A 72089-nucleotide genomic window follows, 5' to 3' on the forward strand; every position below is an offset into this window, starting at 1 on the left:
GACATTACAAAGGGCTCGCCCAAAAGCTAACTGCGAGGAATATCGAAGGTCTGTGTGGAATCCGTTTTGAATATTCATTCGCTTTCGCTCTCTCTCTTCCCCCGCCCCAACGGCACAACAGCGATTACTGCGAACTGAACTGAACTCAATTGAACTGAACTTTTCGTCACTTGAAACTGATCATTTACACCTAGACTGCGATAGAGCTTCATTGATCGTATTATCCTAGTTCTGTGTACATGTGTGTTTTATCATTGCTAAACTGTTGCATTTATATCCTTTTGATTAGAGTACTGTGTTGCTTATTTCTTTAATAAAACTTCCTTAGTTCCAGTAATCCAGACTCTAACTAAGTGGTCCATTTCTGCTGGTTTGGCAACCCAGTTACGGGGTACATAACATAAGTGGGGTTCTCATCCGCGATTTTGAATGCTAAATTTGGGACTGGGTAAATTGATTGGGTTAAAATTCCCGAAAGAAAGAAAAGGCAAACAGCAGGAATGGACATTGAGGAATTTCTAAAGTTCCGACCTTGGAGGCATTAGGGGATGCCAGGAAAGCAGAATTGGCAGCTGTGGCCAAACGGTTGAATCTTGTTAAGTGGAAGTCGACAATGAGGAGAGTGGAGATACACGGGGCTATGGTAGAGCACTATGTATCTAAAGGTGTGTTTCCCCAAGGGGAGCTGGAGACAATATCTATTGGAAAACCTGGTGGAGACGCAGTACAGGTGCAGCTTGAAAAATTGAGACTCGAGCACGAGTTCTGGGTACGGCAGCTAGAACACGAAGAGAAACAGTTAGAACGACAACAGCAAGAGAGAGAGAGGCAGTTGGAGCGAGAAGAGAAACAGAGGGAAAGGGAATTTGAGCTGGAGGGGTTAAAGATAAGGGCAGAGTGGGGGGCCCATGCCGAACCAAGGTGGAGGGTTCAGGGCGACCCAGGAGGTTAGGCTGGTTCCCCCATTTGACGATACCGATGTGGATCGGTACTTTCTCCATTTCGAAAAGGTTGCTGCAAGTCAGGACTGGCCGAGGGATAAGTGGGCTGTTTTGCTTCAGAGCGTACTTAAAGGGAAAGCCCAACAAGCTTACTTGGCTTTGTCTGCGGAAGATGCCCTGGGGTATGAGGTGGTGAAAGAGGCCATCCTCAGGATTTATGAGTTGGTCCCGGAGGCATACCGGCAGAGCTTCCGGAATGCAAGGAAGCAGTGGGACCACACGTATTTAGAGTTTGCCCGTGAGATGCAGACATATTGTGAGCTTTGGTGCGCCTCGAAGGGGGTAAATGAGGATTATGACAGACTGCTACAGCTGATCCTGATTGAGCAGTTTAAAGGTTGTGTCCCTGACGGTATGAGACCCTACCTAGATGAGAAAGAGGCAGACACTTTAGCCGCAACTGCTAAGTTAGCAGATGAGTACGCGTTGACACATAAAACGAAGTTTGCCCCGAGTAAAGGCTACCAGAAGGGTAGTCAGGATGGCGGGGAAAGTCCGCCAGAAAAGTCAGTAAGTAAGCCGGGGACTAGTGAGAAGGATAGGGTAGACCGGGAGCAGTCTGGTAGGAAGTCTCCTGGGGTCGTATGTTACAATTGTGGGAAAGTCAGACACTTTGCGTCCAGGTGCTTTGCCCCAAAGAAGGAGACGGGAAAGGGAAAGGCGGCATTTCTGACTGGCTGTATTGAGCTGGTAAACAAACCGCTAGGAGAGAAGAGGACTAACAAAGTTCAGGAAGGGCGCGAGAGGTTTATCTCGGCCAGATTGGTGTCAGTGAAGGAGGGGTTAAACCCAGTTCCAGAGCGGATCTGGAGAGACGCGGGAGCGTGTCAGTCATTGATATTAAAGAGTGTATTAGACTTTAGCTCAGAGACCGAGACTGGGAAAGTCAGGGTCATAAAAGGCATTGGGAAAGGGACTGAGGCAGTACCCTTGCACCAGATACACCTAAAAACCAACTTGGTCTCTGAACCGGTCACGATCAGGGTGAGGCCCAAACTACCGATGAAAGGTGTGGAAGTCTTACTCGGTAATGACCTCACCGGCGGAAATGTGTTCTCAGCAGCAAAACTGATAGGCCAGCCTGCCAGCATTGAGGCCCCGCCCATGGACTCACAGGTTCATCCTGTTGGCGCAGTGACTCGGCGTGTGTCCAGAAAGGCTGCAGAGGCTGATATAGAGTTAGCTGAGACGTTTCTACCAGCCTTGTACCAGGGTGAGGTAGAAAGTGAAAAGAAGGAGCGTAGTGGAACAGGAGGAAGTCAGGGAGCTGAGGCAGACTTAGCATTAGCAAGGAAGGACTTTGTACAGACACAGGAGCAAGACAAGGAGCTGTGGGTTTCGGCGGGGACAGCTCTCTCTGAAGCAGAATTAAAAAGGGAGCCAGTAGACTATTGTGTGGAGGAGGGAGTGCTAAGGAAGAAAGGGAGACCAAGTACCGTGCCCGCGGATGAGGAATGGGGGGTGGTGCCAAAAATTTACGGGGATGAGATTCTTAACCTGGCCCACAAGATACCCCTCGGTGGACATTTTGGGGGGAGGAGAACAGTTGGCGGAATCATGAAAGAGTTTTACTGGCTGCACAGGAGGAAGGATGTTATTGACTATTGTAGACATGAGTTAACACAGTTAGAGGCTATTAAAATGTTAAAAGCTCACCATGATCAGAAAACAAATCTAGCTAGCGACATCATGAAAATTAATGAGGCTAGGGTGCCACCTGATAAGGGGAAAACCCATTTTGAAAAGATAAGTGTGGTGCTGACCAGATGGGAGAACTCTATTGTGTTGACCGACTTTGCTGTTGAGTTCTCTCCCTTAATCCCCGAACAAAGCGAACCACTAAGAGAGCTAATTAAACGACACTTCCACGTAGGTCCAGATGTCCCGAGGCGATGCGAAGAGCTGGGACATTGAACTGTTGCCACATCTGGTCAGCCTAGTGAGCAACACCCCTATAGAATGATTAATTCAGTGACAAATGGGCTAAAGAGCACAGAAGTGTATATTGGCGATATAGTGGTCTGGAGTGACACGTGGGAGGAGCATATTACGGCAGTAGAGGAGCTGTTTAGATGGCTGCCTGAAGCCAGCCTGACAGTGAACCTCGCAAAAAGTGAGTTCGGCCGCGCGAATGTCACTTATCTGGAATTTGCAGTAGGACAGGGGCAGCTGGCTCCGATGCAAGCTAAGGTGCGGGCTATCTCTGAAGTCCCCACCCCGACAGACAAGAGAGCCCTGAGAAGGTTCTTGGAGATGGTGGGGTACTATCGGAAGTTTTGCAGAAAAAAAAACCAACTTTGCGGGTAGTACCCACCCTCTTACTAAGCCCTTGCCAAAGAGTGCTAAATTGGTATGGGACGACCCTTGTTATCTGCGTCCGGGGCGAAAACCAGTTACACTGATCACAGTTCATTAGTGTTTTCGGCCACCGTGAAGTTTGCTAAGTTGGAGCCTGGTTTTTGAGGATTATTAAAATAACACATATAAAAGGAACAGAAAATGTGATTGCTGACTGTCTGTCAGGTGTTGACAACTTAAAAGTCTCCGTATTAGCCAAACAGCTGATGAGCATGTATATTTGTGTGTATCTAAGAATGTATCCCTGCCTATTATTTTTACCCCGGTAAAAATCCTTTGAAGGGTAGGGATGTGACAAAAGAACCAGTTATCAGAAGACTGATGCCGATAAGAGGACAATGGGGGAACATGCAAGGCGCTAATAAGAGAGAGACGAGAGAGATTACCGAAAGGAGACACGGTTCCGAGTATTGTCAGAGACCGGTGGCTTTGAACCTGAACTGTTTGAAGTTTGATGGACAGGCGATACCCCAGCAGGGGGATAAAAAGGGACAGGTTCGCTAAGGCAAGAGACACACGACTCCACGAGGTAACGAGACCCTGAAAGCGGTGTGTCCCCCCACAAGTTGGTGGGAGTTTTTTGGAGGTCTGACACGGGACCAGCCATAGACGCACAGGGTGGAAAGATACGGTCGGGTGGGAACCTGGTGTGTGTGTCCGCCCTTGCCTGGGTGCCGGGTTCACCGCAGAAGGACGATCGTATCTAGAACGGAGGGGTCACAGTCGGTGACCTCAGAAGACATTACAAAGGGCTCACCCGAAAGCTAACTGCGAGGAATATCGAAGGTCTGTGTGGAATCTGTTTTGAACATTCATTCGCTTTCGCTCTCTCTCTTCCCCCGCCCCAACGGCACAACAGCGATTACTGCGAACTGAACTGAACTCAATTGAACTGAACTTTGCATCACTTGAAACTGATCATTTACCCCTAGACTGCGATAGAGCTTGATTGATCCTATTATCCTAGTTCTGTGTACATGTGTGTTTTATCATTGCTAAACTGTTGCATTTATATCCTTTTGATTAGAGTACTGTGTTGCTTATTTCTTTAATAAAACTTCCTTAGTTCCAGTAATCCAGACTCCAACTAAGTGGTCCATTTCTGCTGGTTTGGCAACCCAGTTACGGGGTACGTAACAGGAACACTTTAGTCTATAATGCTGTGAAAGAGTTGCGATATGTTGAGAGAGACAGATTCTTGGTCATTAGGGAAGTTAAACATTCTTAGGAAAAAGTCAGAAGAGTGAAGCTGTGGCTACCAACAGATCAACCAGGATCATAATTAATGGTGGAGTGGCCTCCAGGAGCCAAATGTCCCAGAACATTTCTATTTCTCATATCTCTCAAGTAGATAGTATAGATTGTCACTGATTTTGCTTTAAAGAAACATTTTTCTGTTTTATGTATGATAAGAGTAGATCATCTCGGCAGATAGATTTTAGAGAGGCATTTCTAGATTTTTCTATGGATGGCTTACCCAGAAATTCATGAGGCCTGGGATTTTTGGAAACTTGACTGTGTGGATTCAGAACTGGCTTGCTCATAGAAGGCAGAGGGTAGAAGCAGAAGGAGTGTATTCTGCCTGGAGTTTGGTGACTAATGGTGTACCACAGAGATCTGTTCTAGAGCCCTTGTTCTTGGTGATTTTTGGATGAGGAAACTGCAGGGTAGGTTAGGAAGTTTGCAGAGGATGTGAAGGTTGGAGTTGTTGTGTATAATATCATAGGTTGTTGTAGATTACTACATGATATAGACAGGGTGCAGAGTTTAGGAAATAAAGTTCAATTTCAAAAAGTTTGAAGTGATACACTTGGAAAGATTGAACTTGAAAGCAGAGTTCAAGGTTAATGGCAGGATTCTTAGCAGTGTGGATGTACAGAGGGATCTGAGGGCCCAAGTCCCTATACCCCTCAAAATTGCCATGTAAGCTGATAGGGTGCTTAAAAGGGTGTATGATGTGTTGACTTTCATTAGTCAGGAATTGTGAGGAAATATGAAATCTTGCCGAAGGGTCTCAGCTCAAAATGTCACTGTACTTTTTTCCATTGATGCTGCCTGGCCTGCTGAGTTCCTCCAGCATTTTGTGTGTGTTGCTTGGATTTCAAGCATCTGCAGATTTTCTCTTGTTTGTGAGTTAATATTGTAGCTCTACACACATCTAGTTGGACTACTGTTGGAGTATTGTGTTCAGTTCTGGTTACTTCATTATGGGAAGGATGTGGAAGCTTCAGAATCAGGTTTAATATCATTGGCATATGTCGTGAAATTTGTTGTTTTGCGGCAGCTGTCCATTATAATACATAATAATAAAAACTATAAATTACGATAAGTACATATACAAAAAGAAAATTAAATTTTTAAAAAAATAGTGTAAAATGAGAGGAAAAAATACTGAAGTAGTGTTCATGGGTTCATTGTTCATTCAGAAATCTGATGGCGAAGGGGGAGAAGCTGCTCCTGAAACATTGAGCGTGAGTCTTCAGGCTCCTGTACTACCTATTTGATAGTAGCAATGAGAAGAGGGCATGTCTTGGAAAACAGAAGTTCTTAATGATGGATGCTGCCTTTTAGAGCCATTGCCTTTTGAAGATGTCCTTGATGCCCGTGATAGAGCTGGTTAAATTTACAACTTTCTGCAGCTTTTTTCCAATCCTGTGCAGTAGCCCTTTGATAGCAGATGGTGATACAACCAGTTAGAATGCTCCCCACTAGTTAGAATGCTCTCTGAGGTACATCTGTAGAAATTTGACATACCAATTCTCCCCAAACTCCTAATGAAATATAGCTGCTGTCGTGCATTAATATGTTGGACCCAGATTAGATCCTCAGAGATGCTGACACCCAGGAACCTAAAACTGCTCACCCTTTCCACTTCTGATCCCTCAATGATGACTAGTATGTGTATCCTTGACTTCCCCTTTCTGAAATCCACAATCAATTCCTTGGTCTTACAGACATCTTACAAGGTTGTTGCTGTGATGCCACTTATCAGCTGATTTATCCCGCTCCCATATGCCTCCACTTTAGAGAGTGTGCAGAGGAGATTTACCAGGATGCTGGCTGGATTAGAGAATATGCCTTATGAGAAAAGGTTGAGTAAGCAAGAACATTTCTCTTTGGAGTGACAGAGGATAAGTGTCTTGATAGCGGTGTATAAGATTATGCAAGGTATAAATAGAATGGACAGCCAGTACCTTTATTCAGTAATGGTCAATAACAGAAGACATTCATTTAAGGTGAATGGAGGAATGTTTATTGGAGATGTCAGATGTAAGTTTTCTTGTACAGAGAGAGGAGAGAGGTGGATGTCTGGAATGCACCTCTGGGGTTGGGATTAGAAGCTGATATAATACAGACAATTAAAATACTCTTTGATAGATACATGGATGTAAGGGAAATGAAGGTTAGGTTGATGGTGGAGTTGGTTTATGTACACTGCCAGATCATTGTTGGCCAAAAGGCCGCTCCTTTGCTGTGTTGTTCTATGATCTGTATCAAAGCTGGGAATTTGCAAATGGTCGAGATTTCCTGAGGAGATTTAAACTGGGGATCCTCTGGTCTCAAATGTGCCCATTTAGCTCCATTACATTGTCTGTGATTTCAACATCTGGTATGAGGACAGACTTGCCCAGCAAAATTGGCTCTCTGGAGCCTAGGGGAGTTATTTTAGAGGAGCTGGTGGTGAATATGAGAATATGTCACACTCAGGAACAACCTGAGATATGGAATAGTAATCATGGAGTAGGACTGAAGAGTGTATATTTCAACTACACTGAATTTAACTGGCTGGAAGAGAAAAAGAGTGTGGAACCTTCTTAGATGGTATATGCATGAAGTACAACAGGGGAGGAACTGCACTCATATCTCATAACAGGGAATGAATTGGCTCAGATCAATTGAAGTCCAGGAAACCATGATTATAATTTAACAGTCTTTAATAGATGAAGAAATAAGCACGAAAGGGAACATGTACAGTATAAACCAGACTCCCCTCCATTGACTCTACAATTCTTAAAGGAGACAACATAGTCAAAGATCCCTCCCATCCTGGACATTCTATATCTCTCTTCCCCCCACCAGACAGATGGTTGCAAAAGCTTAGAAGCATCTATCACCATGCTCAAGGATAATATCCCACTGTTATAAGACAATTGAATGGGCGGCTTGTACAATAAGCTCGTCATGACCTTGTATCTCATTGTCTGCCTTCACTGCACTTTCTTCTTAACTGTAACACTGTATTCTGTATTCTGTTATTGTTTTCTCTTGTACTACCTCAATGTACCAGTATGGTGAAATGATCTGTGTGGATGACAGGCAAAACAAAGTTTTTCGCTATACCTCTGTATATGTTAATAATAATAAAACAATTGCAAGTAGATGAAAAGAGAAGAATTTTGAAGAACTGAGAATAAAACTTGTAAAAATAAGATCTACAGCTATATTGCCAAATCATAATTTAAAGTGCAATGAAAGATTGTCCAAGTTTTTTTACAATTAAGTCCAGGAAAAAGTATATTTCACAAAACAAAACAGAATGTGCTAAAAAAAAGATAAGTCATTTTAGGTGAATAAAAACATAAGAGAAAATTTGAAGATAAGGAAAGAAGAATATAACAGATTTGTTGGAAAGAAGGCAAAAAAGTGCAAGGAAAACAAAAAAGCTGGAAAATTAAAATCAAAGAATATAAGGTAAAGTGTTGGCGCGTGGCCAAATGGTTAAGGCATTCGTCTAGTGATTTGGAGGTCGCTAGTTCGAGCCTTGGCTGAGGCAGTGTGTGTGTCGTTGAGCAAGGCACTTAAACACACATGGCTCTGCCAAGCTGTATGGGTCCTAATGCCCTTCCCTTGGACAACATTGGTGTCATGAAGAGGGGAGACTTGCAGCATGGGCAACTACTGGTCTTCCATACAACCTTGCCCAGGTCTGCGCCCTGGAAACCTTCCAAGGTACAAATCCATGGTCTCATGAGAGTAACGGATGCCTATATACAATAATAAGATAAAATGGTAAAATACTTTATAGGATTATAAATTTTTAAAGGAGTTAAAATTTGAAATTGAGTTAATATTAGCAATGAAGGAAGAGAGGAAAAAATCAAAAGTATTAAAGTTAAAAATTATACAACAACATTCAAAATAAAAAGAGAATAAATATTAAATTAACCAATCAAATTTAAAGAGGATAAATCCCCTGGTGATTGCATGCATACATTCAGAGAAGAGAAAGCAAAATCATTATTATATATATTTAATAATGTATTAGGTAGAGGCAGTGTGTTGGAGACTGGTAGATAATGAATGTTAGATTGAAGAAAGATGGACTATATACAGAGACCTCTAGACCTGTCATCTTATCATTGATGGTTGGAAAAATGATAGTCCAGATTTTGTGGCTGTAATAACTGCAAAGCAGTCACATTTGTTGTCATTACACTATGCAGCTGACAGTAAGTTCAGGATTTCCACAGACATACTTTATTATAGAACTCCTAGAGGAGATGGTAGCTTTCAGCACACTTCATTTTGCAAACCTCTACAATGGAGGAACAATCAAGGGAAATCAGTGGACTAATATAATGAATGCTCTCTTGAAAATACCCTGTGGACTAATATAATGAATGCTCTCTTGAAAATACCCTGAAAATATTTCCCTTGGTTCTAACAGGTGAAAGTGGATTTTTAATTGCATACTATGCCATATATACTATTTAACAAACACTCACATCCAAACTGGAAACCCAAGAGACTGCAGATGCTGGGCAAACTCAAAGGGTCTTGCAGCAAATGTGAATGGTAAAGGACAGTTGACATTTCAGGTCAGGACCCTGAAAGAGTAGAGAGGAGATAGGCAGTATTGAGAGGTGAGGGGGAGGGGTGGGGTGAGGCAAGTGATAGGTAGATCCAGGTGAGGAGGATGGTTGAAGAATACATGGGGTCAGGTGGAGATGATTATAGAGGCCAGGAGGCAGTAGGTAAAGGTAACATCAGGCTACAGATTGTGAAGTGTGATAAGAAAGGAAGGTGAAAAATGTAACCAGAAAAGGGAGGGAATAGTGTGGGAAGGGGACCCAATGGGAGGAAGGTGTTGGAGATGAGCAGGTAGAGTGGTAGGAGGAGGGAAAGAAATGGGGGGGGGGGGTTGGGAGTGAAGAGAACTATGTGTATGAACAGGCCTGGGTAGCATGCCACTTGTATATTGAATTCTCCAAGCAACCTGTTCACTCTCTGCCCCTTTCTCTCTCGTTCAGATCTACTCAGGTCCTTTCACTCATTGCAAACACCCTCCCCTGGCTCCCTTTCACCCAGTGTCTGCCCATCACTCTCACACTCCATTCAGTGGGTTCCATCACCTTCACTCCACTCCTGGCACAATTACATCATTTCAAGTGATGTAAGCAGTTTGTACAATCCAAAAACATGAGGTTACATTCCAAAAACATGTTATTTGATCAATTGTCTATTGGAAATTGCCCTTTATATAGGTGAATGGCAGGAAAATTAAGGGAAGTTGATGAACATATAAAAAAGCTGGTTACAGGGAATTAATTAAGGGAATGGAAGTAATCTGTATCCTCTGTGAACTGACATTGACTTGATGGGCTTAATGATATAAGGGAATATCAAATATGATATTATACTGTTGCCTTACAGTGAGCCCCACATGCATGGGCTCAATTTTATAGATCTGGTGCTGAGCCTGCAATGTTGAGGACTGATTCCTATGCATATTTCCAGCAAGTGCATGCAAAACATGCATTGCCATACTACTGAATTAGACAGACAGTGAGAGTCTAACGGAAAAATGTGTACTTATGAGTTACTGCTACAAGACCCTATCTTCCAACTCAATGTCTTCCTTTCTTTGCTTCGTTTAGGATATTTGACTATGGACTTTTATCTGATTCAATACATATGCCAAAAAGATCACTTGCAAATTTGACAAAAGTGATATACTCAGGGTAGCAGAATGCACACTTATTTTGTATTCTGTCTGATCCCGTTTCCCATTAACCTGAGGAAGTGAGATGCATAATGGCCACTCATCCACTCTGAATTGTTTTTCCACTCCTGCTAAGATTGAAAATTAACCTTGAGTGTTATGAAATACCTTAACATGTCTTCATTTACTATAAATTCAGTTCCTGGTAAGTTGTTACATTTCTAATATATTAATATGCACTTTGTAAATACACCACGCCTTAGATTTTGCTACACATATGAGAACAAAAAACAATCATTTCTCATTGCATCTCAATATGCAGGAGACCTGTGTTTGGAAATTGCTCTGTTGGCAGCAAATCACTTGTGAAATTGTTTTTTTTTCAGTTATTGAAGTTAGAATTTAGCATATGTGGCTGCATACAAAAATACAGATGCAATTTCCAGAAACCTTAAATTCAAACTATATGAAGGGACTATTTCAAGGAATACATCTATCAAGGTTTATGGAAGTCAAATAACTGTGCACCTTAGTGACTTAGGGTACAATATAAGATTAAACTTCATTTAAACACTCAACCATCCAACAGGGTAAGGTGTGTTCAGTCACTAAGATGAAGTGACTTAAATTATATCACTCAGATGTATCATAACAATGGGAACTGGGCTCTTGCATGATGAGGGAGATATCCACAATATCCTATAAGCAACAAAATAATAAATTTGTTTTCATCAGGAATTGCTATGATGCTATTGCACATATGATCACTGAACAATTCCTACTTCCACTGCCATTTAACTGAAATTATTAGATAATACTCTCAGGTATAATTTGGAAACAGAGGGTATTGATCTTCAGGTAAAATAGCTTGTTGAAACATAATTATAATTGACTTAATAAGAACATAATATCAACTATAATCGTGGGATACGTGACAGTTAAAAGGAAAGGCAAAGTTTCAAGAATAGTTGTTCTCAATGACCAGTAATATGCTACTGCATATAGAAACTGCATTTTCAGCTAAAAAGAAGAAAGCAGAGAATGACCTAGAAAACAAAGAGAGAGCACTTTCAGAGACACAAGTGAAAATATTTCATGACTGTAACATTTCTGTGTTACATTTTATGAACTACAAATGTGAAAGCTGAATTAGATAAAAACTACCCACTGTGATGCATATATCTCATCCAACACCTAAGTGATGCATAGAGTATGAAAGAGTAAAATTTTGCAATGCTAATTTATTGTTCCATTCATTAAACCAGTTTTAATGATTCTGGCATAGAGAGAGGATATCAGGTGAAGATGATAATACACTGAAATTTCTTACCAGAGGCTCATTGCTATCCTGTGTAATGAATCCAGCATTGTTTTGCAAAACCCACAGTGTCAGCTCATTGGTGCATACCAGCTTGCTCCACAGTGTAAGGCTTCGGCACAGAACACAATCTCAAACGCGAGAAAATCTGACAAACTTGAAGTCAAAGCAACACACACAAAATTCTGGAATAACTTAGCAGGCCAGGCAGCATCTATGGAAAAGAGTAAACAGTTGATGTTTCAGGCTAAGACCCTTCATCAGGATGTTTCCCAGAAAACAATTTCAGTGTTGGAATGAAATAAGCCCTTCTGATGAATTAACTGATAAGCCCAATGACTACCTTCAATCTAACAATTAAAAACCAATCAAAAATTTAAAGCTATGTTTGAAACCCTCAAAGGTCACTTAAGAACCTTAAATTAATAACATTATAACCATATAACCATATAACAATTACGGCATGGAAACAGGCCATCTCGGCCCTTCTAGTCCATGCCGAACTCTTACTCTCACCTAATCCCACCGACCTGCACTCAGCCCATAACCCGCCATTCCCTTCCTGTCCATATAGCTGTCCAATTTAACTTTAAACGACAACATCGAACCTGCCTCAAACACTTCTGCTGGAAGCTCGTTCCACACAGCTACCACTCTCTGAGTAAAGAAGTTCCCCCTCATGTTACCCCTAAACTTTTGCCCTTCAAATCTCAACTCATGTCCTCTTGTTTGAATCTCCCCCACTCTCAATGGAAAAAGCCTATCCACGTTAACTCTATCTAAACCCCTCATAATTTTAAATACTTCTATCAAGTCCCCCTTCAACCTTCTACGTTCCAGAGAATAAAGACCCAACTTGTTCAACCTTTCTCTGTAACTTAGGTGATGAAACCCAGGTAACATTCTAGTAAATCTTCTCTGTACTCCCTCTATTTTGTTGACATCTTTCCTATAATTCGGTGACCAAAACTGTACACAATACTCCAAATTTGGCCTCACCAATGCCTTGTACAATTTCAACATTACATCCCAACTCCCATACTCAATGCTCTGATTTATAAAGGCCAGCATACCAAAAGCTTTCTTCACCACCCTATCCACAAGAGATTCCACAGGAATTATGCACCATTATTCCTAGATCTCTCTGTCCTACTGCATTCTTCAATGCCCTACCATTTACCATGTATGTCCTATTTTGATTAGTCCTACCAAAATGTAGCACCTCACATTTATCAGCATTAAAATCCATCTGCCATCTTTTAACCCACTCTTCTAACTGGCCTAAATCTCTCTGCAAGCTTTGAAAACCTACTGCATTATCCACAACTCCAACTATCTTAGTATCATCTGCATACTTACTTATCCAATTTACCACCCCATCATCCAGATCATTAATGTATATGACAAACAACATTGGACCCAGTACAGATCCCTGAGGCACACCACTAGTCACCGGCCTCCAATCTGACAAACAGTTATCCACCACTACTCTCTGGCATCTCCCATCCAGCCACTGCTGAATCCATTTTACTACTTCAATATTAATACCTAACGATTGAACCTTCCTAACCAACCTTCCCTGCGGAACCTTGTCAAAGATCTTAATAACATTTAACAACTAATTCAAAAGTGTATATTTCAAATTAATATGATCCCCAATCCCAATTGCGTGACACAGCTGTCCAAATTTCCACCACTACGTCCGCTCCTTGGTTGGCTGCTTCATCTGGGGCAATGAGTATAGAAGATAGAGCAGTATAACACTGTTTCTTTGGCCCACAATATCTCTACTTAACATGCTGCTAATATAAATAAATCTCACAGCCTGCATACAATCATTATTGCTCCATTCCATGCCTATAGTTGTCTCTTTCTATGTGCCACTAGAATGCTGCTATTGTGTCTGCTTTCACCACCTCACCAACAGCACATTTGCAAGCTCCTACCACTCTGTCCAAATTTTTAAAAATGTCTCAGTTATCTCCTTTCAAACTTTCATCCTTACACTTTGAAGTTATGCCTTCCACTATTTCCAAACTGGGGAGAAGATTCTGACTATGTATCCTCTTTTTGCCTCATACAATATTACATACTTCTATAAGGTTGCCCATCTACCTCCGATTGTCCACAGAAAACAATTCAAGTTTGTGCAACTTCTTCATATAGCTAATACTCCGTAATCGAGGGAATTTCCTGATGAATCACTTCAAGTCCCACTTCAAAGCTTTCACATATTTCCTGTAATACAGCAAAGGGAACTCCATATAGTACTTCAAATGTACCTAATCAAAGTTCTATGCACCTGCAAAATTACTTACTGATATTTATACTCCTGGACTAGTGGAGAACCGACCTTTCCCCTAGACTATTGAGCTACTGATCTCTTTCCACCGTTGAGGAGCTGGCCTCTCTCTTGAACTATTCGGTAGCTAAATGGAAACAGTAGGTTTGGGGACTTGGCTCTGCATGCCATTTGAGTTGATCATCATTTGAAAGTTAAAATAATAAACTCCAGGATCTTTACAAAATACTATGTCTAGTTGGTGCTAAGCTCATCCATTCTCTAAGGCACTGGAGGTAATCTGAGCATTTAAACTATGTCCAGATCTGAATGTTTGCTTTTACTATTGAATATTTTGCATGCTTCCCAATGCATCAAATGGGCCATTCATGCATTGTTTCACACTGAGCTTAGATTCTGCCTCTAAATAATCCTTTTAGTAATGCACCACAAGAATATGCAGGGTACTGGATGAGATGTAAGATTGATTGAAAATGTGTTGTTATCACCATTGTCTTCTTGATGTTCCGCCATTGTCTAGACTCATTGCAATTGAGAAGGGCCAATGCAGGTGATTGCAAAGTGGATGGTGGGCAGTGTTTTGATGTGTTGTTAACAACAAAAATATCTGCAGCTTCTTAACAATAAGAAGGATGATTGACAAAGATATGAAAGGGAGGATTACACATGAACATATATTTTTTGGGAACTGACTTCCTTCCTGTCCATTTGGGGACCTAATTTCTCTTCAGGGCCATTGAGGAATTAACCTCCTTCTTACACTGCTGGGAGCTAACCGCTTTCCTGGTTTTTTGGAGGATCTGACCTCTCACCTGCTCTGTGCCTCCTGGATTAGCAGGGGCTGACTTCCTTGATGTATCATCTGACAGACCTTCCTGCTGAACACTATCATCTTCATTGGCTTCAGGACATACACTGCTCTGTCTTTCAGCCACTGAAAGTAAGTTAATTGACAGAAGGCCATAGACCTAAAACAATTACTCTGCTTCTCTCGCAACCTGACTTGTCAAGCACATCCAGCATTTTCTGTTCTATTACTGATTACATTTGGCTAGTGCTAGTTTTTGGAGAGTGTTTAATCCAAACTTGGTGGTAACTGGATACTGCCTCATCAGAATACTGGTAAATCTCAGAGAGGTTGTCATCACTGTCCATTGGCAGTTAATGCTTCTGTGCTGACAATACTATGACTCCATAATTTCTGACACAATACTGATCTCAATTCTGAAAGAATCCTCTGGATGACAGACTTTCAGATTCCCGGAACTGAAAATGGAGCAGAGCTAACTGAAAAAAATTCAACTTTCTCACTTCATTGGACCTTTCTTGAGTATATAAATTTAATTATCTGACTTATGAACTGGTCAATACAAATAAACTCTTCTCGGGCTTCCAGCCGGGTTCAGGCTTCACGTAGAACTGTCCTTTTCAATAACAAACTCCACCACCATCATCAGGTGTAATGCCTGGGCATGTCTAGCCTGGTGGTATTTATACCCCTGTAGTCCATCCCTCCTGATTGGATAGTCCTCATCCAATCAGTTTTCTGCTGTCCCACCTTGTTTACATGGGAAATCACTGAAATAGAATGAGAGGAAAAGAATTTGAACAAAGACAAAAGTCTCGCTCTAAGTAAGAACTGGAATTCGATTGTAAACAATGTGGGAGAGCAGAAACCTGAGTGGATCAGGAGGGACCAACTACGGGGGTACAAATACCACCAAACTAGATAGCCCCTGGCATCATCCCTGATTAAGATGGCAGAGCGTGTCATCAAAATGTCAATTATAATCGATAACTGTACCTTGCTGGAACCCCGATAAGAGTTTATTCATCATATACATTGGGAAAGTACTACATACTTTTTCAACTGGTCAGTATTTAATAAGGTAATTATTATTCACAAAGAAATCTTTGAATTCAATTTTCCAGTTGTTGATTTTCTCCATCGCAGTGGATAAGTGCCCGCTTATTAGTTGTCCTGGACAGAGGTCAATTGCCTAAATGTCCTAAAGAAAGGCTTGATTCTTTGTAGTTTTGGAAAGAGGCTTCAAAGTTTAAAGTTCAAAGTAAATTTATTATCGAAGTACATATATGTCACCATACAGAAATCTGAGATTCATTTTTTTGCAGGGATTCACAGTAAATACAAGAAGCATAATAGAATCAATGAATGGCCACACCCTACAGGGCAGACAACAACCAATGTGTAAAACAAAAACAACAAACTGTGCAAATGCAAAAAGAAAGAAAAAAAAATAAATGAACAATAACTATCAAGATCATGAGATGAAGAGTCTTTGAAAGTAAGGCCAGTTCAGTGGGAACTTCTCGGTGAAAAAGCGAGTGAAACTGCGTGAAGATATCACTATTTAACACCTGTGTAGCACTGGTCTTATCACGTGTGACTAGTCACTGCACTCTTTAAGAAAATCAAATTATCCTAGATGCTAGTAGGCCTTCAGAAGGTCCTAGGTATCGAAAGAAGGCAGTGAATAGAAACCACACACTTCTGGAAATAAGGTTTTGTTTATACAAAAAAAACAGTAAGTACAAAATATTTACATGAGCAAGAACAATTCAAAATCCAAACATTCTGTTTAGGTTCCAAATCTTAGATATCAACAAAAGCCAAATGCCTGTTTAGTTATAATCAGTGCTATTCATTAGAATAACCTTCGTTACTCTGATTTATCTAATTGGATCTAGTATTATTCCCTATTTAAAAGTTTACAGACTAAACTTTCCTTTTTGCTTATCCCTAGTTAGTTAGAAAACCAAGTATAATTCCAATTCTCAAATATTATAGTTAACTTCAGCTTCAGTTCCAGGCAGTATATCTACAAGTTTAAATTCAAATTCAAAAATTATATATACACAGTTTAACTCCTTTCATGACAATTTTCCAACAACACAACTTTTAAACAAACTAAATCTCATTCAGTAACTAATCAAAGTTTTTGAAAAAAAATCAGTTCTTGCAGAAAATCAAATTTGGATTCTTCGAATGAATATAAACTTATACATCCAACCGTAATAAATCCTCTGCATTATTACACATTTCATTCTTACGCTGGTTCTTCATCTTGAATAGCTCGCTATCTTGTTTCTTCGTTCATTGGAATGAAATATTTTATCATCAACAGAAAGTCAATTCACAAACGTGTACAAAAACTTGACCAAATCCCTTGGTATGATTTTGCAGAACTACATGGTAGGGATTCTGAATCAGAATCAGATTTATTATCACCGGCAAATTTGTTAATTTAGCAGCAGCAGTTCAATGCAATACATAATCTAGCAGAGAGAGAAAATAATAATAATAATAAATAAAATAAAACATAATAATAAATAAACAAGTAAATTAATTCCATATATGGAATAGATTTTCTTAAATGTACAAAAACAGAAATACTGTATATTAAAAAAAGTGAGGTGGTGTCCAAAGCTTCCATGTCCATTTGGGAATCGGATGGCAGAGGGGAAGAAGTTGTTCCTGAATCGCTGAGTGTGTGCCTTCAGGCTTCTGTATCTCCTACCTGATGGTAACAGTGATAAAAGGGCGTGCCCTGGGTGCTAGAGGTCCTTTACAATGGGCGTTATTGGGCATTACAACTGCCGATATTGTCTCGTTAAAGCTGCTGCGTGTTACAGCTGTAGCTTCAATAAATCTTTTATTGTTATTATCACTTCTCCAGGGGTTTCACCCTGAGGGATTCAAGTTAGTACTGTAAAGATACTCACGACTAATTCCACTCTTAACAGTTCATGTCTTCAGCTTCTAATTGTTGCTGTGTTCCTCTTCTTGTCCATCCTGTGTCCAGCACGCCCTGGCCTCGCATAGAATTTTTTTTTCAAATTCTCTTTTCTAAGAAAATCGGTAAGCCTCGTTTTCATCCCTCTGCAGGTAGAAATTTCTGACATTACAACTTTGGGTTTAATTAACCTGGGTTACAAATAACTATTCCTGAACCTGGTGGCATGGGTCCTAAGGTTCCTGTACCTTCTTCCTGATAGCAGCAATGAGAAAAGAGCATGGTTCTGGATGGTGTGGTCCTTGATGATGGATGCTGCTTTCCTACATCAGTGCTCAGTACCGATGTGCTCAATGGTGGGAAGGGCTTTACCTATGATGGACTGTATCCACAACTTTTTGTAGGCTTTTCCATATGAGGGCATTGGTGTTTCCATACCAGGCTGTGGCTCTGTGGCTCAGAAGGGAATAGGGAGAAGGGTGCAGTGGTGATAGGGGATTCTATAATTAGATGATCAGAAAGAAAATTTTGTGGACATGAAAGAGACAACTGGATGGTATGTTGTCTTCCTGGTATCAGGGTCAGGGATGTCTCAGATCGGGTCCCCAGTATTGTAAAGAGGAAGGGTGAACAGCCGGAAGTTGTGGTACAGCCGGAAGTTGTGGTACATAATGATACCAATGACATAGGTAGGAAAAGGGAGGAGGTCCTGAAGATATAATATAGAGAGACAGGCAGTAAGCTGAAAAGCAGGGCCTCCTTGTTGGTAATCTCCGGAATGCTGCCTGTGCCATGTGCCAGTGAGATGAAGAATAGGGTGATTTGGCAAATGAATATGTGCCTGAGGAATTGGTGCATTAAGCAGAGTTTCATATTTCTAGACCATTGGGATCACTTCTGGTGAAGGTATAACTTGTACAAAAAGAACAGGTTACACCTGAACCCAAGGGGGACCAATATCCTTGTAGACAGGCTTGCTAAATCTGTTGGGAAGGATTTAAGCTCATTAGCAGGGGGGTGGGAACTGGAGTGATAGGATTGAGGATTGGGAAGTTGTTGTACAACTAGGTACAGTGTGTAGAGAGTCTGTGAGGAAGGACTGGCAGATGATACAGTAAATTTTCCATCAGTGGGAAGAGTTAAAGTGTAATAGGGGGAACAAAATCAAATAGAATGAGGAATACAGGACTGAAGATGTTATATTTCAATGTATAAAGCATACAGAATAAGGTAGATTATCTTGTAGCACAGTTCAAGATTAGCTGGTATGGTGTTGTGAGCATCTCTGAGTCGTGGCTGAAAGAAGATCATAGTTGGTAGCTTATCATCCAAGGCTACACATTGTCTCGAAAGTACAGGCAGGTAGGCAGAAGAGGTTGGGTGGCTGTATTGTTAAAAAATGAAATTGAATCCTTGGAAAGAGGTGACTAGGATCGGAATATGCAGAATCCTTGTTGGTAAAGTTAATAAACTGCAAGGGTAAACAGACCCTAATGGAAGTTATATACAGGCTTCTGAACAGTAGCCAGGATGTGGGCTACAAATTACAATAGGAGATTTTAAAAAGGCACGTAAAAGGGAAAATGCTGCAATATTCATAAGGGATTTTAATATGCAAGGAAATGCAGTTGGTGCTGGATCCCAGGAGAGGGAATTTATAGAATGCCTATGAAATGGTTTTTAGAGCAGCTTGTGGTTGAGCCCACTAGGGGATCAGCTATTCTGGATTGGCTGTTTCACAATGAAGCAGAATTGATTAGAAAGCTTAAGGTAAAGGAATCCTTAGGGGCCAGTGATCAGAATATGACAGAATTCACCCTGCAGTTTGAGAAGGAGAAAATATAAGTGAATGTATCAATAGTACAGTGGAGTGAAAGAAATTACAGAGGCATGAGAGAGGAGCTGGCCGAGGTTGATTAGAAGGAGACATGAGCAGGGATGACGGCAGAGCAGCAATGGTTGGTGTTTATGGGGAAGAACTATTCTAAAAGGAGGATAAGGCAACCATGCTGACAAGGGACATCAAAGACAGCATAAAAGCAAAAGAGAGGGCATATTATATATCAAATATTAGTGGGAAAAGGGAGGATTGGGAACCATTTAAAAGCCAACAGAAGGTGACTAAAAATGAGAGGAAAGACGAAATATAAAGGGAAACTAGCCAATAATATAAAAGAAGATACAAAAAGTTTTTCAGATTTATAAAAAGTAAAAGAGAGATGAGAGTGGATATCGGACCACTGGAAAATGATGCTGGAGAGGTGGTAATGGGGGCAAAGAACATAATAAGTATTTTGTGGGCCAGTCTTCACTGTCAAAGGCACTAACAGAATGCCAAAAATGTGAGTGTGTCAGGGGAAGAATTGAGTGTCATTGTTATAACTAAGGAGAAGGTGCTTGGGAAGCTAAAAAGCCTGAAGGTAGATAAATCAGCTAGACCAGATGGAGTATAGCACAGGGTTCCGAAACAGGTAACTGAAGGGATTGTGGAGGCTTTAGTAAAGATCTTTCAAGAATTAGTAGACACCTGAGGGCTGGAAAATTGCAAAAATCATTCCACTCTTTAAAAAGTGAGGAAGGCAGAAGAAAGGAAATTATAGGCCAGTTAGCCTGACGTCAGTGGTTAGAAAGTTATTATTAAGTCTATTATTAAGGATGAGGTTTCGGGGTACTTGGCGGCACATGCTAAGATAGGCCAAAGTCAGCATGGTTTTCTAAAGTGGAAATATTGCCAGACAAATCTATTGGAATTCTTGGAAGAAATGCCAGGCAGGAAAGACAAAGTAGAGTAAGCGGATATAGTTAATTTGGATTTTCAGAAGGCCTTTGATAAGGTACTGCACATGAGGCTACTTAACAAGATAAGTGCCCATGGTATTACAGGAAAAGTACTAGCATGGGTAGAAGATTGGCTGACTGGCAGGAGGTAATAAAATAAGTGGGAATAAAGGGAGCCTTTTCTGATTGGCTGCCGGTGACTAATGGTGTTCCACAGGGGTCAGATTTGGGACCAATTCTTTTCACATTCTAAGTCAGTGAATTGGATGAAGGAATTAATGGCTATGTGGCCAGGTTTGTAGACGATACCAAGATATGTGGAATGGCAGGTAATGTTGAAGAAGCAGGGTGCCTGCAGAAAGACTTAGACAGATTAGAAGAATAGGATAAGAAGTGGCAGATGGAAAATAATGTATCAAAATGCATGGTCATGCACTTTGGCACAATGAATAAAAGTGTAGACTATTTTCTAAATGGAGAGAAAATTTAAAAAAAATAGAAGTGAAAAGGGAATAGGGAGTCCTCATACAAGATTCCCTAAAGGTTAACTTTCAGGCTGAGTCAGTGGTGAGGAAGCCAAATGCAATTGTAGAATTTATTTTGAAAGGACTAGAATACAAAAGCAAGGATATAATGTTGAAACTTTATAAAGCACTAGTGAGGCCTCAGTTGGTATATTGTAAGCAGTTTTGGGCCCCTTATTTAAGAAAGGATGTGCGGAAATTGGAGAGGGTTCAAAGGACATTCACCAAAATGATTCCAGATTTGAAAGGCTTGACACATGAGGACAGCTTGGTGGCTCTGGGCCTCTACTCACCAGAATTCAGAAAAATGAGGGGTGACCTCATTGAAATCTACCAAATATTGAAAGGCCTCAATAGAGTAGATGTAGAGGGGATCTTTTCTATGGTGGGGGAGTTTAAGACCAGAGGACACAGCCTCAGAATAAAATGGAGATGTGAAGCAACTTCTTTAGCCAGAGAGTGGTGAATCTGTGGAATTCATTGCTGCAGGCAGCTGTGGAGAACAAATCATTGGGTATATTTAAGGCAGAGGTTGAGATTTGAGATTGAGATTGTCATATATGAGGAGTGTTTGATAGCTCTGGGCATGTACACGCTGGAGTTTAGAAGAATGAAGGGGTTCTAATTGCAACAGATAGAATATTGAAAGGTCTGGATTAAGTGGATATGGAAAGAATATTTCCGATGGTGATGGAGGCTGCGGCCAGTGGACACAGACTCAGAATTGAGAAACGTCCATTTAGGACTGAGAAGAGGAAAATGTCTTTAGCCAGAGGGCGGTGAATCTGTGGAACTTATTGTCACAGACAGTTGTGCAGGCCAAATCATTGGGTACACTTAAATCAGAGGTTGTTTGGTTCTTCATTAATCAGCAACCCAGAGGTAATGAGGAGAAAGCAGGAGAATGGGGTTGAGAGTGATAATATATCAGACATAATAGAATGGTGGAGCAGACTCAATGGGTTAAATGGCCTAATTCTGCTCCTATCTCTTATGGTCTTATGAATTTAAAATGGCTGACTCTCTCTACCTCTCATTCCCCCAATAAGGACAGGCTCAGGGATCTCTGGTTTCCCCCTCCTGAAGTCAATAACCATCTCCTTGATCTTGGTGCCATAGAATGAAAGGTTCTTTTTGTGACACCACTCAGCCAGATTTTCAATCTCAAAAGGCTTGGACAGTATTGATGTGTGTTCCAGTCGGGTCAATTTCCAGAGCTACATTGCAGTTGTGGTCAGATGGCTCATCTTGACTTTGACGCAGAAGTTAGGTCAATAGAAAATAACTTTATCGTGGGAAACTAAGAGTCTGTATCTTGGAGCCTGCAGGAACATTCTCACACTTTGCAATAATACACATATAGTCTATAATTACAGTCTTAAAATAGCCATTTTTGGCCCCAGTTTGTATTCTAAAGGAACCTACCACTTGTTTTGAACCTGTGCTCATTAGTCCCTTTAGTAGACACAAGGTGTGCCAAAAGATGCAACAACAAAAATGAGACGGGGGGACCTATATCATCTTCCAGTGCAGGAATTTATCTTCCCATGTGCCTTAGTAAGAAGCCTCAAATTGTCTGAAATGATAAAACTCTCATCATTGTCCCTGGAAATTTAAAAATAAAAAAGGGTGCTTCACTCAGAATTGCAAAATTATTTCCCAGTATCCTGGGGAAAATGAGCTGTTAGAGTTTTCTTCCAAGCAAGATGTGTTTCTTGAGAGTGTGGCTGTGAATTTGACAGATATGCATAGTTATTTCTAAATAAGCAATCTAGCACATCATTTGAACCTATGCTTTCAGCATCACACACCCTTCCATTTTCTCACTCCTTTTCTTACAGGCATTTATTCATGAAAAAATATTATTCCATTGTGACAGGGAATGTTTCATCACAATCATTTTTATTTTATAAGAGCAGAATTAGATCATTTGGCCCATTGAGTCTGCTCCGTCATTTCATCAAGGCTGATCCAATTTTCCTCTCAGCCCCACTCTCCTGCCTTCTTCCCATATTCTTTCATGCCCTACCCAATCAAGAGTCTATCAACCTCTGCATTAAATATACATAAAGACTTGGCCTCCACAGCTGCCTGTGGCAACAAATATCCCACAGATTCATCACTCTCCGGCTAAAGAAATGCCTCCTCATCTCCATTCTAAAAGGATGCATCCTATTTTGAGGAGCTGTCCTTTGGACTTAGACACTCCCACCATAGGAAACATCCCCTCCACATCCACTGTATAAAAGCTTTTCACCATTTGATAGGTTTCAATTAGGACACCCTCATTCTTCTGAATTCCAGTAAATATAGGCACAGAGCCATAAAACACTCTTCATATGACAAGCTGTTTAAACCTGGAATCATTTTCATGAAACTCCTTTGAACCCTCTCCAGTTTCAGAATATCCTTTCTAGGATAAGGGGTCCAAAACTGTTCACAATGCTCCAAGTGAGGCCTCACCAATGCTTTAAAAAGTCTCAATGTTACATCCTTGCTTTTATATTCTGGTCCTCTTGAAATGAATGCTAACATCACATTTGCCTTCCTCACCACAGACTCAAACTGCAAAGTAACCTTTATAAACTCCTACACAAGGGCTCCCAAATCCCTTTGCACCTCAGATTTTTGTATTTTCTTTCCAATTAGAAAATAGTCCACTCTTTCAGTTCTTCTACCAATGTGCATGACCATACACTTCCCGACACTATATTCCATCTGCCGCTTATTTGCCCATTTTCCTAATCTGTCTAAGTCCTTCTGTCGCTTCCCTATTTCCTTAAAACTACCTGCCTCTCCACCTATCTTCATATAGTCTGCAAGCATTACAACAAAGCCATTAATTCCATCATCCAAAAAGATTCGATCCCAACACAGGCCCTTGTGAAACAAAACTAGTCACCAGTAGCCAACCACGAAAGTTTTCCTTTCTTCCCACTCTTTGCCTCCTGCCAATCAACCACCGCTTTATCCATGTTAGAATCTATCTTGCAATCCAATCGGTTCGTAGCTTGTTAAGCGGCCTCATGTGTGGCACCTTGTCAAAGGCCTTCTGAAAATCCAAGTACACAACATCAAATTATTTTCTTTTGTCTATCATGTTTGTTATTTCTTCAAATAATTCCAACTGATTTGTCAGACAAGATTTTCCCTTGAGGAAACCATCCACAGCCTACTTTATCATATGCCTCCAAGTACCCCAAACCCCATCCTTAACAATCAACTCCAACATTTTCCTAACCACTGAGGTCAAACTAACTGGGCCATAACTTCCTTTCTTCTGCCTCTCTCCCTTCTTGAAAAGTAGAGTGACACTTGCAATTTTCCAGTCTTTCAGAACCATTCCACAATCTAGTGATTCCTGAAAGATCATTGCTAATACCTCCACAATCTCTTCAGCCACCTCATTCAGAAACCTGGGGTGTACACCATCTGGTCCAAGTGACTGATCTACCTTCAGACCTTTCAGTTCCCAAGAACTTTCTCTCTAATAATGGTAACTTCACACACTTCATGATTCCTGACACCTGGAACTTTCACCATACTGCTAGAGTCTTCCATACTGGAGACTAATGCAAATAGTTATACAGTTCATCCCCCATTTCCTTGTCCATCATTTCTACCTCTCCAGCATCATTTTCCAGTAGACTGCTATCTACTTTTGTCTCTGTTTTACTCTTTATGCATCTGAAGAACCTTTGGGTATCCCCTTTAGTACTATTGGCTAGCTTACTTTTGAATTCCATCTTTACCTTCTTAATAACTTTTTTAGTTGCCATCTTTTGGTATTTAAAAGCTTCCCAATCCCCTAACCTCCCACTAATGATTGCTCTATTATATGCCCTCTCTTTGGCTTTTATGTTGGCTTTAACTCCACGTGGCTCAGGCAGGAATCCAGAGGTTACTACCATGGAGGGCCTGTTTCTCAGCTTTCTACCTAGCTCCATAAAATCTCTCTTCAGGACCTCTTCTCCTTGTCTACCTATGTATGTGGTGCCAACATGTACCCAGAATTCTGGCTGCTTGTCCTTGACCTTGAGAATGCCATGGCCATGATCTGACGCATCCCTTATCCTGGCACCTGGGAGGCAACATACCATCTAGGTGTCTCTCTCTCTATTGCACCCATAGAACCTTGTCTCTGTTCCTCTGATTAAGGAATCTGCTATCAATACTGCAGTCCTCTTCACATCTCTGCTGTTCTGAGCCACTGCTCCAGACTCAGTGCCAGAGATCTGGTCACAGTGGCTTCCGACCGGTAGGTAGTCCCCCCTCAATAGTATCTAAAGTTATATACTTATTACTGTGTGGAATGGCCATAGGTGTACTCTGCATTGGCTGTACCTTTCCCTCCTTCTCCTGACAGTCACCCAGTTACCTTTCTCCTGGAAGATAAGAGTAAACATCTCCCCATAGCTTCCATCTGTCATCTCCTCATTATAAAGGAACTAGCTGAGGAGAATGCTAGTAGGAAAGGATTTCTTTTGGTATTGGACTGAAAACACAAAGGCATTTTGATGTAGTTTTATTGCAACTGTCAAATTCCTATGCATCTTCCGTATCATAAATTGAACGTAAATCTGATGTGGACCTGTACAACACAATCCAAACAGGTGCATTTGAAGGACCAATCTAAATGTGAAATTTAAATTAATTATAAGATTAATTGAATCAAGAAGTTGATGAATTTCTCTTGGATTATGGCTCATAAAGAGTTTGGTCTCAAATTGATAATGCATCACTTAATAAGCTGGTGCAATAGTGGGGAACTATTGAAAGATACTTGTACAAGAATGAGCGATAAAAAAAGATGTCAGTCTGTCAATGAAGAAAGTGGCTGTCCAGGAAATCAGGAGTATGAACAACATCTCAGAAGTATGAACAATATTTCAGAAAGCATTTTAATGACTTAACCAGGTCAAGGAAGTGGTAATTATGAGCATTCACCTATTTCATGTCTTGTAAATCATTGATCATTGTCTTGATTAGTCTCATATCTGCTTATCATGTTAGAACTCTAGACAAGCTCCTGAGCCCTTCTTCACAACTCCCTATTGCCATCACCTTGAAACTGAATGCATCACAAAAACTACTCCTTGATAGTCCCCTCAGCTGAAATGCCACGTTCACTGGGTGAACAGATACTGTTGATGAGAATATGATTTACCACCACCCCCCCACCCCCCCCCCCCACACACACACACACACACACACACACACACACACACACACACACACCTTTCCCTCGCTTAGTTCTTCACATCACAAAATAAGCTATTTTCTACAAATTTACCACTTGGCGAGGCAGAAAAGGGGAAAAAAAACTAATAACTTCCACCTTCTTGGCAACAGAGACGGTAGAGTATAAAGTCAATTCAATTCATTTCAAACTATCTGGTATTAGAATTAAATACCTACATTAACCATTTCTATAGGGTTCTGAGAAAATATCAAAATATATATTTTTTTGTGGAAGGGCATAAAGAGTTGATGTTTCAGGTTGAGAACAATTATCAGGACCCCGATGAAGGGTCTCAGCCCGAAACATCGACTCTTTATTTCTCTCCATAGATACTGCCTGACGTACTGAGTTCCTCCAGAACTTTTTGTGTGTTAATCTGGATTTCCAGCATCTGCAGAATCTCTTTGATTATTTTTTTTTAACTCTCGTCTCCCTATCCTGCAAAAACACCGTAAGATTGAAATAAAATCAAAATGGGCAGAAGTCAAGTCAAGTCAAGTCAAGTCACTTTTTATTATCTTTTCGACCATAACTGCTTGTACTGTACACAGTAAAAATGAGACAATGTTTTTCAGGACCATGGTGCTACATGAACAATACAAAAACTACACTGAACTATGTAAAAAACAACACTAGACCTCAGACTTACCCAGGACTGCATAAAGTGCACAAAACAGTATAGGCATTACAATAAATAATAAACAAGACAATAGGCACAGTAGAGGGCAGTAGGTTGGTGTCAGTCCAGGCTCTGGGTATTGAGGAGTCTGATGACTTGGGGGAAGAAACTGTTACATAGTCTGGTCGTGAGAGCCCGAGTACTTCAGTGCCTTTTGCCAGATGGCAGAAGGGAGAAGAGTTTGTGTGAGGGGTGTGTGGGGTCCTTCATAATGCTGTTGGCTTTACGGGTGCAGCATGTGGTGTAAATGTCTCTAATGGCGGGTAGAGAGACCCCGGTGATCTTCTCAGCTGACCTCACTATCCGCTGCAGGGTCTTGCAATCCGAGATGGTACAATTACCGAACCAGGCCGTGATGCAGCTGCTCAGGATGCTCTCAATACAACCTCTGTAGGATGTGGTGAGGATGGGGGTGGGAGATGGACTTTCCTCAGCCTTTGTAGAAAGTAGAGACTCTGCTGGGCTTTTTTTGCTATGGAGCTGGTGTTGAAGGACCAGGTGAGATTCTCTGCCAGGTGAAAACCAAGAAATTTGGTGCTCTTAACGATCTCTACTCAAAAAAGAAAGCTAGATTAAAGATGTGTTTGTGTATCCTTTCAAAAATAGATTAATACTTTTGAACTATTCTTTTACCATGAAACAATTGCAGTGAATTCATAATTATAACCTGTGGATATTTCGATTGTGTTATGTGTCTGCTCAAAAGAAACTGAATATTTTATGGCCAGTACATCTCCTTGGGAATATACACATTTTTGGGGGTTTTGAAGCAGTAAGAAATGCCACATTGTTTTCAATTAATTACAGATATCCTTTGTATTTTATTTTCCTAGCTAACTTCAACTCTTGTATTTGTGTTTTTTTTTGTTTAAAGAAAGATAAGTACCCCACCTATTGGAGAGTATTATTTTTGTTCCCCGGTACAGCTCAGGATTTATTCGAATTATCTATTATTCCACCAATGTTTTCTCTCTGAATTTGCTGTAAAATAATCAATTCCCTGGAGGTTTCAAATTTAAACCAAAGTCTCCAATTATCTTATATCTTTCAGAAACAAAACAAATAAATAATCTAAATAAAAATATGGAACAACAATCCAGTGTGGAGATTTTTGTTTTATAAATAATCCTAAATGTGATAAAGAGCTTGCGTTTGGTTAGTTACTGAATGTGGAGTGCAGCAAGAAACTATTGCTGTAAGGATACAAACAAGAGGGAATCTGCAGATGCTGAAATTCAAAGCAACACACACAGACTGCTGGAGGAACTCAGCAGGCCAGGCAGCATCTATGGAAAAAAGTACATACACCCTATCCTCGTTTTATGTGAGGGATACGTTCCTCGAAATTGTCACATAATGTGAAATCACATAATGTGAGTAATTATTTAAATGGAGAAAATAGGGATGCGCTCCAGAGGGCTTCCTAAATATGTTTTATCTGTAACTTATTCACATTTTTATACCAATACGACACAAAAGCAGTACTACAAGACAACATTTGTATTATATTTAATCAATTTAAGGTAATATTCAACGTAATAAATCATAGAAAGTTAACAGTACTCACCAATAGTGGTGGGTGTGTTCACTCCAGGAGATGAGTGGTTGTTGTGGTGTCGCGCAGCTTTACATGGATGAGGTGGACGGTTGTGTGTCGTCAGGATCTTCAAGGACAGCAAGGGGTGAAGGAAGACTCACAGAACTCTCAGTACTGCAGGCAGCAGAAGATGACACTAGTTTAAAGAAAGTGGTGAGCGTTGTTTGCTTGGTAGCATTTTGTTTTTCAGCATAAATTTGTTTGTAAGGGAAAAGGCTTGATGGCAGGGAACGACTGAAATGCTGACTCCTTTCTAAACTTCGGTCCATGTCCATTGCCATTTGTGCCAAGTGTTCCGCAACCTTAAAAAATTCTGCCAGTTGCTTCACTGTAAAATCCTTCACCTGCAACTCGACACTTCCTTCTTCATCATTATCACCTTCAGTCTGAGTTAAACGCAGAAGGTCATCCACACTTAATTCTTCATCATGAGAATCCACCGGTTCTACCACGTCAGCAGTCTCGGGATCGGAGAATCTTTCCCCACCAATTTCACGGCTCAGGGCCACACAGTCCTGGACAGCTGCAGTGAAGGCAGGAAACCCCTTGAGGGTGTGCACACATTCCACCCAAACTGATTTCCATGCTCCATTGAGAGTGGAAGACCTGACCTCTTTCCAGATTCATCAATGTTGTTGATGGCACGTCTGATGTTGAAGGACTTCCACCATTCCCTCACTGTTGGTAAACTCCCGGGATTTTCAAAATCGTCTGCTGCTTGCAGCACCTGAGAGATAGTTCGCCGTAAAAAATACGCTTTGAATGTGGATATCACACCTTGGTCGAGTGGTTGAATCAGCGATGTTGTGTTAGGCGGCAGGAAACACACTGTTAAGTTAGGATGAATGCTGTCCAAATGTTTAGGATGGGCTGGCGCACTGCAAGCACCAAAAGAACTTTAAAGGCAAAATTCTGTTCCTGGCAATAGCGTTCAGCCTCAACAGCAAAATGATTAGCAAACCAATCTTCAAAGATTTGACCAGTGACCCATGCTTTCTTGTTAGCTGACCAGAGGACTGGAAGCATATTCTTACTCAAACCCTTAAGAGCAGGGGGGTTTAGTGAATGGTAAGCTAAGAGAGGCTTCATCTTACAGTCTCCTTCAGCAAAGTCAATCTATCCTTCGCTGCCTTGAAACCTGACGCAGTTTTTTCATCCTTACTTATGTAAGTGCGTTTCGGCATACACTTTCAAAAAAGCCCGGTCTCATCTGCATTAAACACCTGCTTTGGTGTGATGCCTAACTCAGCTATCAAAGCTCGCAACTGCACAGGGTAGAGTTCAGCAGCTTCGTGGTCCGCACTGGCTTGCTCACCATGCACAGCTAAGTTGTGAAGCCTGTGACAATTAACAAACTTAGAAAACCATCCCTTACTTGCATTAAAGCTAACAATATCACTTGACACTTCCTCACTAGCCTCTGAACAAAGGCGACCATAAATTTTCAAAGCTTTCACACGAAGATGATCAAATTAAGTGTTGTTTTTTGCTTTGTTTCATGCTCAATGTGCAAACTCAACATTTTCTCCATTTTTGTCATAATCGGGTTACGCAGTTTGGTAACAATCTTTGAAGACACTTGTGATGAATCAATCACTGCACTTTTTATTTTCTCTGCATTTTTCTTTATGTTTCTGATTGTGGACTCACCCAGGTCGAAGTAGCATCCCAGAGTTGTGTTACCTTCACCCGACGCCGCCCTGTTTATAATTTCCAACTTTTTTTCAAGTATTAAAGCAGTTCCCTGCCGCTTGGCTGATGGCCCAGAACTTGATATCGGAGGCATAGTTAAATACTTCAGGCACAAAATCAGTGCACCGTAGGTAAAAACAACAAAAATTTAAGAGTGCAAGATCGCACATCCACACGTTGCCAAAACCAATGCAAGACTGGCGGGAGTGAGACTGTGAGGCATGTGCACATGACTTGTACTGGTGGGAAAGCAGTGCTCCTCATCCCAACAGTGAGACTGTCAGGCGTGCGCACCTGACTTGTATTGGCAGGAAAGCAATGCTCCTTGCATAACTGTGAGTTTTGGGTGCATATAATGGGACATTGGTAGAAATAGGTTCCTCGCATAACTGTGAATCTGCATAGTCTGAAGACACATATAATGAAGATAGGGTGTATTCTCATCCCAGCTCCCTTTTTACCATAGATGCTGCCCGGCCTGCTGAGCTCCTCTAGCATTTTGTGTGTGTTGCTGTCAGAATATGATGCACAGAAATGGTGGACCATTCAAGTAAAGCATAGTTTCAGTTGTAATGGTTAACAAAGTAAATATTTTTCCATTAATTCTTGAATAGATCATTGCTGAAGATGTTGCTTTGCCTTTAGAGTGAGAGGGTTGAAGGTCAGTTCAGATCAACCTGAAATAAATATTTGAGCTGAAGATATCTAGTTAATCCAATACTCTGTTATGTCATGTTATTTCTTGAAGCAGAAATAACAAATTTTAACTTGTGGCTATAAAGCACACTCTATATGACCCTATAAAGGAAATATAGAATGCAATGATGCAAAAGGAAGATACCTTTCAGGACACTATTTTGAAAAATATGTGTTTGTGACTTTGATCAGTTTTTGCTTTTTTTATCCTTGTCATGTAACAGAATAACTCCTAGATGAACATTAGTTCATTATCATGATTAAATAATAGCCTGTCACCTGTACCTGGTTCCCACTGTGACATTGATTTGCTGTGAGAGTGGAACGTAAAATAAATCAGCTGTAAAGAAATAAAAATGTAACTGTGCACAGTCACTGTTGCTCTTGCTTCCAAAAGGTCTTATATCTGTAAGGTAGTTAATGCCCAGCTTTCTGAGTCTCTCTACTCCCCTGGCACATCTCCAGACCCCAGAACCACATGAAAAAAATCATTCATTCTATCAAGTGTGTACTGTTTCGATGCACAGTGAATGCAGTTTGTCATGTTCTCCACCCATCTCCCTATAACTATTCAAACTTGTTCTTTCAAATACTAGATATATAACTTCCCTTTTGCATGTTCCAATTGAAACTTCCTCCAGGCAAAGTATTCCAGAAACATAGATTTATTTTTCTGCATGTCACCTTTGGTTCCTTTACCAATCACTTTCATATTTTGGCGTCTTGTTTTGATCTCATTGCCAGTAAGAACTGTTCAGGCCTCCAAAGGTGCAGTTCATTTTGTAGAAACATCGCTTCCTATATGTGAACAGTTCTTTTATTTCATTTCCTGCACGGGTCAGTTTTCATTTGATTTGAAGCACCACTGTGCCCAATCCCAAGATTCTGGTTTCATTCTGCAGGCAAGAGTTCACCTCGGGAAAGAACTTAAGGCAGATGAAGGCTTTTGTGGATTTGGGGACAGCAGGTAATCTTCTGGATTTAGAAACCACCTGTCAGTTTAACATACCAATGCAAGAGTTGAGCCAGTCCTTTCCCATAGCTGTCTTGGATGGCTGCCCGCTAGGTTCCGGGCAGATCCAGCAACAGACTGTGGAATTACAGATGAGGATAGGGGATCATGTGGAAGGCATTAGTTTCTACATTATTGACTCTCCACTCATACCCCTGATCCTTAGGTAGCCTTGGCTGTCTCAGCATAACCCATCCATGGACTAGAAGGAGAGGAGAATTATTGTTTGGTCCCATCGTTGTAAGAGTCTTTGTTTACGACATGAGGTTCCCAGACTCCCTCATGATGAATGACCTCTAAGGGGAAAGGCTTCAGTGCAAGGGAATCGGACACCTTGTGGAGGCCCAGTAAATTCTTCAAGGGTGGACAAGCCAGTCCTGGTCAATGGGATAGTGCAAGTCCCTAAGTCTAGTCAGAATCCCACAGGAACTAGAGAGGGGGAATTTCTAGTTCAGGAGAAGACCAAGGAGATGCCCAAGCAGTCTGAGAGACTTGCCGCTAAGCTGAAGGGAACCAGCTGCCAAATCTCAAAGAAGGGAAAGTCTCCTTTATGCTGATCCTTGGAGCCTATTCTCAGGGATTGAAGAACTATTTGTAATACCTCCCTGCTGGCTACTGACGGAGATTCGGACTCTTATTTGGCCACTGTTTCTATGCATGAACTTTGAACTCAGAAAGAGGACTCTGAAGCCCGTTGAATTCATCCCCGTCACTAAAGAAGTCTCAGGAGTCTTCCTCAAATGAAGGTCCAGAGGAGATAGCAACACCAAAACCTGTCGAAATCCCCTCTGTTTACAAGGACTTAGAGGGGGTTTTCAACAAGGGAAAGGTTTCAACTCTTCCACCACACCAACCCTACGACTGCACCATAGACCTGCTGCCCAGTACTTGTCCCCCACAGGGTTAATTGTATGTGCTCTCAGGCTGAGAGAGAAGCACAATGGAAGAGTGTATAAAGGAAGTTCTTGTCATGGACTTGATACAGCCTTCCAGCTCACCTGTCAGTGCAGGCTTCTTCTTCATACAAATGAAAGCTGGGAGCCTGTGGCCGTACATTGATAACAGGGGATTAAGCACATAATGACCAAGAATCACTACCCCTTTCCTCTTATGAATACAGCTTTCGAGGTGCTCCAAGGGGCAAGGGTATTCACAAAATTAGACCTCTGGAGTGCCTACCATCTGGTCCGTAACAGGGAGGGTGATGAGTGGAAGTTTCATTCAATACACCGACAGGGCACTACAAGTACCAGGTTATACTCTTTGGCCTTGTGAATGCCCCACCCTTTTTCCAAGCCTTTTTAAAATGCTCTGGGATAGTCTCCATAAGTATGACTTCATCTACTTGGATGTAACCCTAGTCTCCTCAACGTCCAAGGAGCAGCACTTCACTTACATCAGGGATATTTTAAAGAGGCTACTAGACCAAGGACTTTATGTCAAGTTGGAGAAATCCGAGTTTCATGTGATGACTGTTTCCTCATCTCTAAAGATAATGTTGAGGTGGACCCAACCAAGACTCTGGCAGTCAGAGACAGGCCACCGCTATCCAATATTAAACTGGACTAGTGATTCCTGGAACAACACACATCAAAGTTGCTGGTGAATGCAGCAGGCCAAGCAGCTTCTCTAGGAAGAGGTACAGTCGATGTTTCAGGCTGAGACCCTTCATCAGGACTAACTGAAGGAAGAGCTAGTAAGAGATTTGAAAGTGAGAGGGGGAGGGGAGATTCAAAATGATAGGAGAAGACAGGAAGGGGAAGGATGGAGCCAAGAGCTGGACAGGTGATTGGCAAAGGGGATATGAGAGGATCATGGGACAGGAGGTCCGGGAAGAAAGACAAGGCCGGGGGGAACCCAAAAGATGGGCAAGGGGTATATTCAGAGGGACAGAGGGAGAAAAAGGAGAGTGAGAGAAAGAATGTGTGTATAAAAATAAATAACAGATGGGGTACGAGGGGGAGATGGGGCATTAGCGGAAGTTGGAGAAGTCGATGTTCATGCCATCAGGTTGGAGGCTACCCAGATGGAATATAAGGTGTTGTTCCTCCAACCTGAGTGTGGCTTCATCTTTACAGTAGAGGAGGCCGTGGATAGATATGTCAGAATGGGAATGGGATGTGGAATTAAAATGTGTGGTCACTGGGAGATCCTGCTTTCTCTGGCGGACAATCAAAGTTGCTGGTGAACGTAGCAGGCCAGGCAGCATCTCTAGGAAGAGGTACAGTCGACGTTTCAATCAAAGTTGCTGGTGAACGCAGCAGGCCAGGCAGGTCAAAGTTGCTGGTGAACGCAGTGATTCCTGGTGTTTTCTAACCTCTAAGTGAAGTTTATCAGGAACTTCAGCTCAGTGGCAGCTCAGATCATGGCCCTAACTAAGAAATCTAGGGGCCCTTTTGTCTAGACAACTGAAGTGGAGGCTGCTTTTGCAGAGCATAAACAGCAGTTTACTACAGCTTCCAACTTGGTTTCTCCTAACCCAGACCTTCCCTTCATTGTGGAGGTGGACGCCTTAAACATCGGAGTAACTGCCATCTTATCTCAATGATCACCTTTGGATGGTAAACTGCACCCATGTGCATTCTTCTCCAGGTGGCTATCCCTGGCAGAGAGGAACGACGACATCGGGAATTGAGGGCTTCTTGTGTTTAAGTTAGCTTTGGAAGAATGGCATCACTGGCTCTAGGGGGCCAAGAGTCATTTTATTGTATGAATAGACTGCAAGAACATGGCCTATATTAAAGAGGCCAAGAGCCTGAATTCTAGGCAGACCAGGTGGTCTTTACTTTTTAACCAGTTTAATTTCATCATGCCCTGTCGACCGGGGTCTAGGAACCAGAAACCAGATGCCCTGTCCCACCAGTTTGATGAACCAGAATGAGAGGAGCAGCCTACCACCATTTTGCCCCAAGCCAAGGTGGCAGTGCCAATTTGTTGGGAAATTGACATTCTTGTTCACAAGGCCCAAGTGCAAAGGGAGATTCCTGCGATCAGTCTTCTGGGTTGGCTCTTTGTTCCAAGTTCCGTGTGGTCCCTGGTACTGCAATGGGGACATTTGTCAAGAATGACCGCATGCCCAGGCAATGCCAGGACTCTCGAGTTTATGAAAAGGAGGTATTAGTGACCTGGAATGACAAGAAAAGTTAGGCAGTACGAGCAGGCATGCGAAGTGTGCGCTCGGAACAATGAGTCCCGTACCCGGTCTCAAGGGCTCCTCCACTCATTACCCGTTCTGAAAAGGCCTTGGGCACACATCTCCATGGACCTTGTGACGGGTCTCCCACCATCCTAGGGGACGTCAGTCATCATGGCGTTTGTCAATCGGTGCCATTAAGCCTGCAAGTTCATTGTCTTGGAGAATCTACCTTCCATGGCAGAGACTGTCAAGATTGTTCTGGACCAGGTCTACAGGGTCATGGATTCCCAGTTGACATTGTCTCGGATCATGGTCCACAATTCTCATCACATTTCTAAAAGGCTTTCTGTAAACTGATAGGGGCAACAGTAAGCCTTTCCTCTGGGTTTCACCCATAGTCCAATGGCCAGATGGAGCAGACCAACCAAGATTTTGAAAGTACCCTGAGATGCCTGGTCTCAGAAAGATCTGATGAGTGGTATGACCATTTGATGTGGGCAGAGATTGCCCACAACATTTTACAGCATTCAACGCATAGAATGGCAAATGATATTTAAAGGGTTGACGGTGGATATGCAATGGCAAGCATTTAAAGATCGAATGGATGAACTACAACCATTCTTCATCCCAGTTTGGCAAAAGAATAAACCAGGGAAGGCAGTGCACCCGTGGCTGTCAAGGGAAATTAAGGATAGTATCAATTCCAAAGAAGAAACATACAAATTAGCCAGAAAAAGCGGCACACCTGAGAACTGGGAGAAATTCAAAGTCCAGCAGAGGAGGACAAAGGGATTAATTAGGAAAGGGAAAAAAAGATTATGAGAGAAAACTGGCAGGGAACACAAAAACTGACTGTAAAAGCTTTTATAGATATGTGAAAAGAAAAAGATTGGTTAAGACAAATGTAGATCCCTTACAGTCAGAAATAGGCCAATTGATCATGGGGAACAAGGACAGGGCAGACCAATTGAATAACTACATTGGTTCTGTCTTCTCTAAGGAGGACATAAATAATCTTTCAGAAATAGTAGGGGACCGAGGGTCTAGTAAGATGGAGAACTGAGGGAAGTGGTGTTAGGTAAATTGAAGGGATTAAACGCAGGTAAATCCCCAGGGCCAGATGGTCTGCATCCAAGAGTGCTTAAGGAAGTAGCCCAAGAAATAGTGGATGCATTAGTGATAATTTTTCAAAACTCTTTAGATTCTGGACTAGTTCCTGAGGATTGGAGGGTGGCTAATGTAACCCCGCTTTTTAAAAAAAGGAGCGAGAGAGAAACCAGGGAATTATAGACCGGGTAGCCTAACATCGGTGGTGGGGAAAATGCTAGAGTCAGTTATCAAAGATGTGATAACAGCACATTTGGAAAGCGGTGAAATCATCCGACAAAGTCAGCATGGATTTATGAAAGGAAAATCATGTCTGACGAATCTCATAGAATTTTTTGAGGATGTAACGAGTAGAGTGGATAGGGGAGAACCAGTGGATGTGGTATACTTGGATTTTCAAAAGGTTTTTGACAAGGTCCCACACAGGAAATTAGTGTGCAAACTTAAAGCATATGGTATTGGGGGTAAGGTATTGATGTGGATAGAGAACTGGTTGGCAGACAGGAAGCAAAGAGTGGGAATAAATGGGACCTTTTCAGAATGGCAGGCAGATACTAGTGGGGTACCGCAAGGCTCAGTGCTGGGACCCCAGTTGTTTACAATGTATATTAATAACTTAGATGAGGGAATTAAATGCAGCATCTCCAAGTTTGTGGACGACACGAAGCTGGGCGGCAGTGTAAGCTGTGAGGAGGATGCTAAGAGGATGCAGGGTGACTTGGATAGGTTGGGTGAGTGGACAAATTCATGGCAGATGCAATTTAATGTGGATAAATGTGAGATTATCCACTTCGGTGGCAAAAACAGGAAAACAGATTATTATCTGAATGGTGGCCAATTAGGAAAAGGGGAGGTGCAACGAGACCTGGGTGTCATTATACACCAGTCATTGAAAGTGGGCATGCAGGTACAGCAGGCGGTGAAAAAGGTGAATGGTATGCTGGCATTCATAGCAAGAGGATTCAAGTACAGGAACAGGGAGGTACTACTGCAGTTGTACAAGGCCTTGGTGAGAACACACCTGGAGTATTGTGTGCAGTTTTGGTCCCCTAATCTGAGGAAAGACATCCTTGCCATAGAGGGAGTACAAAGAAGGTTCACCAGATTGATTCCTGGGATGGCAGGACTTTCATATAATGAAAGACTGGATCGATTAGGCTTATACTCGCTGGAAATTAGAAGATTGAGGGGGGATTTTATTGAAACGTATAAAATCCTAAAAGGATTGGACAGGCTGGATGCAGGAAGATTGTTCCCGATGTTGGGGAAGTCCAGAACGAGGGGTCATAGTTTAAAAATAAAGGGATGAGGAAAAACTTCTTCACACAGAGAGTGGTGAATCTGTGGAATTCTCTGCCACAGGAAACAGTTGAGGCCAGTTCATTGGCTATATTTAAGAGGGAGTTAGATATGGCCCTTGTGGCTAAAGGGATCAGCGGGTATGGAGAGAAGGCAGGTACAGGGTTCTGAGTTGGATGATCAGCCATGATCATACTGAATGGCGGTGTGGGCTCGAAGAGCCGAATGGCCTACTCCTGCACCTATTTTCTACGTTTCTATGTTTCTAAGTCACTTACCAGAACAAATGCTCGGCTCTCTCATGTTTCCCACTCCTTTACAGGAGTAGCCAAAGACAGCCTTTGCAGTGGTTGACACAGTTGTAAGTAACCTCTCAATGCAGAGCAACTGAAATGGGCAAAGGTTAGTGTTATGTTTTGTAACTCCAAACCATAAAACTAATCAAAATAGGAACAAGGGAGCCAGAGCAATGCATGTCTGAGTTTCATTTTTACTTTCAGTAAGACGTCCACATATGACTTGCTGGCATGATGACGTATGCCATGCATGTACTTATACATATAACCTGTAATGAATCATTTAAACAGCAAAGAATGCTTAATCAAACAATAGATTTTCAATATTACTCAAATATTACTGAAGTATTAAATACACAACACTCCCCTGCTTAGCTATAAATTCTAACTCAATATAGAATGCATTTTAACATATATACATACACAGAGTATACTATATGATAAAACTACTAAATGTAGTAGACCCCTAAAGCATAGTAAATTTTAAATAGTCCCACTTAGACCTCAAGATTTAATCACAGTGGAGGCTTTCTTATTCATGTGGGATAATGTCTTTCTTGACAAGATGGGAGGTGGGGTCTCTTCGTATGTCAGGTGAGACTTCTGGCTGTGAAACAATCATAGGTTCTGGAGTTTCCTCCGTGGTGGTTGTTGGAGTTTACTCTAGGACTGCAGGAAGTGATTCTGACAGCTTTTGATTTAAATTAGGGAGAATACTTTAAGAGGAGTGTCTTCTTTTATAAATGTTTCAATTATTTCCTTTTTCAAGGGTAATTGGGACAATTCATTGTACTCTTGAATTCCATCTTGTAATTGTATCCTCCATGAAACCGAGCCTATCTCTGTATTTGTGATGTTGCTGTTGGCGAAACACCCTTCTGTGGATTGAAAATGATACTAGTCTTTGATGATCAGCAATGAGGGTAAACTCTCTCTCATACAAGTATCGGTTGAAACATTTTACTGCCCACACCAGACTCAAGGCCTCACTGTCACTCGGTGCATATTTTTTCTCTGCAGTGGTAAGGGAATGTGATGCAAAGGTTATGGGACATATACTTCCATCACTCATAACATGTGACATGACTGCACCTCCACTACAAGGCAAGGCACCACAGGCAAGGTTCACTGGATGATATGGATCATAATAATTGAGTACAGTGTTTGGCGTCTCGCATCTCCACTACAAGGCGAGGCATCACAGGCAAGGTTCACTGGATGATATGGATCATAATAAGTGAGTACAGTGTTTGACGTCTCGCACCTCCACTATAAGGCGAGGCATCACAGGCAAGGTTCACTGGATGATATGGATCATAATAAGTGAGTACAGTGTTTGACGTCACCACTTCCTTTACCTTTCTGAAAACCACTTCACATTGCTTTGTCCATTGCCATTTCTTCCCAAACTGTAGTAACGAGTTCAAGGGATGGAGCATAGTAGTGAGCTTTGGCAAGAAACTGTTATAGTAACTAACAAATTCTAAAAAGGACCACAACTGTAACACACCCTTTGGCCTTGAAGCATCCACCACAACTTGAATTATCTCAGCACACTTATGCAAAACTTGTGCATTAATGGTGTGACCACAGGAAGTGATACTTGGTTTAAAGAATTCACACTTGTTGTGTTATGCTCTGAACCCTTAAGCTTTTAATCTTTTTAACACTGTTTTGAGATTTTGAAATGTTCTTTGTCATCCTTACTGGTAACAATGATGTCATCCAGGTAACACTTTGTGGCTGGGCAACCTTGCAGCACCTGATCAATAGCTTTCTGCCAGAGAGCGGGTGTAGATGTTATTTCAAAAATAAGCCTATTATAGTGATAAAATGAACGTTCATGGTCAGAAACACTTTGGACTCTTCTTCCATCTCCATCTGTAGGTAGGTTTCAGATAAGGTCACTTTTCTGATGTTTTCTTCCAGAAAGGTTTGCAAAGATATCAGAGGTCGAAAGGTTAATTCATTGTCAAACTATACAACTCTGAAATTCTGTTCCTGCAGAGTGTCACAAAACCAAGAAAGAAAAGAACACAGCATGATCACCAACCACAAAATCCCTCCTCTCTGCACAAAAAAAATGATCAAAAACAGAACAGGCCTATCGACCCCACAAATCCCCCTCCTAAGTGTATAAAAGAAACCAGAAAGATTGGGTGAAAAACGAAGAATACAAATAAAAAACAAAAGATTTTTTTAAATTCCATAGTCCACATCCAAAATGCAGAAAACCTATCCTCTATTCTGGGCAGATGGTATTGTTCTACTTTCATTACTTGGTTGATGGTGACCTTAAAAGCACCACTGATCCTGACAGATATATTCTTCTTGGTGACTGGGACCACTGCCCTTGCCCATGGCCTCAACTCAAATTCCTTCAGCCTCTTTACAATTTAGCTCTTTGGCTACTTTATCATGGATGGTGTAAGGTACCGTACAGGCTTTGTAAAACTTGGGTGTGGCACTTTCATTTAACAGTATTTTACACTTGATATGTTTGAATTTTCTGATTTTGTCCTTAAACGCTGTTGTGGCATCATCCAATATCATTCTTAATTCACTTTCAGTTGACTCTTTTGTGGGGATGTAGCATGCAAACAGCATCAAATAAATTTGTAGTTGTCTCAGCCACAATGCTGGCCCTCCTATTTTTTTTACCACATTCAACCTAGATATGGCTTGTTGGCTGTTGTATTTCATCGTCATAAATGTTATTTTCACTGGATTTATCCTCTCTCCAGTATAATTTTTAGTTGTATACCTACAGGCTTCAATTCAGTATCTTTGAAATTCTGTTCAAATTCATTTTGTAGGATGAATGAAACAGCTATACCAGAATTTATTTCCATTTTAATTAATTTGCATTCACTTCTGGTGTAAGTCATATTGCTTCTGTTTTCACACTTTAAATCTTAAGGCTACCCAGTCCTGTGTCACTCTCATCAGGTTTTTCACCAACAGCATGCAGATTAGTTCTCTTTTTGAAACTACAACTTAACTTTTCAGCTTTATCTTTTCCTTATTCAGTCCATTTATTTTTATCTGCTTGACATGTTCTTTGAATGTGTCCTACTTAGTTGCATTTTCTGCAAGTCTCTCCTCTAAATCTGTATTGGTCTGGTGGTTGTGAGTCCTTGCCACAACAGTAACACAACTTGTTTGGTCAGGCTGGTTTCTGTTCAGATATTGCAATTTTGTTCATGCTCACTTTCATTTCTAAATTCAACTCAATTGCGTCACTGTTTACTGTTTCATTTGATACAGCTATTTTAACTGCTTTTTTAAAAGTGAGTTGTGGTTCAGTTAGGAGCTGTTCTTGAATGCTTTCTTTAAGATTCCACAAACTAAACAATCTCTCAGTGCATTATTAAACTCATCATTGAATTGACAATACTTAGACAAGGTTTTCAATTCAGCCACGTAAGCTGAAATGGACTCCTCTTCCTTTTGATTCCACTTACAAAACCTAAAGTATTCTCCAATCTAGATCAACAATGGTTCTAAATATTCCTGCATCAATTTCATGATATTAGCAAAGCTTATTTGGTCTGGTTTGGTTTGGGGCATTTAAGCTTCTAATAAACTGTATGCCTTTAAACCTAATGCATTCAGCAAAAATGACGCCTTCTTTTCATTACCTATTTCCTTTGCTTCAAAATACTGCTCAATTCATTCTGTATAGTGCAGCCAGTTATCTTTCGTACAGTCTAACATATCTATCTTTCTGATGTTGCCAGCCATTTCTACTTTTTTAAAAAAACTTATGATTATTATCTCCCAGTACTTACTATTTCTGATCCTGTGAATTTGTCTGTTTTTTGACTTTTTTTAAAACTTATCAGTGTCTGTACCTTCCTAAAGAAGGATGCATTGCTGTGTTTTTTCACTCAACTGTTTCTTCCAGTGCTATTTATTACTGCAAACATTTCACTGCGCTTCAAAGGGTAGGTAGTCAGCTCGAGTTCTTTTAAAGATTCCCTGTCACCTCTGTTATGTCTTGTAACTTCAACACATTAAATTAATTGAAATGAAAACAAGGGAGTCTGAGAGATGCAGGTCTTAATTTTATTTTTACTCTTAATGATATCTGCACATAAAACATGGTGATGTGATGGCGTATACCATGCACATACATTTACATATAATCCATAATGAATGATTTAAACAACAAAGAATGCTTAATCAGACAATATATTTACAATATTACTCAACTATTACTGACATATTAAATATATAACTTTTGGAATCCTTCTTGTTGTTCAAAAACAAGTTTATTCAGAGAAAGTGCAGTGCATCACAATGCAGGAATCTCTTCTAAAAGTAAGTGCCCTTAGTAAACTCTGTCCCTTTCTTGACTCTGAGAGCATACTGCAAGTTAGAGGATGGATAAAGGAGGCATGACTCAGTTCAGAGATACCTCACCCAATCATTTCTCTGGGTAAGCTCCGTGTGACCACTCTGATCATTATTCATTATCTTGAGCAAGTATGTCATCAAGGCTGGCATTTTCAAAGTGAGAACAGCGAAAGACTGTGTAGCGAGACATTTTTCAAGACCAGTCTCTGACACTATGCTTCTTTTACCAAAGACTTGAAGTGATCGCTTTACTTTCAGTTTAAGTAGTTAATTCAGACAGGGAGTGTTCTGGCTTCCAGAGGTGCAGTTCATTTTGTATGAACATCATTTCCTGTACGAGAGCTGTTTTTTATCTCATTGCTTCTGTCTCAGGTTACTTAGTTTGCTGTATATTCGCATGGTGAGTGTACTAGAAGAACAGTTTCTCAGTATCTAGTCTGTTTCTGTCCTTCATAATATTATTTTTTTATTAATTTTTTATGCATTTCTACAATATAGCTACAGAAAAAAACATCAACAAATTGGAGATTTATACAGTGCAAAACAAACACGTCCAATGTATAATTCATAACAATAAAGAAAAAGCACCCAAAATAAAATCATGTAAGATTAGTATCCTCCCCAACCTCCCACTAGAAAAAACCCAGGCCAATCATTTCTGCGTATAAAAGAAAAAAAATAATCTGAGCATTCAGCCCCACAGAGCTGTAAATATATATATAAAGAAAATATAATGCCGACTACCAAAACAATAATGTAATTCACAACAAAAAAACATAAAACTTACAGGAAAAAAAGCTGAAAGTAAGGGATTGTAGTAGAAAAAAAGGATGACCTTAATCTAAAGAGGAGTTATGAAAGTATTCAAGAAAAGGTCCCCACACATTATGAAACTTTATGTCCGAATTAAGAAGTGAATAATGAATCTTTTCGAGGTCTAAACAGGGCATAATATCACTAAGCCATTGAGCGTGAGTGGGTGGGGCAGTATCTTTCCACCTAAGAAGAACCAACCGTCTAGCCGAGAGAGGCAAAAGATAATGCTTGACGTTTAGTCAGACTCAAGTGCATGTCTTCTTCACCCAAGGTGCCAAAAAGAAAAATCAGAGGGTTAGGTTCTAAATGGCAATTAAGAATATGAGGTTTTTTAAAATTCAAAATATACTTTATTCAAAAATAAAATTACGTACAATAAAACATTCAATGACTCCCAATCCTTTACAGATGTTTCTATTACGGGCTTTACATTTCCACACTTTTAGCCACCGAAATGGCGCTCTGTTGTTTCATCTTTCCACACCATTGTTAAGGGATATACTTCCCACCACCCGACCCCTCCCATTCCCACGGGAGAAGAACTCTAAACTGTGGTCCTTCCCCACCGGGCCCTTGTGGTGGCTACACCAAGTTTCAGTGCGTCCCTCAGCACGTACTCCTGCAGCCGAGAATGTGTCAGTCGGCAGCATTCTCCCACAGACATTTCCATGTGCTGGAAGATCATCAAGTTTCGGGCCGACCAAAGAGTGTCTTTCACTGAGTTGATGATCTGCCAGCTGCACCAGATGTTGGTCTCCATGTGCGTCCCCAGGAACAGCCCGTAGATTGGAGAGTCCTCTGTCATGCAGCTGCTGGGGATGAAACATGACACTAGTCCGTCCATCCTCCTCCACACCTTCTCTGCGAATTCACAGTGTGCAAAGAGGTGGGTCACAGACTCCTCCTCACTGCAGTCCTCCTGTTGGCAGTGGGGTGTGGAGACAATGTACCGGGCATACAGGAGGGATCTGACTGGGAGGGCCCCTCTACCGCCAGCCAGGTGAGGTCTTGGTGCCTGCTGGTGAGGTCTGGCGATGAGGCATTTTGCCAGATGAACTGGACAGTCTGCTCAGGGAACCACCCCACTGTGTCCATCAGGTCCTTCTCCTGCAGTGTCTGCAGGATGTTACGTGCCGACCACTGCCTGATGGCCCTTTGGTCAAACGCGTTGACCTGGAAGAACTTTTCTACGAAGGACAGGTATGGCGGCAACGACCAGCTAACTGGGGCGTCTCGCAGGAGTGGGGCCAGATCCATCCTTCGTAGCCAGAGTGACAGGTAGAACCTGGGGGTGCCCACATATCTGAGTTCTACACACAACTTGATGCAGCCACACACGAAGCTGGCCATCAGGGTGAGGGTGACATTGGGAACTTTTTTGCCCCTATTGTGGCCCATCTGACCCGTTCCATTTTGGATCCCCAGATGAACCAGAAGACAGCTCGGGTGATTTCCGAGCTGTAGGATCAGGGGATGGGCCACACCTGCGCCAAGTACAGCAGCCCTGAGAACACCTCACACCTGATGACCTGATGACCAGGTTCTTGCCCGTTATCAATAGGGAGCACCCTCCCCACAGTCCCAGTTTCTGTTTCACCTTTGCAGTCCGCTCCTGCAAGTTCTTGTTGCATGCCTCAGCCCCTCTGAACCAGATCCCCCAACACCTTCACGTGATCAGAGCTGATGGTGAAGGGGACACTGGGTTGGTCGGGCCAGCTGCTGAAGAGCATGGCTTCGCTCTTCGTGTGGTTGACCCTGGCCCCTGATGCTAGCTCAAACTGTTCGCAGGTGCTAATCAGCCTGCGAACTGACCTTGGATCAGAGATGAAGATGGTAACGTCGTCCATGTACAGGGAGGTTTTCACTTGGGTCGCTCCACTGCCTGGCAATGTCACCCCTCTTATTTCCTCATCCCTCCTGATGGTTTCGGCAAAGGGTTCTATGCAGCACACGAACAAGACAGGGGAGAGGGGACAGCCCTGCCTGACTCCAGACCTGATGGGGAAGCTGTCTGTTTCCCACCCGTTGACCTGACTGCACTACAGATGTCTGTGTAGAGCAGTCTGATCCAATTCCAGGTTCCCTCCCCAAATCCCATTTTGGAGAGCATGTCCACCATGTACGTGTGCGATATCCTGTCGAAGGCTTTCTCCTGGACCAAGCTGACCAGGCAGGCGTTCACCTCCCTGTCCTGCACATAGGCGATGGTGTCCCTCAGCAGCGCGAGGCTGTCCGAGATCTTCCTGTCTGGTACAACACAGATTTGGTCCCAGAGCAGACTTGACCCTGTTGGCGATAGCCTCGGACAGGATCTTGTAATCCACATTCAGGAGAGAGATGGGCCTCCAATTCCTAATGTCTCCCTTTCCCCCTTCTGCTTTTAGGTGAGGGTGATGACGCCCTTCCTCATAGACTCTGACATACTGCCGGCCAGAAGCATAGCGTTGTACACTTCCAGCAGGTCAGGGCCCATCCAGTTCCACAGAGCTGAGTACAACTCAGCCAGTAAGCTGTCATTTCCGGGAGTCTTACTCGACTTAAAGGAACGGATGGAGCCTGTCAGCTCGTTCAGGGTCAGTGGCTGGTCCAGACTCTCCTGCTTGCTGTCGTCTAAGACCTGCGTGATAGATGACAGGAAGTTGCGGGAAGCTATGGATTCTGTAGCCTTTTCATCGTACAGACCGGCATAGAAGGACCTGCAGATCCTCACTATGTCTGTCTGCGAGGACACAGCTGAGCCGTCCTCTTCCTCAAGGTTGTGGATCACAGAGCTCCCCCTGTGCACCTTCTGGAAGAAGAAGCGTGAGCACGTCTCGTCCTGTTCCACGGTTTGGACCCTTGATCGGAAGGTGATCTTGGAGGATTCGGCGGCGAGGTGCTGGGCTTGCCAGCCCCTCACCTCTCGCAATTCCTCCCTGACATCCACCCCCTTCGACTGCAGAAGGAGAAGTTGCTGCAACTCTGTCTGGAGTTTACACAGTTCCCTCTGCTCCTGCCTTGCTTTCTGGATACCCTTGCGAATGAAGAACCTCTTGATGTTCTCCTTGGTGGCTTCCCACCAGTGAACAGGGGAATCAAAGAAGGCTTTCAAAGTTCTCCAACCTGTGTACTCCCTCTCTAGTTCCTTGATGTTCTTTGGGGTCAGCAGCTTTACGTTCAGCTTCCATGTCCCCCTGCCTGCCTTCCGGTCCTCCCGTAAGTGACAGGTGGCTCTCAGAAGGCAGTGGTCAGAGAAGAACATCAGCATGACGTCGGTGGATCTGACCGTGAGGGACTCTGAGAGGAAAGAGGAAGTCGATCCGGGAGCGGGCTGAGTCGTCCGATTGTGTCCAGGTGGCTTGAGGCTGTGCTCCACCTGTGGGGGTGCCAAAGGCGTCACGCAGCTTGGCTGTCTTCACCGTTTCCCTCAGGAGTCTGGAGGTACTGTCCCACCTGCTGTCAGCACTGCCGGATCGTCCAGCCGCATCAATGGTGCAGTTGAAGTCTCCGGCCAGAACGACTGGTTGGGACGTCACCAGCAGCTGTAGGAGCTGCTCGAGGATGGCCCGGCGCTCGCTCCGCATGGGGGAGGCATACACGTTGATCAGCCAGAGCAGAGTGCCCCAGTATTTGACATCTGCTACCAGGAGGTGCCCCACAACAACCTCTTTAACTTGGGTGATTGAGAAGTTGCCTCTACGTAGCAGAATCCCCAGGCCGGAGGCACGATAATCGTTGCCCCCAACCACACAGACAAACCCTGATCCACCACCGTGACCACCTCCGGTAATTACAGAGGTGTGGTAGTCTGCACTCCTGGAGGAAGGTCACATCGGCCTTTAAAGTGTCCAAGTACTGGAGCACGCTGACACATCACCCAGTGGTCTTCAAACTGCGCACTTCAGGCACGCCAGTTTAAGGTCCGCCATCCTTTATAGTTCTTTATTTCAACAGCTCGCCATCCTTACCTTTGCAGTCCTGAGCCTTCACGCCCACTGCCTTTGTGAAGTCTTTCACCTTCTGTGGGCTCAGGTACTTGAAGGTAATCCTCCCCCGGGTGTGGCAGTTCTGGTATATCAGATATTTATTTATTTATTTATTTACTTACTTACTTACTTACTTACTTACTTACTTACTTATTTGGGGGTTGAAAAACCTTCTCTCTAAAATTTCTCTAGACTAGGCCAGGCCCAGTACATTTGGATAAGAGAAGCCTCACCCCCTTTAGACTTATCACAAACAGAACTAATGTCAGGGCAAAACTGCAATAATTTAATTTTGAACATATGAGCCCTGTGTACAACCTTAAACCGCAAAAGGCAGTGGTGAGCACATAAGGACGTTGAGTTAACTGACTTAAGAATTGAATCCCAAACCGCATCAGATAAGGAAATATTTAAATCATGTTCCCAGGCAGTTCTAATTTTATCGAAGGAGGCACGTCTCAAGATCACTAACTTATCCCAGATAACAGATATTAAACCTTTACCCAATCTTCATAATATTAAATAAGATCACTTTAAAACCTTCTCTACTCCTAGAGCAACTCCAGTGACATTAGTTGATCTAGCTGACAGTAGACGCTCACTGCTGGAATCATTTATGTAACTGTATGTTCCTTTTGCATTCACTCTACAGCTTTAACACCCTTCCTGAAGCGTGTCATCAAGAATTGGAAAATATCATTACAGTACTTTTTTTTTACTCATGTTCTCTATCCCTGCATTTAAAAAGTTTGTGATCATGTATGATTTTAACCACTTTCTGATCCTGCTCTGACATCTTTATCTTATTTATTTTGAGAAAAAACACTGAATAGACCTTTCCAGCCCTTCAAGCTGCTCCGCCCAGCAACTTCCAAACCCCACCCCCCATCCCCCATCACTCTGATTTAAGCCTAACCTAATTATGGCTCAATTTACAAACAACAATTAACCATCTGGCAACACACATCAAAGTTGCTGGTGAACACAGCAGGCCAGGCAGCATCTCTAGGAAGAGGTACAGTCGACATTTCGGGCCGAGACTCTTCGTCAGGACTAACTGAAAGAAGAGCTAGTAAGAGATTTGAAATTGGGAGGGGGAGGGGGAGATCCAAAATGATAGGAGAAGACAGGAGGGGAAGGGATGGAGCCAAGAGCTGGACAGGTGATTGGCAAAAGAGATAAGAAAGGATCATGGGACAGGAGGCCCAGGGAGAAGGAAAAGGGCGAGGGGGGAAAAACCCAGAGGATGGCCAAGGGGTATAGTCAGAAGGACAGAGGGAGTAAAAGGAGAGAGAGAGAGAATGAAAGAATGTGTGTATATAAATAAATAACGGATAGGGTGTGAGGGGGAGGTGAGGCATCAGTGGAAGTTGGAGAAGTCAATGTGCATGCCATCAGGTTGGAGGCTACCCAGGAGGCTACCAGATTAACCATCTGGTATGGCTTTAGATTGTGGGAGGCATCTGGATGAGCCGGAGAATACACACATATTCCACAGAGAGGATGCTGGGATTGAACTCTGAACTCAGATGCCTGAGTGGTAATACAGGTGCACTAACTGCTGTGCAATCCACAACATGCAACATTAGTGTAAAGGTTGGCCACCAACAAGATATTCCTGTGAAGAAACTCCTCCTGAAACTTGCTGGTATCAAACTAGCAACCTCCCTTTGGAACGGGTTTAAATGTTCTCCAGCACCCTGCTGACCTTTACTTGGATAAAATTTAACATTTCCCTACAATTAAAAGAAACCATCTTTTTCTATAACCTTCTGTTTTCTGTTACTTGGATAATTTCCTATCTATGGAAGTACAAATCTTTGATTATGCGGTATTCAATTTTATTGACAAACCTATCACAGGGATTAAGTCAATAACTTTTGGAAACACATTTATTATATCAATTGCATTTTCTTATGTGATCATTTCTGCTTCATCAAAAGATCCTACTGAGTTAGTGGAACGTGATTTGCCTCAATCAAGTCTATATTAGATGTGTCTAATCAACCCATACTTGTTCACAGAGCTGCTTTTTACAGTCTTTGATTATTTTTCCTAGAATTTTCCCCATCACTGACCAGTCTATAATTGCTGAGATTATCACAACAATGTTTTTTGAATGAGAGTTCTAGTCCCCAGGTACCACCTTCAAAAATATAAATGGACTGCAGGATTTTGGCCAGGACCTCTGTATTTCTTCCCTTACTTTGTTCAGCAATGCTAGCACAAGTGCCTTCTCAACTAGGTGACTTAAGTTCGAGAATATTTCCTTAAACAATTTAAGAGGATATTCTAGAACAGCTGCTATACTTTAGTCATTTGCAGAAATTCAACTTCATTTTTGCTGAAACATAACAGAATCTTTTGCTGTCATATAGACTGATGTAAAGCATTTATTTATTGGCCATGACCTCCACAACCTGACTAGATAGCTTTTTCGTTATAGAAACATAGAACCATAGAACCATAGAAACTACAGCACAGAAACAGGCCTTTTGGCCCTTCTTGGCTGTGCCAAACCATTTCCTGCCTAGTCCCACTGACCTGCACACGGACCATATCCCTCCATACACCTCCCATCCATGTATCTGTCCAATTCATTCTTAAATGTTAAAAAAGAACCCGCATTTACCACCTCATCTGGCAGCTCATCCATACTCCCACCACTCTCAGTGTGAAGAAGCCCCCCCTAATGTTCCCTTTAAACTTTTCCCCCCTCACCCTTAACCCATGTCCTCTGGTTTTTTTCTCCCCTTGCCTCAGTGGAAAAAGCCTGCTTGCATTCACTCTATCTATACCCATCATAATTTTATATACCTCTATCAAATCTCCCCTCATTCTTCTACGCTCCAGGAAATAAAGTCCTAACCTATTCAACCTTTCTCTGTAACTGAGTTTCTCAAGTCCCGGCAACATCCTTGTAAACCTTCTCTGCACTCTTTCAACCTTATTTATATCCTTCCTGTAATTTGGTGACCAAAACTGAACACAATACTCCAGATTCGGCCTCACCAATGCCTTATACAACCTCATCATAACATTTCAGCTTTTATACTCAATACTTCGATTAATAAAGGCCAATGTTCCAAAAGCTCTCTTTACGACCCTATCTACTTGTGATGCCACTTTTAGGGAATTTTGTATCTGTATTCCCAGATCCCTCTGTTCTACTGCACTCCTCAGTGCCTTACCATTAACCCTGTATGTTCTACCTTGGTTTGTCCTTCCAACGTGCAATACCTCACACTTGTCTGTATTAAACTCCATCTGCCATTTTTCAGCCCATTTTTCCAGCTGGTCCAAGTCCCTCTGCAGGCTCGGAAAAACTTCCTCACTGTCTACTACACCTCCAATCTTTGTATCATCAGCAAATTTGCTGATCCAATTTACCACATTATCATCCAGATCATTGATATAGATGACAAATAACAATGGACCCAGCACTGATCCCTGTGGCACACCACTAGTCACAGGCCTCCACTCAGAGAAGCAATTCTCTACCACCACTCTCTGGCTTCTTTCATTGAGCCAATGTCTAATCCAATTTACCACCTCTCCATGTATACCTAGCGACTGAATTTTCCTAACTAACCTCCTATGCGGGACCTTGTCAAAGGCCTTACTGAAATCCATGTAGACAATATCCACTGCCTTCCCTTCATCCACTTTGCCGGTAACCTCCTCGAAAAACTCCAATAGATTGGTCAAACATGACCTACCACGCACAAAGCCATGTTGACTCTCCCTAGTAGGTCCCTGTCTATCCAAATGCTTATAGATTCTGTCTCTTAGTACTCCCTCCAAGAACTTACCTACTACCGACATTAAACTCACCGGCCTATAATTTCCCGGATTACTTTTCCATCCTTTTTTAAACAACGGAACAACATGAGCCACTCTCCAATCCTCCGGCACCTCACCCGTAGACAATGACATTTTAAATATTTCTGCCAGGGCCCCCGCAATTTCAACACTAGTCTCCTTCGAGGTCCGAGGGAACACTCTGTCAGGTCCCGGGGATTTATCCACTTTAATTTTCCCCAAGCCAGCAAGCACCTCCTCCTTTTCAATCTGTACAGTTTCCATGATCTCACTACTTGATTCCCTCAATTCCATAGGCTTCATGCCAGTTTCCTTAGTAAATACAGACGCAAAAAACCTATTTAAAATCTCCCCCATTTCCTTTGGTTCTGTACATAGCCGACCACTCTGATCTTCAAGAGGACCAATTTTATCCCTTACAATCCTTTTGCTCTTAATATACCTGTAAAAGCTCTTTGGATTATCCTTCACTTTGACTGCCAAAGCAACCTCATGTCTTCTTTTAGCCCTCCTGATTACTTTCTTAAGTATTTTCTTGCACTTCTTATACTCCTCAAGCACCTGATTTACTCCCTGTTTCCTATACATTTCATACAACTCCCTCTTCTTCTTTATCAGAGTTGCAATATCCCTTGAGAACCAAGGTTCCTTATTCCTATTCAATTTGCCTTTAATCCTGACAGGAACATACAAACTCTGCACTCTCAAAATTTCCCCTTTGAGGGCTTCCCACCTACCAGTCACATCTTTGCCAGAGAACAACCTGTCCCAATCCACGCTTTTTAGATCCTTTCTCATTTCTTCAAATTTGGCCTTCTTCCAGTTCAGAACCTCAACCCTAGGACTAGATCTAACCTTGTCCATGATCAAATTGAAACTAATGGTGTTATGATCACTGGAACCAAAGTGCTCCCCTACACAGACTTCCGTCACTTGTCCTAACTCATTTCCTAACAGGAGATCCAATATTGCATCCCCTCTTGTTGGTCCCTCTATATATTGATTTAGAAAACTTTCCTGAACACATTTTACAAACTCTAAACCATCTAGCCCCCTAACAGTATGGGAGTCCTAATCAATATATGGAAAATTAAAATCCCCTACCACCACAACTTTATGTTTCCTGCAGTTGTCTGCTATCTCTCTGCAGATTTGCTCTTCCAAGTCTCGTTGTCTATTGGGTGGTCTGTAATACAATCCCACTAATGTGGCCATACCTTTCCTGTTTCTCAGCTCCACCCATAAGGATTCAGTAGACAATCCCTCTAATCTGTCCTGCCTGAGCACTGACATAATATTTTCCCTAACAAGCAATGCTACTCCCCCACCTTTCATTCCTCTGCCTCGATCACATCTGAAACATCGGAACCCTGGAATATTAAGCTGCCAGTCCTGCCCTTGCTGTAGCTAAGTTTCACTAATTGCTATAACGTCATAATTCCACGTGTCAATCCACGCCCGCAACTCATCTGCCTTCCCCGCAATACTCCTAGCATTGAAATATATACACCTCAGAAGATTTTTACCACCACTCACAACCTTTCTATCAGCGGATTTGCTTAAACTTTCAACATCATTTATTTTCACCCCAGCCACACTGTCAGCTCTGGCACTCTGGTTCCCATCCCCCTGCAAATCTAGTTTAAAGCCTCCCCAATAGCACTAACAAACCTCCCTGAAAGGATATTGGTCCCCCTGTAGTTTAAGTGTAACCCGTCTCTCTTGTACAGGTCCCACCTGCCCCAGAAGAGGTCCCAGTGATCCTGAAATCTGAAACCCTGCCCCCTACACCAGTTCCTCAGCCACTTGTTCATCCTCCAGAGCATCCTATTCCTACCCTCACTGGCATGTAGCACAGGTAGCAATCCTGAGATTACCACCCTTGTGGTCCTGCTTTTCAACTTCCTACCAAGCTCTCTATACTCACTCTCCAGGACCTCTTCACTCTTCCTTGCTATGTCATTGGTACCGATGTGCACCACGACATCTGGCTGGTCACCCTCCCACTTCAGAATGTCATGCAAGTGATCAGAGACGTCCTTGACCCTGGCACCCGGGAGGCAACAAATCATCCTGGATTCTCTGTAACGACCACAGAACCTCCTATCTGCACCACAAACTATCGAGTCCCTTATCACTACCGCTCTCCTCTTTGTCCCCCCTCCCTTCTGCACTGCAGAGCCAGACTCAGTGCCAGAGATCTGGCTGCTGCAGCTTGTCCCAGGTAAGTCATCCCCCCCCAACAGTATCCAATGCGGTATACTTGTTGTTGAGGGGAATGGCCACAGGGGAACCCTGCTCTGCCTGCCCTTTCCTCTTCCCTCGCCTGACAGTGACCCAATTTCCTGTCCTCTGCTCCTTTGGCGTAACTACCTCCCTGTAGCTACTATCTATAATATCCTCATTCTCCCAAATGATCCGCAGGTCATCCAGCTCCTGCTCCAGTTCCCTAACGCGGTTTGTCAGGAGCTGCAGCTGGATGCACTTCTTGCAGGTGTCGTTGTCAGGGACACAGGAGGGCTCCCTGACTTCCCACATCCTGCAAGAGGAGCATTCCAACATCCTACCTGGCATTCTCACTGCACTAAACAATCTGAACAAAAAACTTACCAGAACCTACCCTGGCCTCTGCCTGCTCTCGCCGAAGCCTGTTTGAGCCAAAGCCGTCCCACTCTGACTCAGTCCACTCCGACGATCTTTAATTGCAACAATTGATCTTTATTAGATCTATTGATCTTTAATTGCAACGATTTTCCAATTCACACCTCGTGGATTATTTTAAGGGGTTCCCTTTCACCTTTGCTTGAAGCCTTTTCCCATTCTCTCTCCAAGCCCCTCTTACTTACAGTGCTGCCTTCTTTCTGAGCTTTCTGTGTTTCTACTTAGGAAGTTGAAATCTCCTATTATATTTATTCTATGGTTCAATCTGATGAATGTTGCACTCTATGTTTAAACACCATCATGCGAGAAGGACAAATTTTGAGCGCTGGTTCCTACACAGACCTGTAGTTCCTAATGTTCTAATTTCCAAAAACATGTCGCCCTATTCATTGACAGAGACAGGAGGCCCTGAATTTAATTCCCATTATCCTTTTTTAAAGAATATTAGAGACTTAATACAATGCTGTGCATCTTTAATTTTAGTTTGGAATACCAAAAATATCAGAAATAATTCAATAATTTCTCTTATTAAAACTACTTATGACAATTACCTTTGTTTCATTTGTATTTCACAATTAATTATCATTTTTGTTTTCAACATTATTGATATAATTGCATCACTTACACATTATCAAAAACTGCTAAAATGTGTTTGGAATACATGCCAAGTCTACCAATCTGATGTATAAATTATTCAAACAGGCTCCTACTCTCATTACGTGGATTATAGTTACAATACTGCCACTTCTGATAGTTCACAATTTATTCATTTCATGCTATAGGAAGAATGGGATCAGTAAACAAGGAAAGTCATGTAAAGAATATTAATCTGTGGAAAAGCAATGAACTCTTAACCTTTCACCTTAACTTCACTTCACATCATAACATTGCCATGAAGTTTATGGTCAGCATCTGGAAAAATACATGATATGTACATTAATCTGATAATATATTTAACCTGGCCTGCTTGCATTATTTTACATCAGAATATCCAAATTATATTAATAGATCCACTATTAATCCCATTATAATGCATGGAATTCAAAGAATGTTTTAATATGCAGTTTCATTTTAATGCTTTTGTGTCTAACTATCATGCAATGTGTGATAGTCAAAGTCTCAGCTTCCTCGCCACTCTAATTTGCTCAGATTGTTGCCACCACGGTCAAAGAGCTGAGTGGTGTCATGCTGTTACAGCGATCTCTTCTAACAGGTTACTTGGATTATTGAGATGCTGCCCTGGAAGAACAATTGTAGCTTAGTGGAGCATAAATTGACTGTCCTTCCCTCAGAATGATAGCTTTTGTGATCTTACCACTGCTCTGTCACTATATTTTTTGCCTGTCCAGACTGCTGCTGCTCATGATGAAAGTCACAACACTTTGAGGGTATCCTTCATCACTCATTAGGGTCCCTTCCATTGCACGTGAGCAGTCTTTAATCAACTTGGCTGCATGTGCTGGGAGAGCACTACGTAGAAGTAATAGGTCAATAGATTTCGATAGGTACATTTAATGTCAGAGAAATGTATGCAATATATTGTACATCCTCAAATTCTTTTTCTTTGCAAGCATCCACAAAAACAAAGGAGTGCCCTAAAGAATGAATGACAGTTAAATGTTAGAACCCCAAAGACCCCCAGTTCCCCCCTCACCTGCACAAGCAGCGGCAAGCTACAAGGCAATGATTCCGCCCCCGCAACCCCTCCAGCAAAAGCATCAGCACCCTCCACCAAACTGAGCACTCAAGCGTGCGGCAAGCATCAATGAAGACACAGACTTGCAGTACTCCAAAGACTACTCGTTCACCTGGTAATTTGACATACCACAGGCGCACGCGCGCGCTCTCTCTCTCTCTCTCACACACACACACACACACACACACACACACACACACACACATACACTCACACACACACACAAACACACACACACACACATTAGGGTAAAAGTGGTATTCCTGTTTCACAGCAACCGGGGAGACATAACAAACAACTTGCTGATTTATGATGTTAGAAGTCTGTTGCATCGCTTTTTCTGAGTTCTGAGGCGCAGCTCTTCAGACACACAACTCAGGGCAGCTAACTCGCAGCTCCTGATGTTCCGTGTTTTCCCACAATGCTTTAGTCAGGGGTACTGGCAAAGAAACAACGTGTCTCCAGAGCCATGAAGGCGTGCATACCTTCTAGGCCGAGTCATCGGGATATCAAATCGTGAGGCCCTGAGAGCAGGTCCCATTCCTGCAAAGAACTAAAGTCAGAGTGTAACTCCAGGTCAGGATCCTCAAAAGAACTTTGAAAAGAAAAGAAAGAGATATCAAAGATAGAAATAGAGCTGTTTCTGAAGATGCAAGCAAAGGAGTCGCCATTTAGCGCCATCATCACTCAGTTCTGCCTCTCCAAAAGGATACGCGGAGCAACATGGAAGACAGGCAAAACAATTAAAGCATAGGTATTCACAAGAGTGATCAATAAACAATTCTTCAGTTTTGCTCCAGACTGGATGTGCAAAATAGTTTGCAAAGTTGATTTCTTGCCATGAATACAGTTTGTACAACTGACTGCTACAATACTTAAAGAATCAGGTGAAGTCCTAAAGAGTTTGTGAGAACAATGTGCATTTTCTACACTTGGCCATAACAAGTCAAGTTGTGTTTATTGGCATGTGTACTAGTACGTTGAGGTATAGATACAATGAAAAACTTGTAGCAGCATTTCAGACACCCAAGTACAGACCACACACAGAATGTAGATTATACAAGACAGTGAAGAGGAAAAACAAACTCAGTGTTAAAAAAATTAGAGCAAAAGAACCAAACACAATTAGACAAGTCCATGATGGTGCAAGAGGTTGTCTGTAACATTCTATTGTTGGGGTAGGATTAGGTTGGTTGAAGAATCACTGTAGGAATGTTACTGTTCCTGAAACTGGTGGTGTGGGACTTCAGCTTTCACTACCTCCTACCTGATGGTGACATCAAGAAGAGGCTATCTTTTGAATGGTGAAGAACCTTTATGATTGACGACATCATCTTGAAGCAGCACCTCCTATAAATACTCTCACTGGTGGTGATGGACCTGTGCCCATGTTGGATCAGACTGTGTCCATTACATTGCAGCCTCTCGCATTCCTGTGCATCACTGCACCAGGCAACAATGCAGCTAGTCAGGATATTTCAACAGTGCATCTATAAATTAATGTATACGGTGACATGCTAAATCTCTTTCTTTAGGTGCAGCTCCTTTGTGATTAAACCTACATGCTTGGCCTAGAACTATTCATACAAGATGCTAGCATTCAGGAATTTGATAGAAACTGCTTCATGGTCTCCTGACTTTCTCTTTCCAAAATTATTAATTCTCTCCTTGGATTTATTGACTTTAAGATTGTTATTGCAGCACCTCTCAATCAAATGTTCTATCTCACTTGAATGCTAACACATCACCACCTGTGATTTGCCAAACATCAGTGGTGTCATTGGTCAGTTTGTAGACAGCATTGGAGCTGTGCTTAGTCATACAGTTGTGGGTGTAAAGAGAGTGGAGCAGAGGACTAATCATGCATCCTTAATGTTCAACTCTTGATGTTCACTGAAGATGAGATGCTGTTACCAATTCATGCTGATTGAGGTCTACAGATAAGAAAATCAAGGATCTAGTTGTAAAGGGAGATAAAGAGGTTCAGGTCTTGGAGTTTGGTGATGAGTTTTGAAGAGGAGATTGAATTGTAATCAATGAATAGCAGTCTGAGGTATTATGTACAATGAAATAGTAAATCTTGCTGTGCTTCTTTGAAAGCTCTGGCTGAATACCTTCATGTCATTGTTATGAGGGCCATATTATTCTGCTGTATTCTGTTCTCTAAGCAAGGTCTTTTCTCCTTTCCAAGCTGGTCAGGGTTCTATCGAGCTCCTGATCTGCAAGTGGCATTTAAACTGCATTTTTTTTTTTTCGGTGAATGAGTTGCTGTTCCTGAGGCTCACCAGCCCACTGTTTTCTGACATTCTCCAGGCGCAGCTTCGAGTATAGTGCCTCCGGGGTGCTGGTCTGTGGACAATCGATTCCAAGCTGGTATTACCAACCGAAGCGTTGCAGGATGGAACTTTAGGATTTTGCTGCAGCGAATAAATGGACAGATGTCTCTGTAGTCACTCTCTCTCTCTCTTTCTCTCTATGGTGGGAGACTTTGCTGCCAAATGTCGAGTTGAAGAATCTCAGAATGAAAAGCAACGTGGCAGACTTTAATTTAGTAACAGCATCTGTCAGTCTTCCCTTTCGCTGTGAAAATAGCTGATATCTCTCTGCCCTTGTTAGTGAGGGAGAGAGCCTGTGGCATGTCAAACTACGGGTAAGCAATAGTTTTTGTTGACTGCCAATCATGGTCTCTGTTTGGCTGTTTTGCAAAGATCACAGAGTTGCTAGATGCTGGGGAGATTCACACAAGTGTGCTGCTGTTCTCCATTAAGCTCATCAGAAAGTGAAGGTGTTAGGGTTTGCTGTGAAGGAAGGAATGGCATGCAAACCATGTCGTGCATCCAATTGCATCTCTAACTTCACATGGAATTGCCATTTTGATCTCATGATGGCCTTCCATTGATCATACCTGGACCACTCGTAGATGTTCTGGATTGCCAGTGTTGAATGCTGCAGATCTATCCTTCAGCATGCTGCAAATTTCCTAGTCCATCCAGTGTTTCTTGTTTAGGAACTCCCAGTATGTTCTTGAAAGTATACCTTCATCCATGCAGGTCATGGTGAGGTCTGTGACAAATGTAACATATTCATGTAGATCCGAAGATATATCCATGAATATGATTCAGATCACTGATTTAAAGCAGTGCTGTAAACAACTCCTCTGCCTCCTTGACAGTCCTCATCACTGGTACCACAGTGGTGAGGACCGTTAAGCCTCTGCTTATCTGCCAGAAGTGAAAGTATAGTCAGGTGATCAGACTTGCCAAAGTGTGGGCGAGATTGCAAGCTAAGTCATCTTGATGACAATGTGTAGTGATCAAATGTCTTGGCTCACCTCATGCCACAGGTGACTAAGTCATAGCCTATCAGAGATTTCTTTAAATTACCCAGGTTGAAGTCAACCATGGAGATTAAGAAGTCCTCCAGTGCCAGCTTGACGTTTTCCAGGTGTGGAATGTACTCTGTTACCAGGGTGATGGCAGAGATCTCTCTTGGCAGCTAGAATTGTTGACATTTGATCTCCAGGTCAGGCGAACAGGACTGGTACAGAATTGCCACATCTGTACACCACAACAAATTAATTGTGAAGCCAATGTCGTTGCCGCTGCCTTTACGTGATAGTGCTGTGGTGATGTTTTCCAAAGCAGAAGACAAAAGATATGTTTCTGTTCTTTATACTTTAAACTTTATTGTTGCCAAACAATTGATACTAGAACGTACAATCATCATAGCGATATTTGATTTTCCACTTCCCATTCCTGCCTAAAATGAGACAAATGCAAACAAGTTAATGACCATTTGTTTCCTTTTTTCCTTCCTTGAGGGGAAATGCCTCTTGGGAATCCTGGAAACCTAGTGTTAGTTGTCTCAAACAATACATTTGTCAGAGACATGAATCAGCATGGTTCTCCACAAATGAATCTATTCCCAATGAATTGAATCACTGAAGCTCCCTGGTGATGTAAGTGATTGAATTCTTCATACCGCTGAAGACAAGGTTAGCCTTGCGTGTTTATAGTGGCAGAAGCTTCATCATCACAGCTGATTTGGTTAATTTGGCATTGCTTAGCGTCAAATCATCTTTGCATAAGAATTGAGTTTTCTGTTCCTCCCCAACATAGTTCCAGTGCTTGACATAAAATGTTACATTGCCTTCTTTCGTAAGTTGCATTAAAGGCAATACTTGCAACCAGTGATCAAAACTGAAAGCAAATAGACACCCATGGTGTTAAAACTGGACCCAAATGCAGAGCCAGCATTTTTGAGAAACTGAGCACTTATTCCAGCCGCTGAAGGGATCTTTGAATTCCTAACGATATTCTTCATTTGCTTAACTCCATGCTCTAAAGCACTGGGCTGAACCTTACTGTGTCTAATTTGGAGATTTGTCATTTAAAATTATTTTTCCCATTAGATTCAAGCTTTAAATCTATAACCCTCCCTTTAGGTTCAAAATTTAAATTCCTTCCAGTCTGTAATTTCTATTTTCCATGTCCAAGCCCTCTGCATGTCTTTGATTTTTCCATTATGCATCGATTTGCTAAGTCTAAATTTACAACATTCATTAAAAAATCCATTATAATGTAATTTTTGTTGTAATATGGCAAATATATAGGCATTTATCAATACAGACCATTTAAAATCCCAGTAATCCATGATACAACACTGAATGGTTGGGAAGGTGTAACCTTGGCACTTAACCCTTTCAAGTACACATCAAACTGTAAAATTACATATCTATATTCATAACATCATGTATTATTTAGTATTTCTAGCTCAAGAACTGTAATTGTATACATGAAGTAATACATATATTATCCAGCTGTCACTGCCTGCCAGGAGTTTCTAATGTTTCCCTTTTATGATTCATAGCTCATCATTAATATTTTATTCCAGAACAAATATGACAGTAAGCAAAGGGGAAATGGCATTTTAGCTATTATTATAGCCATGTAAGCTGGCAGGAGTTTACATATTTCCCTGGTAGTAATATTATCGGACGCAGCGGCAGTTTATTTCCTCTGTTAAAAATTGTAAAAAGTAGTAAAATCAAAACATGAATGAGAAAGAGAGACATTGCTTTGACCCAACTCTCCCCTTGGAATGGGCTGTGTTCGAACCAGCTGCCCATTTCACACACCATTTGAGTTTGCGTTCCTTTGAATTGTGTTTTGATTAGGAAGAATTATCAAGCTTTACGTCTGTCTATCTTAAAAATAGGCTGGGTCCTCTCAGGAAAATGATGCCTTTGGATAGGGATTTTTGCCTGGCTTCAATGCCGCCCTCAGTCTGATGTTGACTGAAGTGACGAGCATTTGTCTTCAAGCGAAAAAGAAGATGCAAACACTCTGAGATATAGACATATATTGCAGTTGCATCAGCATTTTCTAAGACAAAACAAATTTTTAGCTCTAGATGACTACATTGTTTTTCCCATTGGAGGTGCAGAAGGAAATAAGATATCTCCTAAAAATGAGAGTGATTTATCATAGTTAACACCTTGAAAATTAAACAGTTAAAGTTTGACCACTGGTTCTACAAGCTTGTAACTGTTAATATCGGTGAACGTGTGCAGGTAAGGTGATGAGGTGCAACACCATCAGAAAACAATCCTTGCTGAAGTTAGAATTTGCAAGTTCTCCTCAGTGCAACCTGACCAAGTTCATTCATCAACTTTCGAAGTGACATGCTCATCTTCAGTTCTTTCAATTCATCTTCCCTATATCATATATTATATGGGCATATTATCTCTCATGATTTAAGTTTTAACTTCCTTCCAGCCTTGATTTCTATTGATATCCTCATCACTTCTTGTATTTCCTGGTGTTAATATTGGCAGTTCCCTTTGCAGTCGCAGTCAATGTTTTCCTTTCTTTCCACCCTGTGGGAGTTCTTCCATCCTATCCTTTTCCTGTCCCCTTCATGACTTTTCAGATTCACTTTCTAGTGAATCCTCTTTACTGCCATCCACCACTTCCTTCTCCTTAGAGCCTAATGCCGATTTTCCTGCTTTTATGCCTCTCTTCTTAACAACAACAAATTACTGTTCAATAAAATGTAATTAATGTTAACTGTGTAGGGATGTTCGAAGGTCATGTTAAGTTTTGTTTTTTTAATTCATTAATAGTGATTCTCCCCAATGATTTCATAGGCAGGGTTTCCTGCCTGGAGTATACAGTGACCGGAATGCTTATAATTACTAATAACATTCATGTGTTGAACAGTACATGTCTGGACCATGGTGATTTTTAAAACATAAGATGTCAGTCCGACTAAGGTTTAATATGTCATTCATTATTAGCACAGTTTACATATTTCCCGACATTTCAGTTAGCCTGCCAATCAATCAATATCAGGATTCCAATTTGCAAACAAGTTTGAAATTTCTAGAACATAGAACATAGTTACAGGCCCTTCAGCCCACAATGCTGTGCTGAACCAAATTAAATTAGTATTCAAATGGCTAACTCACTAATCTGTTCTGCCTACCATTTTCCTCATATTCATGTGCCTATCTAAACGTCTCTTAAAAGACTCTATAAAGTTTCTGCCTCTACCAACTTCCCAGGCAGCCCAATTTAACTTTTCATTTCTTAAACACTTGGTTTTATAGTATCACATGAAAAATGATCATTTAATATGAAAATATTCCTGACATATCACAAGAATCACGCCTTTCAGCCAACATCAATATACTTTTATACATCCTGATCTACCAGCAAGACAGATTCATCAGACAGAATTGCACAGTTCAGTGGTTAGCATCGTGTGGACTTAGGAGTCCACAATATTGCTCCCAAATCTTATAGATTCTAATGTGGCTAGGAAAAATGAGGAATTGTTTTCTTGATTACCATGGACCCTCCATCATTTACTGATGTAATCAGTACTCTGTCATGTTAGATGAACCATTGAAAGTGATAAGGGCCCCACACAACATACCCGGGCTGTACACTTCAATGTACAATATTGAGTGAATCTATAGAAAGTATTAACCAAGCTGGCCAAATTTTAGCAGACATTGTCTCCAGATTGGAAGTGCGGTGAAAATGTATGAATAAACGAGGGGTTGAACCTATTTGATCCCATTCTTACTCATGCATCTGTCAAAAAAGATTTTTCCCACAAACTAGATTAATGGAAGTTAAAATCCCCACAGTCCTTGTAGAGGGAAGTCATCCTTTACACTAAGGATATCCATCAATTTATATGGCACTGCCATCATAAGACAGATTTAGAACAGAGTAGAAAATCAAAAATAGATTTTTGAGACATCAGCAGTTGTGAAATTGAGTTCCACCATGATCTATAACCTGTGGAGGGAAATGGACAGTTGAAGCTTCAGGTCAACACTTTCCACCTAGATGACGATGAAGTCCCAATGAAGATGAAGTCCCAATGAAGGGTCTTGAGCTGAAACATCAGCTGTCCATTTTCCTCCACACTTGCTACCTGACCTGTTGAGCTTCTCCAGGTTCCAGCATCTGCAATTTCTTGTGTCTACAACCTATAACCTCATGGTCTGAAATATCCCTCACTTTAACATGGTTCACAAAAGAGTGGAGAACATCATGACAGAATCATCACTTTGAAAATTCTAGCCCTAAATAAAAAATCTGTTTTTTTAACTTTCCCACATGAAAAAGCTGTATTGCAAAGCATAATCTTGAGGAAGCTTAAGACTTGCAGAAAATCACGATATTTATAAGGGGAAACAACAGGAATTCTGCAGATGCTGGAAATTCAAGCAACATACATAAAAGTTGCTGGTGAATGCAGCAGGCCAGGCAGCATCTGTAGGAAGAGGTGCAGTCGACGTTTCAGGCCGAGACCCTTCGTCAGGACTAACTGAAGGAAGAGTGAGTAAGGGATTTGAAAGTTGGAGGGGGAGAGGGAGATCCAAAATGATAGGAGAAGACAGGAGGGGGAGGGATGGAGCCAAGAGCTGGACAGGTGATAGGCAAAAGGGTTACGAGAGGATCATGGGACAGGAGGTCCAGGAAGAAAGACGGGGGGGGGGACCCAGAGGGTGGGCAAGGGGTATATTCAGAGGGACAGAGGGAGAAAAAGGAGAGTGAGAGAAAGAATGTGTGTATAAAAATAAGTAACAGATGGGGTACGAGGGGGAGGTGGGGCATTAGCGGAAGTTAGAGAAGTCGATGCTCATGCCATCAGGTTGGAGGCTACCCAGACAGAATATAAAGTGTTGTTCCTCCAACCTGAGCGTGGCTTCATCTTTACAGTAGAGGAGGCCGTGGATAGACATGTCAGAATGGGAATGGGATGTGGAATTAAAATGTGTGGCCACTGGGAGATCCTGCTTTCTCTGGCGGACAGAGCGTAGGTGTTCAGCAAAGTGGAATTTATAAGGGGATTATAGGACATTAAAGTATTTCTCAGGAAGAGTTGCCTGATAACAAAGAAGAAATCCTTATTGCAATACAGTCTTGAGATAAGACTCCAACAAAAACTGTAACAAACTATGTTCAAGTTGAAATAAACCAACTAAACCTAGAATCAAACATGAGATGTACAAGATAGAGTCATTAAGAAAATACAAAATCCTTGAAACCGAGGTCACAGGTAGAAAGGGTCATTGAGAGAGCTTTTGGCACATTGCCATCATAAATCAGAGCACTGAGTACAGGAGTTGGGATGTAATGTTAAAGCTGTCTAAGGCCTTTATGAGGCAGAATATGGCTTATTGTGTGCAATTCTGGTCTACTACCTACAGGCAAGTGATCCATAAGCTTGAAAGAGTACGGAGAGAATTTACAAGGATGTTGCTGGGACTTGAGCACCTAAGCTATAGGGAAAGACTGAATAGATTAAGACTTTGTTCACTGAACCATAGGAGAATAAAAGGGATCTTATAGAAGTATACAAAATTATAAGAACATGGATTTGTACATGCAAGCTTTTACCACTGAGGTTGAGATTGACTAGGAATAAAGGTCATTAGTTCAGGGTAAAAGGTGAAATATTTAAGGGGATCCTGATGGAGAACTCCTTCACTCTGGGTGTGGGGAGAATATGGAGCAAGCTGACTGTGGAAGTTGTAGAAGTGGGTTCAATTGCAACACCTATGGAAAATTGGAAAGGTATGTACATGGATAAGAGAGGTATGGAGAGCAACAGTCCGCATGAGGGTAGATACATCTAGACCAGGGGTTCCCAACCATTTTTATGCCACGGACCCTTACCATTAACTGAGGGGTCCATGGATCCTATGGTCTGGACAGAAAAACAGGATGGCATGGACTAGATGGACCAAAAACCCTGATTCTGTGCTGTAGTACTCTATGACTCTATAAATACAAAGAATGTAACAAACGGCAATAGGATGTAAATTAAATAACATTAAAATGCTGAAAACATTCAGCAGGTCAGGTAGCACCTATGGAGAGTGACACAGATTTAGTTTTAAAAGTTAATAACCTTTCATCAGAACCAGAAGCTTGAAAGCACAGTTGGAGACTGTAAGGTGCTGTCAAGGTAGGAATGTTTAAGGTGATAATTATGTACATGATCATACTTCACTTGCTGCTGATTCCAAGGTAACGAGGCTGAATGCTGTATGCGAAGAGGCTCTCTACTTTTTAAGTCTGAACAGAGGTAGCTCAAAGCTTCCTCTTTCTGTTGACACTGAGACTCCACACATGCTTTGTTCTCTCAGATGATCAGAGTGAGGTGGATGGATGACCCTTCACTGACTCTTTGCCTATCACTGACTCTTTGCCCCTCTCCCTCCTCCCGCATGCCAGGGAGGAGAAGTATAATACCTTGCTTTGAACAGATAGATGAAGAACATTTGTTCAAGACAACTGCAGGGAAGAAGTAACATGCATAAGTATGAGGATGAATGTCACTGTGTGATGTGCAGATGGAGATATGAAGAAATACATAAATGCAGAAGGATAAGTGTACCTGAAAGTGCAGGTGCAGGCTTGTGAAACCAAGGTAGATGATGCATTAATCAGGTACAGATAAATGTGCCAATATATCATTTACCTACTGGGATAAGTCCTTAAATTACTTTTGGTTCTTAATCTACAAGTTTGCTACTAAGAACTTCATGCTGATTTCATGAAAAACTTGCAGCCTCGGTATTCCTTCCTCTAAGTTTCTTCCTCCTGTTCATTAGGAAGTTCTTCAAGCATTCAGCAGTACATCCAGGAAAAGGCAGTTACAGCCTCAGAGTCTGGGCTTCATTTCAAAGATTCAAAGGTCCAATTTAATGTCAGAGAAATTTTTTCAATATACATTCTGAAACGCTTTTTCTTCGCAAACATCCATGAAAACAGAGAAGTGTCCCAAAGAATGAATGACAGTTAAACATAAGAACCCCTAAATCCCCCCCTAGCTCCCCTCCTTCTCATGCGTAAGCAGCAGTGAGCAACATGCCCCCTCCCCCAACAGCAAAAAAAAAGCAGGCATCGTCTCTGCCACCGAGCACTCAAGTGTGAGCAAAGCTATAGCAAAGACACAGAACTTGCAGTTACCCCAGAGACTGTGTGTTTCAGCTAGCATTCGGCATACCACAGGATCTCTCTCTCCCCCTAATAAGGGAGAAGGAGGTGTCTCCGTTTTATAAATTCCTTCCACTGAACCAAAAAATCCAACAAATTATTTGTGCGGGTGTAAGGGGTTTCTTCTTTTATGTTACTGCTAAGGCTAATAAAATGGCTTCTTTGTTATGTTATAATAAAAATGTTTTTTCTGTAATAACTGTGATGTAAGGAGTTCTCTCTCTCTCCCTGTTTGTTTGGGTTACATTATTGATAAGAGAGGGGATGAACCAATGAGTGTCCTTGTTATTCTTTTTGTGGGTGATATTCTGTCTCATATGGGTGGGAACCGTGTGGTTTGGTGGGCTTTCGGGAGGAGACCCGAAGAGGAAGGACGTGCTGGACGTGCTGTGGTCGACCACCGTGGTTGGTCCCGAGCGGCAAGTCAAGGGGGTCGGAGAAGAATCGCATGGTGGAAAGAGGACCCCGTTAATTGAGCTCCAATGGTTGTGGTTGAAATCTGATCAGTCTGGCGTCTTTTACTTTCCCTTTTATATTGTATCTCTATTAATTATGTAGTTCCATTAAGATTTATAAAGTGTAATCTGTAAATCGTACATTATGTGCTGTCTGATATTTGATGTGTGAGTTTGTATCAGGTGGTATTATACAGCAACGACGCAGCCATGAGACACAGTTTGGCGGGCAGATGGGGTTTCCCCTAGATAAACACGAGCTGGTGGATCTGAACGTTACATGGGCTATCTCTTTTAAATAACACTTCTGGAATTCCTGCAGTTCCACAGATCATTCAACTATTAATGCAGATGTAAAATCAAATTTAATGTTTTAGCAGCTTTTTTTTTTGAACTTGTCATCTCTACTACAGCTCCATCTCATCTACTCCAACCATCGCCATTCCAGGCAACCATTGTCAGTCCTTTCCACACTCTTTATCCCACAATATTTCCCTTCCCCCATGATAGGTAACACCATTTATAATGCTGTAGGTTCCCAGTAGTGCCCTATGGCAATAGGAGTAGGAAGACTGCAGAAATATTGAAAACATGAGGAAAAATAACTTAACATTGTCCAGATTCTTCCTCCGGTACTTCAGCCACTCCATTACTAGATCATCTCTGTAAGCATGGGCCCACATTTTCTTAATGGTAGAACATAATCTCTGCTTGATAGAGTTCTTTGTATATTGCGAAAGAAATTTCCATCGAACTCAATATATAAGTTTGCTGATGACACAACAATTGTAGGCCGTATCTCGGGTAATGATGAGTTTGAGTAGAGAGAGGAAATTAAGAACCTGGTGGCATGGTGCGAAGACAATAACCTATCCCTCAATGTCAGCAAGACGAAGGAATTGGTTGTTGACTTCAGAAGGAGTAGCGGACCGCACGACCCAATTTACATCGGTGGTGCACAAGTGGAACAGGTCAAAAGCTTTAAGTTCCTCAGGGTCAATATCACAAATGACCTGACTTGGTCCAACCAAGCGGGGTGCACTGCCAAGAAGGCCCACCAGCGCCTTTACTTCCTGAGAAAACTAAAGAAATTTGGCCTGTCCCCTAAAACCCTCACTAATTTTTATAGATGCACCATAGAAAGCAATCTTCTAGGGTGCATCACAACCCAGTATGGAAGTTGTCCTGTCCAAGAAAGCTTGAAGACTCGTATGGCCAGATTTGGGAACAACTTCTTTTCAACTGTGATAAGACTGCTGAACGGATCCTGACCCGGATCTGGGCTGTACTCTCCAAATATCCCGACCTGCCTCTCGGCTTTTTTGCACTACCTTACTTTCCATTTTTTTATTTTCTATTTAAGTTTTATAATTTAAATTTTTAATATTTACTATTGATTTGTAATCCAGGGAACAGGAAATGCAGAATCAAATGTCGCTGTGATGATTGTACTTTCTAGTATCAATTGTTTGGCGACAATAAAGTATAAAGTGTAATGTTTGGTACACAATGAATAATCAGCAAATAGCATCCTTCTAACTGCCTGCCCATTGCCAACACTAGTCTTGTCTCCTTTTCAATCAAGCCTTAGATGAAATAAGGGAGTGTGGAAAATTGTCCAGTCTTTACATGGGTTCAGCAACTATACCCTGCCCATGTGGTATCTCAATATCCTAAATGGAGTCAACATTTATACATTACAAATAACTCTTGCTTGAATCAGGCAGGCATGAACTGCCATTCTCAGGACCTCCTACCAAATGTTAGATGTGTAAAAATAATCTCAGATAATTCGTGAAGTCAGAAAGGAATGCATAAACAAAGAACATTTTCAAGATAAAAGTATGTAAAATAAATTACTTTCAACACAATGATACGTGATTTTTCCAGAGAAGGCAAAATAAAAAAAAAGGCCAGAAGGGTTTCAAAACCTTCAAAGAGCAAGAGATTTGAAATGACAATTTCTGAGAGGAAGTAATTGCAGTAATTTCCTCCTGGCAGATCTGCACAGGTACCTACTAATTTATAAGCAGGCAATTAGCATAACATTAGATAAATTACATATTTATATAATGTCTGATGTTAGATACAATTTGCTGTTTGTTTCCTTTCTCAACCTCATTCAGGGATTAGTCCTTTCTCATCTCTCTCTGCTCATTTAATTCAGATTTTTACACAGTTTTCCAGTTTACTAACCTTTCTTTTTATCAATTTTGTTAAATATTTTTCTGTAAATCTTACTATTTCATAAAATAGTCTGAAATAATCAATGATTTTATGCATAATCGCCACCATGTTGCTGAAAGGATGAAGAGTGAGAATTTTAAAAAGCAATGAAATACAATGAGCATAATCCTACCTGAGACGTTGCCTATTTTTAACTGAGGCAAATATCAGAGCAGGTGTAATAATGTCTCATCATGGAGAGTTAAGACTCAGAACTGGAAGGTCAACATGTATGGCTGGCACATGGGATGTCAGCAACAAAATGGACAAGAGAAAATCAGCTTCAGAAAAATCTGTCATAAGAAGTCTTCCATTGTTCCCGTTCAGCTCCTTTCCAGGAGATTTTGATTGAAAGTCAACTATAGTGTATTTTGAGCCTTGCCACAATGAAGCAAAAGAGCAGTCACGGTGTGGAGCTAACTACTTTGGTCAGCTAAATGGGTACATTAACTGAGATAAATCACTGGTTAGATACTTAGTTATTGATCATAAATAGAAAATGATAAAGGAGCTATGAATTTAATGTGGAATATGTCCTTTGATTGTTTAGAATAACTGTGGAAATCAAAAGACTCATAAAACATTTAAAAACAGTCTATCGGACTGATTTTCTAAATATACTTCTGTCTTGGAGTCTGATCTGTGGAGATTGTATATTTGCACTGATGTTAATATCACTCCACACTCAGTTTTGGTTCTAAACTAATGTCACGGGCTGTCCAAGTGTTGTTTGTGAAGGTTGCATAAAGTGTTGTAGCTTTAAACGGTAAGTTCACGGAACAGCGTAGTGGCCTCTTCCTGTGGAATGCCTTGGTGAAACTGCCAACACTGGCTTTAGTGCATCAGTCTCTGCTGATGTATTTCAAATTTTAATGCTTGATACAATGTATTAATGGCAGACGTCAAGAATAACTATCTAATAGCTGTCAGGCTTTGGAGGAGCTGAGCCACGTGATCAACAATCATAAAACAGTGCACTTAGATGCCTTCCCTATCATTGCCAGGGGATTTCAACCAGTCCAGCTTGAAGAAGTCTCTGAACAACTACTGTCAAAATATCACCTGTCGAACCAAAGGAGCCAACACCTTTGACCACTGATATATCACCATCAAGAACGCTTACCATGCCATCCCATGCCCACACTTTGAAAAGTCCAGTCACCTGGCTGTATTTACAATCCCATCATAAAGGCAGAGACTAAAGACCACAGCAATAGTGATGAGGACAAAAAAGGTTTGGTTAGGGGGTCAGAGGAGCGCTTACAGGGCTGCTTTGAGTTGGTGGACCAGACAATCTTTTCTTTGAATCTGAATAAATACGCATTGTTGTCATCGACTTTATCAATACAAGTGAGGATGAGTGTGTGCCTTTGAAAACATACCAGACATGCCCAAGGAGGTACAGGAGCCTGAAGATACATACTCAGTGTTTCAGGACCAGCTTCTTCCCCTCCTCCATTAGGTTTGTGAATGGATATTGAGCCCCTGAACACGACCTCACTATTTTTATTTGTTCCCTTTTTGCCCTACTTAATTAATTTAATTATAAATATATATATACATCTCTTATTGTAATTTATAGTTTTTTAAATTATTTGCCTGATGCCTTGTGAGGATTTATCCACTTGGAAGATATTCTGATGTTGGCTTCTGAGGTTTCCTAAAGTTGTCATAGCTGGGAGAGTTAGTGGGCATAAGCTCCTACTACCTATTAAATGCTTCCAATGGTGTGCATCTCAAATGGCCTCCAACAATCAAGTCCAGATCTTGGCCTTCACATGTGGCTTAGCTACTAAGCCTGGCAGAACCATTTCTACTGACAGGAGAAAGGGCAAAGGTGGGTTAGGGCACATTAAAAGCAGTTGCTTCGGGCAGATAGGGCTCGTCAGCTGTGTCTGGTGGCTCATCAAGAAGAAAGAAATCTCTGATCCTAAACCTCCACTGCCTCGCAGCTATACCCACTCATGGGGAAGGCGTCAGGAGCGAACCCTGAGGAAAACTCTGGAGCTGAAGTAACCAAGGCAACCCTACATTCAGTTCAACATTGACTGGCAACTCCTGCGATGCCACTGGTGCCAAAATGCATTGGTCTCCCCTTTTCCTTTGGATTCATCAGCTGTATGAAAGGAGAGAGCCTGCTGCATGGGCAACAGCTTGCTCTTCATATCATACCACCCTGGCTTGCGAATCATGTAGACAGCTGGAACGCAGCATCCATGCTTGACTTCAACCAATGGAGGGCCTCAGTGTATTGCAACGTACTGCTGCTGCAAAACAACAAATTTCACAATATGATATTAAACCTGATACTGATTCTCATTCTGATCCTAATAGCACGGTTTCTTAGCAAAACATCAGCAAGTGATGATTTGCAGTCTGTCCCTAAAGCAACAACCACTTTATAAGGCACATTCTTTCAGTTATTTGGAAGTGTTACCATTAAACGAATGGACACTTCTATCATGGAAGTGTGGTGGGTGAGTAGTTTCAGACGGCCAGAGAGATCAAGACTAGGCATGATCCTTATGCAAGCTAGAAACAAAGATTTGCTGGGCAATATCCAGAAAGTTGTTGATAGGGATATCAATGCAGTCTCTAAATATCTGCACTTTGGAGAAAACTGCAATGGTGTTAGTTGCCAATGTCTGCTCCTGTGGGCTAAAGGAACAGTAGATGAATTAATTTCTGTTTGAATATGGCATTTAGGTGATCTCTTTGATGTAGTTATCAGCAATAAATGAAGAGCTGAACGAAAACAGCAGATGATCTCATGGCCAGGAAGCTGAGAATTATGGGAAACTTGATCTCCACTAGTAAAGGATCAAGGTGTAGGAGGTCTGAGATTTTAGTGAAGACTAATAAAGTATTTGGGTGTTAATCCTTCAAGTTATGCAGTTTGAAATGAATTGGCATTAATAGAAGTATTTTATTATGAGTAAACAACTGTATTTTTTCAAATCTATGCAAATTTAATGACAGCCAAAACTTGCTTCATTGTTGAAATAATTTGGTAAAGTTTTATGCCAGTCAAAAGTACCAGAGAGAACATCAGTTGTACCCAAAAAATGAGGAGATATATTCCTGGTTCCATTGTCTTTTAATCTTTCCTCCAGGTATTATAAATGGTTGCATATTTACTGGTTTATGTTAAAGTACTCTCCAAGGTTATCAGAAAAGTACATTTTTTATAGTAGCAGAAAAAAAAATGTTGAATAGAATGCAACATGTCCATAAAATCTTCAGAGAATCTCAAGATGCATATCATGTCTGATTATGTGTATTAGATCCACAATTTTAACAAATATTTTCTTTAGTCATGAGCAGCTTGTCAGCTACTCCATTGAGGGAGAGGAAAGCAATGTCTCTGAGCAACCATTGTCCCTCTATCCAGAACATGGATAAATGTAACCTAAATTCTGACAGAAACTATGTGGGAATATTTCCAGATATATAAAAAACAAACTGTTCCGTTGCCCCAAACGTACATCATCAGATCCCTAATGTTAAGTTCCTGTTCTGTAGAACCTGTGCAATGGTTGTTAATGAGGCAAAGCACATCCAGGGATCCAATCAAATTCCAAGACAACCAAAGGCATTTAAAGTGGGCTCGTGGGAACAAGCTGAACATCTTTCTCAAATCTCTTACTATCTCTTCCTTCAGTTAGTCCTGATGAAGGGTCTCGGCCCAAAACGTCGACTGTACTTCTTCCTATAGATGCTGCCTGGCCTGCTGCGTTCCACCAGCATTTTGTGTGTGTTGCTTGAATTTCCAGCATCTGCAGATTTCCTCGTGTTTGCATCTTTCTAGTCAGGTTGCCCATTCCCTGC

The sequence above is a fragment of the Mobula birostris genome, chromosome 8 (assembly GCF_030028105.1).
Source record: "Mobula birostris isolate sMobBir1 chromosome 8, sMobBir1.hap1, whole genome shotgun sequence".
Taxonomy (NCBI): domain Eukaryota; kingdom Metazoa; phylum Chordata; class Chondrichthyes; order Myliobatiformes; family Myliobatidae; genus Mobula; species Mobula birostris.